At 40.3% G+C, this 72,089-nt stretch overlaps 3 protein-coding genes across 6 annotated transcripts in view; 1 reads left to right on the forward strand and 2 right to left on the reverse strand.

Moving 5' to 3' along the window:
* The first annotated feature begins 2,912 nt into the window (after positions 1–2,912).
* On the forward strand, positions 2,913–21,638 carry LOC108410434 (NLR family CARD domain-containing protein 3-like). 4 transcript variants are annotated; one of them, XR_001856485.2, is made up of 7 exons: positions 2,913–2,981; positions 6,407–6,483; positions 10,989–11,083; positions 11,300–11,827; positions 13,029–14,861; positions 15,836–16,483; positions 20,924–21,638. XR_001856485.2 is itself a non-coding variant. In XM_037546467.1 (7 exons), exons 2-6 carry the CDS (start codon positions 6,460–6,462, stop codon positions 15,999–16,001), a joined length of 2,646 nt encoding a protein of 881 aa, XP_037402364.1. In that variant the 5' UTR covers positions 2,913–2,981; positions 6,407–6,459; the 3' UTR covers positions 16,002–16,047; positions 16,340–21,638. The 4 variants fall into 4 exon arrangements, 3 of the variants coding, with proteins under 3 accessions (XP_037402364.1, XP_017536998.2, XP_017537000.2); XM_037546467.1 differs by having other exon boundaries at positions 15,836–16,047; positions 16,340–21,638; XM_017681509.2 differs by having other exon boundaries at positions 15,836–21,638.
* Positions 21,639–36,015: 14,377 nt separating this feature from the next.
* LOC108410437 lies at positions 36,016–49,106 on the reverse strand. Its single transcript, XM_017681515.2, has 4 exons — positions 48,998–49,106; positions 41,404–41,530; positions 39,046–39,182; positions 36,016–37,637 (listed from the first exon to the last, which is right to left on the reverse strand). The coding sequence occupies exons 2-4, from the start codon at positions 41,404–41,406 to the stop codon at positions 36,956–36,958; spliced, it is 822 nt and encodes a 273-aa protein (XP_017537004.1). The 5' UTR covers positions 41,407–41,530; positions 48,998–49,106; the 3' UTR covers positions 36,016–36,955.
* A 20,576-nt stretch (positions 49,107–69,682) lies between these two features.
* Positions 69,683–72,089, reverse strand: part of LOC119265803 (ribonuclease inhibitor-like) — a 5,422-nt gene continuing 3,015 nt past the window's right edge. The window contains exons 2-3 of the mRNA XM_037546876.1: positions 71,116–71,289; positions 69,683–69,849 (exon numbers count right to left, since the gene is read on the reverse strand). Coding sequence (XP_037402773.1) covers positions 69,696–69,849; positions 71,116–71,289 — 328 coding nt within the window. The 3' untranslated portion in view covers positions 69,683–69,695. The remainder of the gene's footprint in view (positions 69,850–71,115; positions 71,290–72,089) is intronic.

Here is a 72,089-nt window from a genome sequence, read left to right on the forward strand (position 1 = left end):
ATCTGAAGAACCATGCAAACAACACCTTAAGCATGGAAATGGTTCTTTGAGTGTTCCTGGTTCTATATACAACCATTGTCTTACTAAAGAACCCCTGAAGAACCATCTTTTTTGATGAGTGTACTTATCTGTACATGTTCAAGCTATTCACTCGTGTAGTGGTTGCCTCTGCAGTGGACTGTCCCCAGTCTTTGAGCTCTGATGCCCCCACCCTGAAGCCTCTGGCAGTCAGAAACCCCTGGATACTGGCTCCACTGGTTTGGTCAGTAAACGATCCCAGTGCACTGCATGATACAATTAAGAACTTAGAACATCCAGCCAGGTAGAATAAAAACTGAGTTGACCAATATGATCAAGACGAAAAGATCTGAGTGACTGTGAGAGAGAATTCGTTATCTTTTATAAGAGTTTTTTGTCTAACATCACACACAGACTCAAAAAAAAGGTCCGGCTTGATGTTTCGGCCTCAAAATCAACATCATACTTATGAAGATGTGACGACAGTAGCAGATAATTCACTCCCATCCTCAGAAGATGCTCCTTCGCAGAGTTTGGACTGAGTTCTCTTTGTGTTCTCCTTCACTCATCAGATTCATCCACTTGGGGAAAAGGCCTGAAGCACCACCCAAACAAGAGAATGTTGCTCAACCCGTTGGGAGTGCAGTTACACAGTTTCACCAGAGAGGTCTCCAAATCTCCAAAACATGCATAGTGCAGCTTTTACTGTTAATATATTTGTAATATTTATGTATATATGTAAATAGTTCCTGTGTACAAAGACAGTTCCGGTTTATAGGTGCTTACAAATGTATGAATGTCATGTTTGTAAGCATCTGTAAACACATTTATAACATGTTATAATGCATTCATTAAAGGCATTATAAACTTGGTTATAAATCTTTATAAAAAGGAATTACACTGATTTACACTATAGCCATGTTGATTATACATTATGAATTGTTACTACAATGCATTATAAGTAGTGTTCTACTGTCAGTGTCAAAGAACTCAGTCCCAGCTTGGAGAGCATGAAGTAAAGACAAATACAAAGTTTATTTACACCCTGAGATTTCCAGTATTTTATTTCTCAGGGCTGGTTCCTTTTAGTGCTGCATCTTTAGGGCTTCAGTCATGAATATTCAGATGCTCCAAACAGACCATCCAGCCTAGAATAACTGCTACAGTGAGCTTTTCTTACCCAGCGCCCCACTTTAAATGTTATACTACATTACATCACAGCAAACCAGGTACAAAAACACTACTGATGGCATCACTAGTTTAAACTCTGACATCTGAAGCCAATAATGTGCTTTATTGTGTGTGTTTTAGTGTTTCAGTAAATTCTTCAGTAAATATTTCAACTTGAAGCCTCACTCTTAACCCCGGAGGAGGCTTTAGTCCAGTACGCTTCACTTTACTTAGAGCGGACAAACACAACTTATGAGCTCTTATAACTTGTTATGAACAGTACTTATAATACATTATCTTCATAATGCATAATAAGCATGGCTATAACATGTAATGCATATTTATAAATATTTATAGCCATGGTTTTGATGCCTTATGAATGTATTATAACATGTCATGAATGTGTTTATAGATGCTTACAAATGTGACATTCTTAGAAAGTGTTACCGCAGTTCTTGCTTATTTTTTAAAATATTCAACAGGGTAAATTGTCCATCTTTGCCTAATAACATAGTTAAAATGGATGGGGCGGGGGGGGGGGGGGGTTGTTAGCAAAGAGCTATTTTAAACAATTAAAAAGCGTTTTTTGGAAATGTTTGAGTTTAAACTTGTTTCTGATTAATGCCGTTTTAAATAAACAGTAAAGTTTGCCTGTGTTTCCATGTCGGAAGTCACAAGCCTTAAAAGAAAACAGTGTTTGTTATTTTAATGCTTCATTATTTTTAAAATCTTGTTTGTACTTCAACTCAAATAGCCTTGTAAAAACTTTTACTTTTATATGAGTAATACTTTACTCAAAGTATCTCTACTTTCACTGAAGTATGAAATTTGAGTACTTTGTCAGCCACAAGGCTGAAGATTAAATGCTGCAATTCATCCACAAGGGGGCGTTGCACAAATTGTCTTAAGACTGCTTTTAAGACTTACAAATGAACCACTAGAGGGCCACTCAGATCATTTTGTGCTACACTGATGTGGCATGGACAGTCACACAAGTTCAGTTCACTGATCATTTCTATTCACGTGTTTATCAAAATAATAAAGCGGCTTTTTAAATCACATAATAATGAGTAATGATTAGTCATGAGCAGCCAGGTAGATGTTCAGATTTGCCAGATTTTGATGGATATTATACAAGTAAAAGTGCTCTGTAAAGCTTTCACGTCACTGTTTAATAAAGCTGTAATAAGCAGCCAGTTAAACAGCAGCTCCTGGAGTAATACAGATATTATAAGTATATTATAATGACCCCTATACTGAAGTATAACCCAGATTTCTCACTATAAGACATAAAAGTGTACCTGTTTGCTTCAGTTCCTCCAGGACTAAAGCAAGTGGAGTTTTGTGACTCAGCATAAAAATACATAGACTTAAGATCTCAAACCCAAGTAGTATTGTTTGTGTAATTATAACAAATTCTTGAAGCCAATTTGCGAGATTTCATTGCTTTTTAAGCCTCATTACGTTCATTTGAACATTTGAAGGCTTCTTGCCATGTTGTAGTACCACCATGTCTCCAAAAGTGGGAACGTATAGAACCTATCATGTTAAACTGCGGGCTGATGATGGATTTGTTTTCATTCTAAAGCATTGGCTCTCAAACTGGACTGTCCACATACCTGAACCAAGATGTTCAGAGCCAAAAATGTGGGAGAACCTGAGTTCCCCTGTGATTTCAGTGACACTGAGAACATAGAAGGAACCTCACATGAGACTCAGACTTCAGATATAAATCTGTAAACATCCACACTGCTGTTGCAGCGTTGACTGCTTTTCTTCTTTTCTCAGACCAGGTAAAGCATCGTTCCTCACATCAAGAATGGGGTACTGTTTTTATTTGAACTAATTCCATTTTTAATTCAATAATTCAATAATTTTAAATGAAAACAAAATGAAAATGGCTTGAAACAGCAAAATGTACTGAAAATGTTTTCATCAAAACAAATTTTAAGCTTTCTTTTATGCCCTATATGCTTTGTGTTTTTACTCTTAAGCTGTTAATATCAGCCTAATAGGGAGGAGGATCTCTGTTCAACCCTGTTTTTCAGTCATTTTCAATAAAAAAGTTTTAAAAAACTTTGAATTTAGTTGGTCAGGTTACCAGAAGAGTCAGCTTGATAATGAGAGTCATTAGATAAAAACTACTAATAGAAGAAAAATTGCACTACAGAGAAAAACTGTAAAGCAATATAGACAGTGGGGAAAAAAGTATTTAGTCAGTCACCAATTGTGCAAGTTCTCCCACTTAAAAAGATGAGAGAGGCTTGTAATTGACATCATAGGTAGACCTCAACTATGAGAGACAAAATGAGGAAAAAAAAATCAGAAATTCCACTCCAGGACCTTGAAATGCTTCTTACGAAGCCCCTCCTTTGTTGCCCTGGCAGTGTGCTTGGTATCATTGTCATGCTGAAAGACTTGTTGTGTTTGTATCAAACAGTTCTACTTTGGTTTCTTCTGACCATACGACATTCTCCCAATACTCTTCCGGAACATCCAAATGCTCTCTAGCAAACTTCAGACGCGCCCAGATATGTACTGGCTTAAGCAGGGGGACACGTCTGGCACTGCAAGATCTGAGTGCCTGGCGGCGTAGTGTGTTACTGACAGTAGCCTTTGTAACGTTGATCCCAGCTTTCTGCAGGTCATTCACTAGGTCCCCCCGTGTGGTTCTGGGATTTCTGCTCACCGTTCTTGTGATCATTTTGACCCCACGGGCTGAGATCTTGCGTGGAGCCCCTGATCGTGGGAGATTAGCAGGGGTCTTGTAGGTCTTCCATTTTCTGATTATTGCTCCCACAGTAGATTTCTTCACACCAAGCTGCTTGCCTATTGCAGATTCAGTCTTCCCAGCCTGGTGCAGGTCTACAATCTTGTTTCCTTCAACAGCTATTTGGTCTTCACCATAGTGGAGTTTGGAGTGTGATTGTTTGAGGTTGTGGGCAGGTGTCTTTTATACAGATAACGAGGTCAAACAGGTGCTATTAATACAGGTAATGAGTGGAGGACAGAGGAGCCTCTTAAAGAAGAAGTTACAGGTCTGTGACAGCCAGAAATCTTGCTTGTTTGTAGGTGACCAAATACTTATTTTCTACAATTACTTGCAAATAAATTCTTTAAAAATCAGACAATGTGATTTTCTGAATTTGTTTTCCTCATTTTGTCTCTGATAGTTGAGGTCTACCTATGATGTCATTTACAGGCCTCTCTCATCTTTTTAAGTGGGAGAACTTGCACAATTGGTGACTGACTAAATACTTTTTTCCCCACTGTATATAAGAAATGTACACAAGAAAAACCATTGGATTTTAATTATTTATTAAAAAACATGAAAAACCTATATATTTCTTGCTAAAAAATGCTCAAAATAACTTTGTTATCTCGAGATCACAAGATAATTACCTCATTATCGAAACCTAGCAGTTCAGAACACTATAACTAACTCATGGCCTCTCTGCACTTCTGTAAAAATAAACTGTATTCGCTGAAAATGCCTCTGGAGATTGTGGCATAGGTTGCGTAGCTATCATGGTAAAGAAAACGGATCAATGCTGTAAAAAAACAGAAAATCCCAGTCAAACCATCCGTCCTGGACATCTACGCAGGTAAAGGCAGGGCTTTGGCCTTGTTACTCAGCCAATATCACGGTGTTCTGTTAGCTGTTATTGTGACTACACTGTTAAATGCAAGAGCAGCTCAAGGTAAGAAGGAGGGGTGAGGATGCTGAGGATCCTGAGATCTCAGTCATGCTAGTGTTAATGCTCTTCTGATTTGCTGACGTACAAACTCTTAAAACAGGTGGTTCTTCAGTGAATAGACACTCATGCTGTTCTGCGTTAGTGCTGTAGCATGCTGGATGTGTTGGACTGAGGGCTGTCAATCACACTCACTCATTAGAATATTAGGCCACACCCAGACGGCTCTCAGATCGATCTGAACGGCGTCAATCAGATTTGCTAAATGTTCCATGTAAAATGGTTATTTTTTAGAATCATGCAAACAATTTTAATATCTCACATGGAGCCCCCAGGTGTTTTCACCTATAGAGTGTTATGTTAGCCAAGTCAGGTGCAGCAGAAGTTGCTAATACACTCTTTATCTCTAATTTTTTAAGCAAAACATTGGGTGAATTAAACATGTTTCTCCAGAGCATTTTTATTTGTGAGTTATACATCATAATCAATATCTACGAGTGCTTTACTAAGACAGTCTGAGAAACAGGGCCAGTTTTGGTCAGTTTGCATGTCTATATGAGGCCGAAACCAGATGTTAACACTTCCAGTACAGGTTAACTAGTAATCCTCGCTTTAGGACAGAAGCTCAGTTTGTCTTTATTCAGGGTGCTTTGTTGACTCTTCTTGGGTTACTGTAATGTAGAGGCTGAGGCAGGTTGCGAGAGCGAAGGGGCTTTGTTAAGGGAATCCGATACTTGTTGTCATAGCAGGCCGGGGTCAACACACACAGGCAGGCAGGAAAAGGTGCTGATCCATAACTGAAACGACAAAGAGAGTAACAGGGGTCAAAACCAGGAGCAACCAAACACAATGAACAGGCTCAGAACTCAGGCGTGTCGCAAAGGTAGCAAGGCGGCATATAGAACTGCTTTAACGAGTTCCAAAGGTGCTGCAGGCATGTGGAAGAGGAGTGGGCGGAGCCAGGGAGAGTCTAAGTCAGTCTCCCTAGATGGGATAAGACACGACAGTGTTATCAATCTGATGAATCTGATGAATCCAAAGAAAACAAACACGTTATAGATGCAGTGCAAAGGTAAGAGCTCTGGAAAACCCTTCATTCAATTTATTACAATGTAATACAGTAGTAATAATGGGTTAGTTATTGAGTTGTGAATGCCTTGATAATGCTAAACCAGAGCAAATCAATACTAATGAGTTACTCAAGCTTTTCATGAGAACTGGAGCTGAATAATGTGGACAAATAAAATAAATAATAACATTATAGATAAATAAATAAGAACATTAGAGTCAAATATGGACAGGCATGAAAACAGAAACCAACACGGTGCTTCAGATCTGCTGGAAATGAGGTCCAACCGGTTTCTCTGTTTCTAAAGTGAACAAAGATCAGTCGTATCCTGGTCGAGGCTCGGCGGCAACAGGGCAGCGTTCAGGTGTGTTATGTACTAAGGTGGTCCAGTGAGAGCAGATACAGCACTGAAATGGAGGTAAAGAGCGAGAACTGCTGTTTTATTCTCTCGTAGCTTCTTCTGGAAGTGAAGACGGGTGAAGACGGACTTGGGATTTCTCACTGAAGATGTCTGAACTAACCTCAGAAAAGGTACCAGAGCTTTCAGTTTCTCACAGATTTCACTGTAGAGCCCTGCTTTCCTGTGTACTAGAGATTCTGACCTTCGCTATGAAGCAGATTTTGAGACTGAAAGATGACACAGAGCTGAGATACCATAAAGCAGGTCGTTTCCTTTCAATGCTGCATTGGAGGATGAGCATGGTTGTTATGGGAACAGGATCAGTGTGGAAAACTACCGGCAGAGCGAACCGAAGTGAAAGTATGAGGACTGTGTTTGTCTTACTCAGCTAAAAGGGTCAAAAAGCATCAACTAAACATAAAAATATGAAACGTTTTAACAAGAATCATATCAGTACTGATCTTCAGATAAATGCAAATGAGGTTGGGGGGCATTTGTGGGCAGTTTCATTTAACACTGATATGAATTTGATTGAAAAACAACCACATTCAACCACAACTGGCTGGAACTTGACAGATTGGCAAAATAAACTTTGTATGTCGAAATGAAACTGTAAGAACTTTAAAATATGCTTTTATTCTTGGACATGTAGTTAAGAGTTTTCAATTATTTAACAATGCTACCAAATTAATAGTATATCATACTGTATTGGTGCTAATTGGCTGGAAATACCTGCACGTAGTTACAGTATAACGCTGCAGTTTATCCTTAGATCTTGAAAAAGGCGCACCTCTGTTTCCCTGAACTGCTTTTTATTAAGGGCCACATTGTAAAACGGGACTGGGTTATTCTACATAAACGTCCATTTTTCTGTCCCTAGTGGTTACAGACACATACACAAACACATCTTCTCTAAGCCGCTTCTCCCTCAGGGTCGCAGGGGGTGCTGGAGTCTATCCCAGTCATTGGGCGGAAGGTAGGATACACCCTGGACAGGTCGCCAGTCCATCGCAGGGCAGACAGACAGACACATTCACTCACACCCAGGAGCAATTCACCATGTCCAGTTGGACATGTCTTTGGACTGTTGGAGGAGAACCCGGAGGAAACCCACCCAGACACGGGGAGAACATGCAAACTCCACACAGAGAGGTGTCACCAAGAAAATGTTTTATTTGTTTGAGTCGATAATAGAAACCCTTCTATTTTCTTTTTTCGTTTTAAAATAGAAATAGATTGTAACACTAACATGTTTTTGGACGTTTCTGTAGAACGACCCAAATGTCTTGGTAATGGTTTATGTATAACGCTACTATGTTCAGTCCAGTCCTATAATCAGTCCAGTCTGTGGCCACAGCTAAGCTCTTTCATGAGGAACCATGCAGTGCAGCAATAATAATAATCTTTAACTGTATAGAAGCAGGGCAGCATGGTAGTGCAGTGGGCAGCGCTGTCGCCTCACAGCAAGGAGGGCCTGGGTTCGATTCCCTGGCCGGGTGATCAGGGTCCTCTCTGTGTGGAGTTTGCATGATCTCCCTGTGTCTGTTGTGGGTTTCCTCTGGTTTCCTCCCACAGTCTAAAGACAAGCAGTCAGTCTAATTGGACATGCTAAATTGCCCCTGGGTGTAATTGTGTATGTTTATCGGTCTGCCCTGTGATGGACTGGCGACCTGTCCAGGGTGTACCCTGCCTGTGTCCCTGCAATCCTGAGGGAGAAGTGGCTTAGAAAATGTCTGTGTGCATAGAAGCATTCATGCAAAGAAGCTTAATGCCTTTAATGTTCTGCTCAACCATTTAGTGGAGCACAATTTGACTATATCACTAATCACTATATATGCCACACAGTGCCATTGTCGACTGTTTGGTAGAGGGGAAGATTGTGGGGTCAAAAAAAGCAAACAAACAATAAACACCCATAGTATCTATTATTGACCCAAACAAATAAAAAAATACAAAAAAAATGCTGTTTTTCTTGGTGAGGAAATTAAAGGGTTATAAAATAGAATAGAAAACGAAGAACTTTTTTTTTTTTTTACAAAATTAGTTTGCGATAATTTCCTAATCATTTCTCATAGTTTATGTTATTATCAATATAAATCAAAACTAGACATGTTAAAAATGTTTTGATGTTTTTTGGTGGTGGAGTCGTGGGCTGGAGATTAGAGAACCAGCCTCGCGACCAGAGTCGACAGTATGTGACTGAAGTGCCGCTAACCCCCAATTGCCCCCTGGGTGCTGCGGATAGGGCTGCCAACTGCTCTGAGGAAACTGTATTCACTGCCCCCTAGTGTGTGCCATCAATAGTGTGTATGGTGTTTGACTACCTGGATGGGTTAAATACAGCGGTGAAATGTCCCAGTTGTGGGACTAATAAGGGTCACTTAATTTTACTTTTAATGATCATCAACATGTCCTGAATTTTTTTTTTGTAAGTAGCAGCACCTGTTTGGAGTGTTCACCCCAAAATAGTCATCAAAATTAGCAGTCATTATGTCATTATGACACCGATCATTATATAACAAGGATGAATGTGGAAACTTTATTTTCTAACCTAAGTAGTACTTTATATGGACAGCATGTTGTGGCTGCATTGTAGAGGCTCATCTTGCTTAACTGAATATCTATTAATCTCACCTTAATTTTCTGCTAATCCTAAATTTAACTTCACCCCAAAACCTAAACCCAAAACTCACTCTGGTCCTAAACTGAACTCTGGTATTAATCCTAACTCTGACCCTAACACTGTTGAGAATCAGTTCTGTGACAGGTCAGTCTCTGTCACCCATCCTGTGGTCATACCCAAGCCCACCACTAGCTGGGAGCACAGAGCCACCTCTAGGTAATTAGAGACAACCGGTCACACCAGTTTTCAGCCCTACTTAGGAGTGGCTCTTTGTTTATTCACTACTCAGTCATGAAGTTGCATACTGTGTACACACCTCTTGATCAGGCTGGAATTTGGGTAATTGAGTTTGCTCCTGATGGCTCACTTGCTCTGAAGTCACTTGTGACAACAATGCAAATGTTGAAAAGAAGAGAAATGAAAACATAAAAGAAGACGAAAATAACAAAGATATAAAAAATTAAGTTATTCCTCCTTTCTTCCATTCCTTTCTTGAGGCTTTGGCTAGCCCAGGGGTCAGCAACATGCAGCTGTTTTACTGCTGGTCAGTCAATACATTTTAACAATAAATGGTCTGAAATGCTGGAGTTAAGGTAGAACTACTGATTCACCCTTTAACCCTGAAGATCATAGCAGACACCATAGCAACACAGACAACAGTCCCACCTAGTTAGTAACTAATAAAAAGGCAAAAAGAGAGAGATTTAAGGCAAACATTGATAATTTGCAGACTAATGGACTTAAGGACTAATAAGAAACTGTTAAAGACTAATAAGTCACGTGGCTGAAATCAGCTTCTCATTCTCCAGCTTTTTGTTTGTATTTTGTACATTCCACCTTAAATGCTGCAACAGTTGGCTACATAGTTAGCTACATTCTGGTGCCTCAGGCACCCTTTAAGGTGAAACTGGACAATTCGAACAAGAAGCTGGCGAATGAGAAGTGATTTCAACCTCATAAAAGTCAAATGTTAAACATTTTACAAGAAACTCTTCCACTTTTTAGGAAAGGTTTCCTGCCGGAGATGCGAGAAAAGCAGCTATAGCTGAGCTGAAGCTTAAAGCAGCACAAACTAAGTCTGTACTTATATGTTTTAGTCTACACTGGTACACCTCAGCACATACTGAGACACATTTACAGCCAAGATGGTAAAATGTTACTGCAATAAAATGGACAAGAAATGTTGTGGCTCCTAAGGTGGTTTGATTTTTGTTGAAACTTGGCAAAATGACTCTTCTTAACATTTGGGTTGCCGACTCCTGGGCTGGCAGCATTTTCCGTTTAGTTTTTTGAGTGGCTGTGGAGCCGAGTTGGCTGCACACGGGTCAGTTACCCTGTAGGCTGCGGTTTAATCCCAATGTGTGGTCTTGCTTGGTTTCTCCTCTTTAGAATAGTTGTAGTTTAGGCTTCTCTCTGGGACCTGGGCCAGCATTTCTTGACTTTTAGTCACACTATTCATTTTGTTGTTTACTGTCATCTGCCACTGAGGTCTCTTTCTGACCACAGCTGGTGGTCCAACCAGTAATGCTTTGGCCTCCTGTACCTGCAGTTTCATTTCTGGGCAAACCCCCTTACAATCATACTTTCAACAGACAGTTTGTCAATATTCCGAGCATACAGAGATAATCTCCTGAGGGCTATCCAAATAAAATTGAACCATAGACACAGTTTTCCAGAAATGATGGTGCTAATTTCTGATGGCTTGTATAAGAATTTCTTCCACACTTGGTGAAACGCTACGCAGCTTGGATTTCTCTAACAGACACCTTGTAAGTTTGTGACAGAAAGGTATTAATAATCAGAACATGGTGAAAAAAAATCATCTTTCTCAGTAATGTGTGATTTTATGATGGGACAATGTTGTCCAGATCAGTCCTGACATGGAAGCACAGACTGTAGTCATGGCTAAGAACCAGTGAGCTATCAGTGCTTCACTCTGATTATTTATGAAGGTTCTATTTCATTCTGCACTGAGGTTTCCAGCTTGTGTTTATTCTCTGCTGATGTTCACAGGGAGCAGACCATCTGTGTGTATGTGTGTGTTCGGGTAAAAACACTGCAATGGAGTGTCGTTGCTTCAGCAGTACAGGAGAGCAGTCTGACCCAAAGTGAGTAACCATCAGAATATAAAGGACAAAATATTGTAACTTATACTTAAACCTAAAATAATATAATTACTCAACGCTTTTTATTTTGAAAACAAAAATTATTGAATTGTTACTGAAAAAAACTGCTCTCAGCATAAAACACGTGGGACCTCCAGAGTCCAGCTGTGTGTATATGAAAAGTGACCGGTCCAAAATTAACCTTTTTGTATTCAAAAGGGGAGATAAAGAGCCTAGCTGTGTGTCTATGAGGAGTGACCGGTCCATAATGCACCCACCTCAATTCAGCAGTGGAAAAGGAGAGCCCAGCTGTGTGTCTATGAGGAGTGACCGGTCCATAATGCACCCTCCTCAATTCAGCAGTGGAAAAGGAGAGCCCAGCTGTGTGTCTATGAAGAGTGACCGGTCAATAATGCACCCTCCTCAATTCAGCAGTGGCGGAGGAGAGCCCTGCTGTGTGTCTATGAAGAGTGACCGGTCCATAATGCACCCTCCTCAATTCAGCAGTGGAAAAGGAGAGCCCAGCTGTGTGTCTATGAAGAGTGACCGGTCCATAATGCACCCTCCTCAATTCAGCAGTGGAAAAGGAGAGCCCTGCTGTGTGTCTATGAAGAGTGACCGGTCCATTACGCACCCTCCTCAATTCAGCACTGGAAGAGGAGAGCCCTGCTGTGTGTCTATGAAGAGAGACCGGTCCATCGGGAACCCTCCTGCATTCCGCAGTGGACCTGAACCCTCTTATCTAGAGTGAGTCTTTTCTGTAACACTGATTAGTAATGAAGCAACAGAAATTTAGCACATAGAGCACAAACACTGCAGTTCTGTCGGGTGACTGGGCAAACTGGACTGTCCATCTCCATGGCTGAGATTTAAAGCCTGAGTCATAGAACAGCTGTGTTTTGAGAAGGGTGGTACCCTCATGTCTATTAATAATCTGTGGAAATATATACACAATAACGAGACAAATATGCCAAACCTTCAACCTGCGTTTACCATTTCCACATGTGTAAAATGTAAACCTAGTTTACAAACATTTACACATTAATAACGTATTACAGTGTAAATGTATTTCTAATTATACATTTTCAGAAATAACCTCTTTAAGTGTTAAAAATCATTCAGGTCATTTAACACATGCACAACAAATCAATCGAGTCACACTTTTTATTGGCTGAATGTCAAAATAGAGTGTGTATTTACACACAGCAAACACAAAACATGCCCCTGACACACTTCTGTAACCTAAGAATAGTTCATTAGTTTTAGTCCCTGTATTCGCTGAATAAGAAGCCTTATCATGAAATAAATCTGGCATGTTAACAGGTTCATTGTGGGAACCAAAGTTCATGGGAACCATCTGCTGTTGCTCAGTGTTGGCCTCCCTCTAGTCTGTTCATCAATGAAACGGGATTACTATAGGACCACCATAGTGAGCACCTGTCTACGTAGGATGCTGACAGCTGCTACCGCTCAGCCCCAGTTACTTAGTCCTGGCTCTTGGCCCCTCCTAGTGGCCATAGGTGGCCTAGAATGTTGGCTGGATGTTAGTTTCTTTTTCCATTCAAAACATCAAAAACCTATTCATCATAGCACTCACTGCGATTGGCTAAAATTTAAGAGAGTATAATCAATGTAATTGCTTAAGGCCTTAGGAGACGGTTTGTGGACACTCCAAGCCTTGCACTAATATGTGCAAAAATCTATATGCAGCAATGTGTGGCCTATACTGTATAACTGAAAACCTACAAAGTGCATCTATGTAGAAAGTATGTCTGATAAATTGACCAATGAGTGTAATCACAAAGTAGGTGGACATAATAAAATGGACATTCTTTTAAGATGAAATATTACACAAATAATCACATAAATAACATGTGACACAGTTTAATGTTTCATGTTAATTACAATGTCTAATGTCATTGACTTTGTCACTTTGTCTGATGTCCAGCAGGCAGCACCCCAAAGAAGCAGTCTTAGAGAGACACAGAGTCAGCATGAAGAAGAAGTACGAGAGCTTATTTGAGGGAATCAAAACAGAAGAGAATAAAACCCTCCTGAACAGGATTTACACACAGCTCTACATCATAGAGGGAGAGAGTGAAGGAGTGAATGAAGAACATGAGGTTCTGCAGATGGAGGAAACAACAAGGAAACGCTTACAGGATACTCCAATCACCTGCATAGATATTTTTAAACCAGATCAAGGAAAACAAGGACAAAAGAGAAAAAGAAAAGAAGGAATAAAAGAGAATAAAGGATCAAAAGTTCCAGAGCTCAGAGCTGTCCTGACTAAAGGCATTGCCGGAATTGGAAAAACTGTCTCGGTGCAGAAGTTCATTCTGGACTGGGCTGAAGGAAAAGCCAATCAGGATGTAGAGCTCATGCTTGTGCTTCCATTCCGGGAGCTGAACCTGATTAAAGATGATCAATACAGTCTTCATGGACTTCTGTGTGACTTCCATCCTGAACTCAAAGATCTGGACCCAAAGATTTATGATCAGCTCAAAGCTGTGTTCATATTTGATGGTCTGGATGAAAGCAGAATTCCACTGAACTTTAAACGGTGTGAGATAGTATCTGACATCACCACGACAACATCAGTGGGTGTGTTGATGACCAACCTCATCAAAGGAGAGCTTCTTCCCTCTGCTCTGATCTGGATAACCTCCCGACCAGCAGCAGCCAATCAGATCCCTCCTCAGTACATCAATTGTGTGACAGAAATTCAGGGATTCAGTGACCCACAGAAGGAGGAGTACTTCAAGAAGAGGATCAGTGATGAAGACCAAGCCAAGAAAATCATGTTACACATTAAGACAGCAAGGAGCCTCTACATCATGTGCCACATTCCAGTCTTCTGCTGGATCTCAGCCACTGTTCTTCAGCAAATCATGAAACAAAGTAACACAGAAATCCCAACAACTCTGACTGAGATGTACACACACTTCCTGATCACTCAGATAAACATGAAGAATGAAAAGTTTGAAGGAGATAAGAAGGAGGAAAGCAAAACAGACACAAAGAACCTGCTGGAGTCCAACCGAGTCATGCTTCTAAAATTGGCTGAACTGGCTTTCAAGCAACTGATGAAGGGCAACGTGATTTTCTATGAAGAGGACCTGAGAAAGAGCGGCATTGATGTCAAAGAAACCTCAGTGTATTCTGGGATTTTCACTGAGATATTTAGGGAGGAATCTGTGATTTACCAGAAGAAGGTCTACTGCTTTGTTCATCTGAGCTTTCAGGAGTTCCTGGCTGCTGTTTATGTGTTTCACTGCTACGAGAGCAACAACAAGAAGACACTGGATTATTTTAGACCCCAGCATGAAAACTGGTCTAAGAATGTTCCACTGGACTGTGTGTTGCAGGGTGCGGTGGATAAAGCTGTGGAGAGTCAGAATGGACACCTGGATCTTTTCCTCCGTTTCCTGCTTGGCATCTCAGTGAAGTCCAATCAGAGACTTCTACAGGGTCTACTGACTCAGGCACAGAACCACTCAGAGGAAACCATCCAGTACATCAAGAGATTAATCAAAGAAGATGATGCAAAACCACATCACATCTCAACTGATGAATCCATCAACCTGTTGCTCTGCCTGTCTGAAATGAAAGACCAGTCTCTCGCAGAAGTGCTTCAGAAGTATCTAACGTCAGAGAAATCCTCAGAAAAGCAGCTCACTCCTGGACAGTGTACAGCACTGACCTACATGCGTGTGAATTCAGGGGTGGAGGTGGATGACGGGAGTGTAAACCAACATGTGTGCATCTGCACCAAAGCTCTGTGAGTGTTATATCTTCATTAATATAACATGTGTTTATGTAGGGATAAAGAAAAGCTTTTAAATCTCTCCAAGTCTGGATAACAAATGCAACTGTTGACTAGTTGTTCAGTTTGACATTTGCTCTTAACTTAAAACCAAACTGAGGGTAGAAAATGGTCACTTCACGGTTCTATGACTAAAGTGCTACTGTGTTCTTCATTAGTGAGATCATAATCATCTTGAGCAGTATTTATGAAGTGAAATATATGGTAACTCATTACTCATGACCAAGGTGTTACAGTGTTCTTCAATAATGAGATAATAATGATCTAGAATCTAGAACACATGGTTACTCATTTCTAATGACTGAGGTGCCACAGAGCTCTTCATTAGGAATCAGTAATGATCTAGAACAGTATTATATAGTAAAACATATGGTTACTCATTACTAACAACTGAGGTATTACTGCATTCTTTATTAGTCTGATAATAATGATCACAAACAGTATTATAAAGTGAAACATGGTTACTCATTACTGATGACTGAGGTATTACTATGTTCTTCATTAGTCTGATAATAATGCTTACCTAAGAATGAATCTCAAATAAGAAAACACAGGTGAAGGTCACAATCTTTGTGAAAACCATGTAAGTGGGTTTTAAGGAAGAAATTTCTTCTTGCAAACAGTTGGAGAATGAGGCGTAATGTTTTTTGATCATGTTTACCAGGGATGCCATTATTTGTGGAGGGCACTGTGTATCATGAAATAGTTTTCATGTGGAATTTAGTGGGCCATTAAAAATCCAGCACTGTATGATGAGGAACACTGGACACACTCTGCCCAACAAAGAGCAACTTATTTTATTTTTACACCAAGTTGCAGATGTGCTATTTAATTGTATAATATCCATCCATCCATTTTCTAAGCCGCTTCTCCATCAGGGTCACGGGGTTAATTGTATAATATATATTTTGTTAATTATTGTTTTTTAGACTAGCAGGCTGTGATCTCACCAAGGATTCGTGTGAAGCTCTCTGCTCTCCCACTGGCCCTGCTCCTGCTGAGGAATTGTTCCTCCAGAATCCTCTGGGAGATCATTTGACTGGCTCACCTCGCTCATCTGAGGAATCTCCCAGGGCTCCTTGGGAGACAACCTGACAGTCACACCACCAGCAACAACCAATGGCTGTTCTTCCTTGCCTGAGTATTGATGTTTATCACCCTTGTCTGATCATTGTTCCTTGTTAGTATATGAGCCCAGGCTTTTAGCTTAGTTCTTTGAGAAGTATTGTGTTTTTCTGTAATAGTTACAGATTGTTATTTTGTGTTCTGTTCTACTTGTACTGATTGTCTTTCTTGTATTTTTGAACTCGTCCTTTTTTATGTTTTTGCCCTTTGGATTATTTGTTTAGATTTTCTCTTTTGTGTTCAGTTGGATGTTTCTGGTTTTCACCTTGGCTTGCTTTCTGGCTTTGTCTCTCTCGAACCCCGTTAAGGCCTACGCGTCTGACCCATCTGGTTGTGTTACATCAGTTCACCCTGATGTAGCTGGACCTCAGTAACAATGACCTGCAGGATTCTGGCATGCCACTGCTCTCTGCTAGGCTGAGGAATTCACACTGTAAACTGGAGACATTTAGGTGAGCTTTCTCTAAATTAGATGATTTTAAATGCTAGTTGTGTAAGACCCCATTCATACCATGTGTGACTGTAGTGTAGAGGTCAACTTTTTAGCTTTGAAAACCCAGGAGAGTTTGTGTCATGCCTTGACAAGAGCTGAGAGGTGGATTGAGGCCTTTGGGGCTCATCTGCTGGCCTCATGCCTCTTATTGCCTGTTACCATTCTAGTTTTCAGCTTGAACAAAATCTAAGGCAAAGGTTTTGATATCAGCCAAACAAAGATCAATACCAGTGTACCAGTGGGTTGTGAATGCTTGGATGTAATGAATAAGCTCTGTGGGTCACGATGGCTACTCTCCAAACATCAACCAAGTTGATATTTTTCATGGATACATTAAAAAAAACATTAAAGGGGAGGAGCCTGACCAGGTCGGAGATGGCCGCTTAGACCTTTCGTTCCGTCCCTATACCTCTCTTTATTTGCTTTCCATCTCTGTTTAATTTCTTTACTACAGTCCTAATATCGATGTAACTATGGCTGATACATCTGGGGACAAAGATTTTCCAATTTTTTCAACAACGTGGTCCCAGAGACTCAAAGACAAGAAAAAGCAAGTTCTGGAATCTGCTGAGGGGGACGAAGCTAATGTCCATGCTAATACTCAATGAAATATGGCCGCTCTCCTCACTGAACTCAGATCTATTGGTTGTCGTCTGGATAATAATACACCCACCCTATTTCTAAGTTGTTACTTTTTTCGAAGCAAAAATACTATGAATTCGGAAATAAACCCAGCCGTTTATTAGCTCATCAGCTTAAAGTACAACAGGCTGATCGAGCTATAAAAACCATTAAAACTTCCTCTGGCAATATTACTTACGACCCTCGCATAATTAATGACACCTTCTGTGACTTTTTCAAATTGCTTTATTCCTCAGATTGTAATAGCTCGCACTTGGATATTTCAAACTATTTAGATAGCATATCCCTTCCTGGAGTTTCAGAGGAATATCGGACCTTTCTGAATACCCCTTTTACACCAGAGGAGATCTGGGATGCTATTAGTGCCATGCCCTCGGGTAAAGGACCTTTTACGGCTTTGCAATCGAATTCTACAAGAAGTTTTGGCCAGATTTATGCCCCATCTTTATGCCCATGGTTAATAATATTCTTCAAGAAAATTCTATTCCTGGCTCATGGAAGATGGCCCATATTAGTTTATTGTTAAAAAAGGGCAAAAATCCAACAGAATGCGCTTCCTATCGACCGATTAGTCTTCCGATATGTAGACTTTAAAATCCTAACCAAAGTGCTGTCCCGCTGACTGGAAAAACTTCTTCCATACATCATTAAACCAGATCAGACGGGATTCGTCAAATCTAGATATGGATCCGATAACGTTCGCCATTTTTTTAAATATTATAAATCTTCTTAGCAAAAGAAAAGACCCTGTTTTAATTGTTTCCCTAGATGCTGAGAAAGCATTTGACAGGGTTGAGTGGAAGTTTCTCTTTGCACTAATGGAGAAAATTGGGTTAGGGAATCATTTTATAAATATAGTTAAACTGTTGTATTCAGACCCCAAGGCCTCTATAAACACAAACAATCTTTTATCTGATAGTTTTTCAATTAGAAGAGGATGTCGTCAGGGCTGCCCTCTCTCACCTCTGTTGTATGCCCTAGTGATAGAACCCCTCACTGAATACATCAGATCTAGTCCCGTTATTTCAGGAGTCTCAGTGGGAGAATCGGACCACCGCATCTCATTATTCGCTGACGATATACTTCTTTAGTTAAAGAATCCAGCGACCTCTGTTCCTGACATTATAAACTTAATCTCTAACTATAGAGATTATATAGGTTATAAAATCAATTTTGGCAAATCTACAGCTATTCAGATAAATGTCCCAGATTATATTAATCTAAATACCCCATTCCAGTTTACAAATACGGGATTTCGGTACCTTGGCATAACAATTACTCCTGACCTGAATAATTTGTTGAATAAATTATAATAATTTATTCAATATTTATGAATAATTATTCCCCTATTTTAGAAACCATAAAGAAAAATTGAAGGGAATGGTCATGTTTACCTATTACATTTTTTGGCCGAATTAATGTAATCAAGACGAACATCTTACCTAGACTGCTTTATCTATTTCAAAACTTGCCCTGCCATTTGACTCCCATATTTTTCAAAAAGGTAAACAAATTAATAAGCAGATTTATTTGGGATAATAAAAAACCCAGATTGAAATTCTCCATCCTTCTAAAACCTAAAGGTCTAGGGGACATATCCCTACCAAATTTAAATCTATATTTCTGGGCAGCTCAAGCGAAACAGATGTGTAGTTGGTTTTCGAACAGACCAGACTCACTATGGGTTAATATCTAAATGTTTATTTGTCATCGAGATCCCTAATTTCTTTACCCTTTATATATAATTTTGATAAAATACCATCTCTCTTAGATAGTTGTGTAGTGTACAACACGTTGCTTTCTTGGAGAGATGCTAGAAAATATATGAAAATCCCTAAATGTATCTCTTTATGGTCAGCACTCACCCTGAATCCAGATCTACCATCCCAGCTTAGGGACATTGGGCTTAACAATTGGAAATTAAGGGGCATAGAAGATTTTTCCAGTTTATTTACAGCTGGAGTTTTAAACTCATTTGAACAACTCAAAGCATTATTTGGACTCCCTAACACTGAGCTTTACAATTTTTTTCAAATCAGACACTTTATCCAGTCATCCAGAAAGGGGGCCAGTTTAGATTTCAACTCAATGAATTGGAGAGTCAGATCACTTTGAACAGTTTAGAAAGTAGAATCTCAAGCCTTTACACTACTCTACCCAATATGGACCCTTCACATTATGATAGTCTCAAGCTAACATGGGAGAAAGATCTAGGACTGACGTTTGATGATGATGTCTGGTCAAATATTTGTAATTGGATCTTTCCTAAATGTACTTCTACTAATGTCCATGAACAAAACTTTAAACTTTTTCATAGGCTGTATCTTACCCCAGTCCGTCTGCACAGGATATTCCCTAACACCTCAAACATGTGCTTTAAATGCTCTGCCGATGTGGGCACGGTTCTACATGTTTTCTGGTCATGCGTCAAACTACAGAATTACTGGAGGGAGATTCATTTGGCCATACAAGAAATAACTGGCATACAGTTTGCTAAGTCTCCAGAAGTGTATCTCTTAAATGCTGTGGATCCCTCACTGGACAAGGATACCATTAGTATTTGACATTCCATCCACATAGATGTGGCTGAAGCAGATTGACAAATGGTTACCTATGGAAAAACTCACTTACGAGTTGCACCAGAACTCAGAAAGATTTATCAGAATTTGGTCCCCTTTACAACCGTATCTGGAAAAGGCCAACTGAAGTTCTTTCTAGGTGCTCATTTGTACAACTGAACATCCTATTATGTTTTGTCCCTTCTCTGTTCAGACACAGCACTGGAAGAAAAATTGTTTTTATACTTTCTATATTAAGAGACACAAATTTTATTTGAATTTTATTTTACTGTTTGTACTATACTGTTACCCGGAATCTGTATTTTTGTATATTCTTGTATTTTTTCTATTATGGCAAATAATGTAAAACCCAATAAACAGTTGATAAAAAAAAAAAAACAATAAAAACATGAAGATTGAAGATTGATCCAAACATATATATATATATCTACCAGCTAATATTCACATAGAATTCTCAGGTAGTATCCTGAATGTATCATTCGTTTTATTTGCAACATCTTCTGAATGACCTAAGGTGTAACATGTAACTTAGTTAATTACATAACAAATCCATCCATGTAACTGTGGAGGTTAATCTAGTGAACAGCTGGCTTAAAGCCCCAGGGAACCTGCTTCTGTGTTTTTAGGTTAATTAGGTTAATCTTGTTCTTTTGTCCTATTATATATACATACTTAACATGACTATGAACACCTTCCGAAAGCCTAATAATGGCTAATACTTTTCACCATATTTCTCTCCACTCAATATTAACTGGGTGGATCTGGGTGGAAAATGTTCGGTTCCATTTAGTTGTTATTTAATAAAGTCGTAATAAGCAAGAAGTTCAACTGCAACTGCTGGTTTAATAAGAGCATTGCAAGAGTATTATAATGACCCTTATTCTGAAGTTTTATCCAGATTCCTCAACAGCAGACACGAGGCCCCCAACATTTAAGCTCTCTGGCAATAATAATGACTAAAGAGTTTACCCATTTGTTTCTGTTCATCCAGGAGTAAAGAAATTGGAGTTTTGTAACTTTGCAGAAATAAAAAAATTAACATAACTCTGTTAGTTATATGTGTGATTACAGCAAACCTTCTTTAAATGCTCTAATTTTAAGATTTTATTACTTTTTAAACTTTTTCAAGTCCTCAGTGCATTCACTTGTACATTTGAAGACTTCTTGTCATGTTGTAGGACCACCATGCGTCCAGAAGAGGACACATGGAGAACATATCATGTTGAATTGTGGGTGCTGGTGGATTCAGTATCACTTTGTTGAGAGCCAAATACCAAATACCTGGACCATCTGGGAGAACCTGAGTAGAACCCTATGATTTCAGTGATGTTGAGAACATAGAAGGAACCTTGCAATTGTAACATCAAAAATGAACGTCCACATTGCTGGTAGTGAAGGCTGTTCTGTTTGTCTTTTTTAGGCTAGTTAAAGCATCTTTCCTCTGACCGAGAACATGTTCCCCGTACATACATTGTTTTTTATTTTTAAGTGGGAGTTTTAAAGTGATGTGATTTTGCTCTTTTCTCCGAGACTCTGCTGAAGGCCTAACAGTACATTGGTCACAATACTGTCTATTGTCTTTTTTCCACCTTAAATAACAAAAGTGAACCCTAATCCTGCCTTTTGATCATCACCAGTGCAACGTTTACATGACTGCATGGTGCCATTGGTCAGCACCAACCCTACAGAAGGACACATGCTAAACTCTTTCTGGCACTTTCCATTTATAGAGATCAATTTATGTCAAAAGCAAAAAAGTGATGGTTGTTTTTTTTCAATCTCTGTAAAAATTGAAGGCATTTGTACTTTAACTTAAAATAAAATGATTAAAAGTAGCATTTAAATGATCAAAGAACACACTAAATGTCTGTGTCCCTTTAATATGGTCATTTTGGGCTGTCCCACCTCATTGACACTGAACTTCTCTATGACATATGTATTAAAAACTTCCAGCAACACCATAATTACAATGCTATTTGGTTAATTCCCAAGCAAATTAACATTAAAAGATATTTTCTTTCTTATTAATTTAATTAATCTAAGTCATTTACCCTGTATCTCGCATTTTATGCACAGCCTTGTTACCCAAACCTTTTCCTCCATAAAAACACTGAACATTCCATTTATAATAATAAATACAGGACATTGCATTATCTTCTAGTTTTCTACAGACTGACCATCAGACTGGTCAGTGTTCTCATTCTAGTTTCTTAATGTACATACAGAAGCTTCTTTTGGGTGCATAGATAAAGCTTGACCCTTTAACCCTGTTACCATAGGTGAGAAAAAAGAATATAGGTTCATATTTTTTAATGTGTGTAAACTTCTTGGTTATTAGAAGTTAGAGTCCAGCCTGTCAAGCTAATGGTCAAGCTAATTTTATGCAACGGAAATGAAATGAAACTGGCTTGAAACAAGGATTGTAATGATATAATGTTGATTAATAAAACTTTTCAGCTTTATCTTCTGCTCTATATTGCGTACTTCACATATTTTACTGCTTTAATATCAGCTTATTGAGAAACAGGATCTCTGTGTTCAACCCTGTTTTTATATATATATATATATATATATATATATATATATATATATATATATATATATATATATATATATATATATAAACCCTTTTTGGTGCTATATAGAACCATTCATCATCATTCACCATTCTCCATCAATCTGAAGAAACATTTTCGCGTGCAGAGAACCATTTCAGCATGAAATGGAATTACAGAATGAAATAGAACGCATGGTTCTAAATAGAATCATTCCTTCAGAACCCTTGAAAAACCATCATTTTTAAGAGTATAGATGCACATGCATTTACAACTGCTGGTACAAAGATCAGGGAAACATTTCCAAAAACATCCAAGATTTGTAATGGCCTGGCCTGTGCTGCCAGCCGCCAGCAGAGGGTGATGGTAACGAGGCACCACAAATTCAGGGAACTCCAATTCCCAGAAGTCCTCGGGCTCTTTAGGCCCAACCTGGCACACCTGTGGACTCCTGTATTTAAAGCTGTGGCAAACAGCAGCCCTTTGTCACACCTTTGTAGAGGGGTGACTGGTACAGTACTTAGCCCAGGTGGGTATTTAGACAAAAGGAAAGAAAAGAAAAGACGGCTGGAAAAACAAAAGAGAGAAACTACTTAAACAAGAAACGACTCCAAGCCCTACAAAATGTTTGTTCCACAAAGAGTGAACGGGTGAAACATAAAGCCGATCTTCCTCTCAGAATCGCAGAGGAAGTGCTTTTTATTTTCTGATTATCTTTTATTTTACTTTCTCTATCTAAGCCTTTGTTTGAACATGCTGCTTTTCATCCCATTTGTTTGCCTTTTTCCTGCCTTTTTTATTTCCTATTCGCTGAGGTGCTTTTCCCGTTTTGACCTGCCCTTCACGGTGGCGCAGTGGTAACTTCTCGGACCACCAATCAGCCACCTCAACTCCAGCGTGCAGTAAATTCGCCCTCGATCACCCCAATAATTTAATGTAAGACTCTTTCTCATGGGTTTTCCTCTCTGCACTTGGGTCCACCTCCCAGCCATCCCAAAACAAGATTAAGTATATTTAAATGCACCAGTATTTACTGATAAATGTAGCAGGATACATATATATATATATATATATATATATATATATATATATATATATATATATATATATATATATATATATATTCAGAAGAGCCAAGAGGTAAAAAAAAAGCCTGAACTTTATCACTAATGCTTAAGAAACCCGTGAATTTCGTGTCTTTTTACTTAAAAGATTAAAGAAACAAGAAACTGCATTATGCCATGCAGGCGATATCAACTTCATTGTTGTGGTGGACACAGTATTGACACCTTGCTCTGTCACAGCGGTAGAGTGGCAATATAGCATTTAATACCATTATATTTGCTTCCTGCTGAGGAAAATATTCCCGATATATCACTGTAACATAACGTCCTATTCCTGAAGGGAAACACTGTGAAAATGGCAGATCTTCGCTCTTTTCTGTCTTCTGAATGGCTCCCACATCAGGTATCTGAACTTTCCTAAACACAAAAGCCTTTGGGCCCTCATGGTTCCTGAGCATGTCCAGGGCAGGGAGGATGCTGTACGCTCCCTCTGGTGCTGAGCAGGTGTTCACACATGGAGAGTTGTAGGTGTAGAAAACCACACAGCCGTGTTTGTCTTTATCCAGGAGCTCCTTCAACAGTGGATCATAGGAAGCAATTCCCGCTGGGCTCGACTGAATCAGCAGAAGGTACTCATTTTTCATTTGGCACCGATTATCCTCCGTCCTCTGTAAACCCCTGCAGGGCTGTTCATGGCATGTTTCATTTTCTGTGCGGAATCATCTTGGAGGAAATTCTGATTAGGTTTCACATATACGGAACACCTTGAGGCTGGGACATTGAAGGCCACAGCGAACTGAAAATGACAAAATAAATGAGTGACATAGCTAGAATACAAAAAAACAAAACCATGTAAATCTCACTGAAATGACCAATTAGCAACATCATTTATACAACATGTTCATGTAATTACTGCTGCTATACTCAGGGTTGAGACTGAATAAACTGTCCTACAGCCAAATTTCAAAAAAACGTCAGAAGCTGTGCACAATGGGAATAAAAACAGAATGCAATGATGTGTAGTTTCAATTAAAGCGTATATTTAATTAAAATACTACAAAGACAACACATAAACAGATGAAACTAAGAGATTTTATTAAAAAAAAACATTTTGAAAAATTTTTATATGCCCATTTCTATGTGTGGATATGCCAACTCAATTATTCATATCAATGCAAAAATGAAATGCTTCATCAGAGCTCAGTAACACTTAGATTAATAACCGATCACATTGATTTATCAGTCTACTCAGGCTTTAGCAGAGCTCAGTAACGCTGAGATTAATAACTGATCATCACATTAATTTATCAGTCTACTCAGGCTTTAGCAGAGCTCAGTAACACTGAGATTAATAACTGATCACATTGATTTATCAGTCTACTCAGGCTTTAGCAGAGCTCAGTAACGCTGAGATTAATAACTGATCACATTGATTTATCAGTCTACTCAGGCTTTAGCAGAGCTCAGTAACACTGAGATTAATAACTGATCACATTGATTTATCAGTCTACTCAGGCTTTAGCAGAGCTCAGTAACACTGAGATTAATAACTGATCATCACATTAATTTATCAGTCTACTCAGGCTTTAGCAGAGCTCAGTAACACTGAGATTAATAACTGATCACATTGATTTATCAGTCTACTCAGGCTTTAGCAGAGCTCAGTAACGCTGAGATTAATAACTGATCACATTGATTTATCAGTCTACTCAGGCTTTAGCAGAGCTCAGTAACACTGAGATTAATAACTGATCACATTGATTTATCAGTCTACTCAGGCTTTAGCAGAGCTCAGTAACACTGAGATTAATAACTGATCACATTGATTTATCAGTCTACTCAGACTTTAGCAGAGCTCAGTAACACTGAGATTAATAACTGATCACATTGATTTATCAGTCTACTCAGGCTTTAGCAGAGCTCAGTAACACTGAGATTAATAACTGATCACATTGATTTATCAGTCTACTCAGACTTTAGCAGAGCTCAGTAACACTGAGATTAATAACTGATCACATTGATTTATCAGTCTACTCAGGCTTTAGCAGAGCTCAGTAACACTGAGATTAATAACTGATCACATTGATTTATCAGTCTACTCAGGCTTTAGCAGAGCTCAGGAACACTGAGATTAATAACCGATTACATTGATTTATCAGTCTACTCAGGCTTTAGCAGAGCTCAGTAACGCTGAGATTAATAACTGATCACATTGATTTATCAGTCTACTCAGGCTTTAGCAGAGCTCAGCAACACTTAGATTAATAACTGATCACATTGATTTATCCGTCTACTTAGGCTTCAGCAGAGCTCAGTAACGCTGAGATTAATAACTGATCATCACATTGATTTATCAGTCTACTCAGGCTTTAGCAGAGCTCAGTAACGCTGAGATTAATAACTGATCATCACATTAGTTTATCAGTCTACCTTCACTTTAGCAGAGTTCAGTAACACTGAGATTAATAACTGATCATCACATTGATTTATCAGTCTACTCAGGCTTTAGCAGAGCTCAGTAACACTGAGATTAATAACTGATCACATTGATTTATCAGTCTACTCAGGCTTTAGCAGAGCTCAGTAACACTGAGTTTAATAACCAATCACATTGATTTATATGTCTACTCAGGCTTTAGCAGAACTGAATAATGCTGAGATTAATAACTGGCCATAACATTGATTTGCCAGTCTACTCAGGCTTTAGCATTAGCATTAGAGATTAATAAGTGATCAACACATTAATTCCTTTTTTTTTTAAAGATGGTATGTATATTCCACAAGTGTTCTTGTCCTGAAGTCCTTGTCAGTCCTCTCTTACCTCGGCCATCCATCAAAATCATCCAAAATAGTGATGCTGTCTTTGTTCAGCATGTGGGTCAGACAACATAAGCCAAACTGAGGTTAGATAGCTAGGTAGCTACCTTGCTAACTTTAGCTTGTGGCCTGTTGTCCTTATCTAACGAGTTCTTTTGTTGGAGTTATCCATTGTCATGATGATTTAAAGATACTTACTTCAGTTATGTGGCTCAAATCAGATTTTCAGCTTTCTAGCCTCATTCTCTATTCATTCCTGCTGACACATTCTAAAGGCATGTTCTGTTGTAGATGTTGTAGTTGATAAAACAGTAAAATGCTGTTATGAAAACTGCATGATCAGTGTGGCATAATACACATCATAGATCATTAGACACATAATACACATCTGATTCATAATTTAACATTTAATTTGGATATCAAATTCTGTACCCTACTTTTCATTGAGAAATCTGATGATCTGTGGGAGATTCTGGAGAGCATCCTCTTCAGACCTCTCACAAGTCTTGAATGTAGGCCTCCTGCACCTCTTGCAACCCTTGACTGCATAAGAGAGCACAGAGAGCAGGAAGAGTCCCACCAGCACTCTAGAACACACCTGACCAAAATACACTTGATCACCCACTACTAAGTACATAATCATTGAGTGCATACATGTACACATATATACATATTAAGGCTGTATGCTGTACAATATCCACATAAAATGCAATGTATTGAACAAGCTGTCAGATTTCATGATAACACTTTAAGCACAACCCCCGTGTGAGGACAATCGTCATGTTTGAAGCAGATTTATGTGCTTGTATTTCAAACTGGAGGAGTGTTTGAACTGCGAATGCATGATTTGTAATTGGCTGTTTGGCCTAATGGTTAAGTACCTCATCTCCCACATGGGAGAACAGGATGCAATCCCACAGCAGAGAAGCACTTATTAGGTGTATGAAGATATTTGCTCTTGAACGATGTTGTGGGTTTAAATCCCGGGACTAGACAGTATTCACGATACCAGGAAGAAGTATCCCACACAATGTGCAAAATGAATGTTAGTCATGAATTCCAAATCAAGATTAAGTCAGTTGGATTGGCGGTGTTGATTGGTACAAAATCAATGTTGTCTTCTAATCAAGTTTATGCAGTATTGCCCACAATGACATACCCAGATACCATTAAAACTACCTTAAATACTGCATCAATGTGCACATTGCAGGAGTATAATCTTATATTCTGTCTATGGAAGAGTCAGCAATATTCTGTATTACCATCCATCCATCCATTTTCTAAGCCGCTTCTCCGTCAGGGTCGCGGGGGGGAGCTGGAGCCTATCCCAGCAGTCTTCGGGCGGAAGGCAGGATACACCCTGGACAGGTCGCCAGTCCATCGCAGGGCAGACACACAGACACAGACGGTCACTCACGCACTCACACCTAGGGGCAGTTTAGCATGTCCAATTGGCCTGACTGCATGTCTTTGGACTGTGGGAGGAAACCGGAGAACCCGGAGGAAACCCACGCAGACACGGGGAGAACATGCAAACTCCACACAGAGAGGACCCTGGTCACCCGGCCGGGGAATCGAACCCAGGCCCTCCTTGCTGTGAGGCGACAGCGCTACCCCCCACGCCACCGTGCCACCCTCTGTATTACCAATCAACTAATATTAACATCTGGATTGGCAACCCAAATATTAAGAAGAGCCATTTTGTCCTTTCAACAAAAATCAACCAAAATCAAAACACATGCCTCAGTATGTGCTAATGTACTAGTATAGGCTAAAAAATGTAATATAAATTAAATTTAATATATAACGAAACATTACTTTGCTCTGCTATAAGCTTTAGCTCAGCTATAGCTCCTTTTCTCGCATCTCCAGCAGGAAGCTTTTCCAAAAGTGCAACAGTTTCTCTTTCAAAACACTTCCTTCAGAATAACTTTCCCTTCTGCATCCTTCCCTATACTACCATACAGTACATTGTTTTGATGTTCACAATTAATTCTGCAGTATTTACTGAGCTTATGGAAGAAGGAGAAAATAACATTTGGGTTGTTTATGGTCTGTCCTGTTTAGGACACAATAACCCGGAAACAGATCATGAATATATAGAGAAAAATCAGAGGCTGTAACTTACCGTGGCTGAAGGAGTCTGAGGAGTTTCTGAGTGGAAATGATGAATTCTTCTCAGCAGAAAGAGCTGCAGAAGACAAAATGGTGCAGCTTTGTATCCACTATAGCCCTGCCCACTCAGCCCCTAACAGCAAACAGATGTTAGATGGCCTGGTGAGAGAAATTAAGCTTCTATCTTCTGACCTGAGGATGGTCAGCTCCCTCCATTGTTTGTCCTATCTGCTGATCTGAGGTGGTCAACTCCCTGCATTGTTGGTATGGCACTTTGATTGCTGACCATAAGGTCACACAATAACCCTCCAGGGTGGCAACCATCAAGGAGTGTTGATGTTCGCCATCCTTGCAGGGAGTCGGCACCTCTGTCCTTTTGATAGGGTAATCATCATCCCCCTGCTTAACCCCCTCTTCATCACCCTCATCCCCCTCCCATACCCCTGCTTAACCCCCTCTTCTTTATTACCCTCACCCCCCTCGCTTACCCCCCCCTAAAACTCCTCTTCCTCACCTTTATCCTCCTCCCACAACTTCCAGTGTATATAAGGTCCTCCTAAAATATCTCTAATGAGACTGGCTGTGATAGACTGGCTGCGATTGACTAAGCTGTGCCCATATTTCCTGTGTGTCAATAAAATCAAGTCTACGCTGAAGGTCTCCTGACTTCTGAATCCTGAAAGCTGAATTTCTAACAACTTGGTGCCGTGACCCGGATGGCATACTGAAACCTACTTGGTGAGTAAACGCCATTTCGAACCAAAGAGAAATTCTGGTTTTATAACACTGAGAAGTCAGTAAAGTTTAGCCTCTCTGAAGCAAGGGAAGTTTATTTGTTGTCAATGGTAAAGAAACCTAGTGTTTTTTTGTGGCTCTTATCCCCTTTGTTCCAAGGGAAGTTTATTTGTTGTCACTGATAAAGAAGCCTAGTGTTTTTTGTGGCTGTTATCCCCTTTGTTCCAAGGGAAGTTTATTTGTTGTCATTGATAAAGAAACCTAGTGTTTTTTGTGGCTGTTATCCCCTTTGTTTCAAGGGAAGTTTATTTGTTGTCACTGATAAAGAAACCTAGCGGTTTGTGGCTGTTACCCTTCGTAAAAAGAGGGAAGTTCATTGTTTGTTACTGAATCTGTAACTGTTATTGTTTTGTCACTGGTAGAAACATGTTAATAAGCAAAAAAGGTCAGAGTACTTTTCTTCCAAAGGTTTTCCTACTGATAGAGTGTGGTCTCTTACAGAATGCAAAACAGCTTTGGGCTATGGTATTAAGCATGATTCTGTGAAGGAATGTCTTTTTGTGCTAGAACAATATTGGGGGTATAAACTTAGCCATATGGAGGATAAGCTAGCAGAGGCTGAGGGGAAAATCCTAGAGTTAACTACTGAAAGTAAAAAGCACAAAACAGCTTCACTGAATGCCCAACAAGTTACATGCTAACTGCAAACCTAAGTGCCACTGTCAACCTCCAGCTCCAGGTCTGCCATGCTACACAGAGGATGAAAATCCTCCAATGTTGCATAGGCTGTACCCAGACATGGACGCATTCTGCTCAGATGGATCAGAATCTTCACTCTCTGATGAAGTTTCTGAATCTACTCAGAGTAAAGTATTTCAAATGAGACCTGTAACAATCAGATCTGCTGAGGTCCTCAATAAGGGTGGTGAAGTCAAGGAAACAAGGGTACAGATTGGCCAAATTCCTTTGGATGCTGCCACATTGGATAGACTGTCCAAGGAATTTAAACATCCAAGGGTAATGGGCCTTGACTTCATTGACCTTATTGAGAAAAAGAAAAACCTTTATTCATTGCATCCTAATGACGCTGTAGCAATAGCAAGCCAAGTTCTTAACATTACTGATAGCAGGAAGCTTGCCAATAAAGTGTTAGATGCTTTGGGTGATAATGGCCAAGACATTAATAAAGGGTGGAAAGTTTTCAAAGAGTGGATTAGCCACAAATGTCGTAAGACCACTAATTGGGGGCAGATAAGTAATTGTAAACAGAGAAAAGGAGAATCAGCTGCAGAATATTGTGACCGGTTTGAAAGAGTTTTTCTTCGTCATTGTGGCATTGATACTTACAACGATAGTATTGATTGCCCCACTGAGGCTCCACACTTTGGACAACTGGTCGACTCACTGCGACCAGATCTTAGACAAGCTCTAGTGACAACTGTTCCAAACTGGCGTATGGTTAAATGGGGTGAGCTTAAAAGTGAACCGGACAGATTGTATCTTGATCTGGAGCCAAGCCATGTTTCAGCGTCTGTACATGTCCTAACAGACAAAGGCTTCAACTCAAGTCCCAATCACAGGGTCCCTAACCAGAAAAATGAGTGCCATTATTGTCACTGGTCATTTTGCAAGGGATTGTCATAAGAAACAGGCAGACAATTCTAGAAGGTATCCAAAGATGAGGGAAAACACTGCTGGAAGATCCTCTGAGGGATTTCCACAGGATGATACAATAGGGAAGTCTTTCACATGACCAATTGTCTATGTTAATCAAGGCAGTGCAGGGATATAGAGAGGTGTCAATGTCTCCGTCTGCCCCAGCTTTAAACTAATTTGCCCAGCTGCTTCTGCCCATCTGTGTGCCATCAGTAGAGTTTGAGAGAATCGCCTTTTTGTTGATGTACAAATTAGGGGACAGGATTTTTCATTTCTTGTAGACACAGGGGCTCAGGTTACTACACTTTCTGACATTGTTTGTGCATCTTTAGGAATATCGTTAACAGACAGACACATCACTGGTGAGGGGCTGGGTAATGCCGGAATACCCTTAACTTTATCTACACCCATAGATGTTAAACTAGGACTTAAAACCATTTCATGGCAATTTTGGGTGGGAAAGGTTGAGAATATTCTTGGGATGGATTTTCTGAGAAAATTGAACTGTTCTTTGTCTATTATGATTCTATTATGAATCTATGCTGATTCGTGTGTTTGGAACATTGAAACAATCTGATTTGGCTAAAGAGGCAATCACCCTATTTGGTCAGATGATAAGGATGACTGTGGCCTTCTAGAAATGGAACCAGTTGTTCTCACTGGTCGTCAACCTCCTTGTACTAAACAGTATCCTATCAACAAAGAGGCCTTGCAGGGTATTAGACCAATCATAGATCAGCTTGAGAAAAGAGGTATCTTGGTCAAAACACACAGTGTATCCAACAGTCCTGTATGGCCAGTTCACAAAGCTAATGGAACTTGGTGGCTAACAGTAGATTATAGGATAGCTAATCAGCATATTGACAAGCTAACTCCATTGGTGGCTGACCCATCCACAATCTTTGACGGTATCCCTACAACACACAGTGTTTTTCTGTGGTTGATATGGCCAATGGTTTTTGGTCCGTTCCATTAGCATCACAAAGCCAGCCTTGGCTTGCTTTCACTGTGGGGGATGTGCAATACCAATGGACACAACTGCCTCAGGGTTTTCATAACAGTCCAACTATTTACCATCAAGCACTCAGAAAACACCTCTCCCAGGCTGAGCACATTTTGCAGTCCTCTGTTGTTATTCAGTATGTTGATGATGTCTTGTTGAGTAGTGAGACTGAGGAAACGCATGACAAGGACTTGAAGGCGCTTCTTGAATTTTTGGTTAGCAAGGGACACAAGGCCAGTCGTGACAAAGCTCAGTTTTGTTGTCCTGGTGTACAATATTTGGGGCAATGGGTTACCCAGGGTTCTAGAGGAATTTTGCCTGCTTGAAGCTCAGCAATTAATGCACTGTCGTTGCCAACCACAGTGCGCAAGTTGCAAGCTTTCTTAGGCCTCTGCAACTATTGCAGACCTTGGATAGATTCTTATGCTGCGATTTCACAACCACTATACGATCTGCTTAAAGGTAAACCTGGACAACATGACCCTCTTGTACACACAGATAACACAACCACTGCTTTTGCAAATTTGAAATCAGCCTTGATTTCTGCACCAACTCTTGGCCTTTGTGATCCAAACAAGCCTTTCACTGTCTTCGTGCATGAACATTGTGGTTTTATGACGTCCTGTCTGACTCAGGAACATGATGGTTTGCAGCGTCCAGTAGCTTGTCATTCAGCTAAATTAGACACGGTTGCTCATGCTATGGGTCCATGTTTAAGGCTACATATCTGGCACTGTTAGCATTTGCGCCACAGACGCTACAGCAAATAATCACAGTCAAATGTCCTCATTCTGTGTCAGCCTTACTCAACAATGGCCACATGTTGTCAGTGACAGCCTCTAGATGGGACAAGCTACACAGATATATTCTTTGGGTCACAATCGAGTGGAAAAGATGGTAAATCAGTTTTCACATTCCTGGTGGAATCCTAAGTTCAGGGAACAGGCTAAAGTCAATGTTGTTCCTCAGATGCGCAGTCCGGCTATTAAGACAGTAACGCCTCCAGGTCCATTTCGCCATTTACAGGTGGATTACATCACACTGCCTAAATGCGAGGGAAAACAAGATGTTTTGGTTATAGTGGATACATTTTCTCGCTGGATTGAATGTTATCCAACTTCCAAGGGCACTGCTGCACACACTGCTAAAATCGAGTCAGATCAAGGCACTCACTTCACTGGACAGGTAGTGCAAGCTGTCTGTAAACTTCTGAAGGTGAACTGGAAACTTCACTGTCCATACAGACCACAAGCTTCAGGACAGGTAGAGCGTGTAAACCGTGTCATCAAGGAACGACTGACTAAACTCCATAGTCAGGGTGTCAAATGGACTGCAGCCTTGCCAGAGGTACTTTGCAGTATAAGGGCAACTAGCAGCAAAATGGTTGGGCTTAGTCCTTATGAAGTTGTGACAGGTAGACCAATGCTGGTTCCAGGGATGATTGATCTCCGCAAAGCAGATGTGCATTTACTGTCAGATGCACTTCTTAATTATTGCCAAACACTAACACAAGCAGTACAGGCAGCTCAGAGTCAGGTCAATAGCGCTTGGAGCAAACCAGCTGAAGGTGGCCATACAATAATTCCAGGTCAATGGGTCATGGTGAGGAAACATGACAAACAATCTCTAGAACCCAGATGGGATGGCCCATATCAGGTTCTTTTGATTACTAACTCAGCAGTGAAATGTGAAGGAAAGAAAACATGGATTCACGTTTCTCATTGTAAGGTTGTGCCTGCTGCTCAAAAATGAGTTTAAGGGCCAGTAAAAGAGGAGGTGGGTGATGTACAGAGCCTCAAGGAAGAACTATGATTTCTATTATCATGGGGGTTACCCTTGAGGTGAAGACTCCACAACACTGTGTATCACCATAACAGCCTTTTCTGAGGGACAGATTGTGGGGAGCTGCATGACAATCACTGAATGAAAATCTTCAAATTTTGCTGATGAACAGTTCACTGCGTATGTTCCTTTTGTGTATTCTATAGAACCACACAGCGGAGACGGTGTCCCCATCCACTCAGAACACTGCATGGACTTCTAGATGCCTTGTCGACTTTTCAAGAAATGTGCATCTCAAGAAAATCTGCGCAGCTGATTGGAGACGAGGACGAGACCTTTAGGATGACCTACCAAGCAACAGACGCTGTTCACCAGGACAACATGAATACGTCACAAATCCAAACATTGTGCATGATCATAACCATGATCTGTGGTTCAAATGAATGGGATTGCACATGCATGCCCACAGAAGACCTGACATTCCATCGTGCAGAAGCAAATCATCCACGCTCCCTGACCTGCATCCATCATAGACAAGCTCTACCTGAAGACACCATATGTTTCTGGCACTTCTACACTAATAAAGACTCAGAAGCAGAAGGACCCACTTCACTAATGGCGAGCATTAGAATAAATCAGACTCCGTACTGGTGCAACAACGAACAAGCAAACCATTTGTTCTACAACGAAATGGAACATTGCAGAGATAGGCCTTGCTCTATTTTGCACAGTTATAGCCATTTTTCTTGTTTGTTTTTGTTTTATTATTATTATTGTACATATATTTCGTACTTGTAATCATTTTGTGATTCTCCATTAATAAGAATCAAAGGGGGAATTGAGCGAAATTAAGCTTCTATCTTCTGACCTGAGGATGGTCAGCTCCCTCCATTGTTTGTCCTATCTGCTGATCTGAGGTGGTCAACTCCCTGCATTGTTGGTATGGCACTTTGATTGCCGACCATAAGGTCACACAATAACCCTCCAGGGTGGCAACCATCAAGGAGTGTTGATGTTTGCCATCCTTGCAGGGAGTCGGCACCTCTGTCCTTTTGATAGGGTAATCATCATCCCCCTGCTTAACCCCCTCTTCTTTATCACCCTCATCCCCCTCGCATACCCCTGCTTAACCCCCTCTTCTTTATCACCCTCATCCCCCTCGCTTACCCCCCCCTAAAACTCCTCTTCCTCACCTTTATTACGTTTTCTGTTTCCATCTCCCTGCTCAATGTGTTCTGTTTCCACTCTGCTCCAGGTTTTCATTTTTCCTCTCTGTGCTAAAAGTGTCTAAAAGTTTGTGTTTGTAATTTTTAAATTAGGTAACAGTGAGTAAAAAGTAGTAACAACTAATGACTAGTAATAAGCAGCCAGCTAGATGTTTCCGAATGATCAGATTTTGATGTGTATTACAAATAAAATGGAAAATGTTCGATTTTATTTAATAAATTTGCAATGAGCAGCCAGTTAAACTGCAGGTAATCGCATTACAACAACCCCTAAACTGAAATGTTACCCAGATTCCTCAGGATATGGCATGAAGCGGTCACATTTGATCTGTCTGGCACTAAGTGCTTAAACGTTTACTTGTTTGCTTCAATTCCTCCAGGAGTAAAGCAAGTGGAGTTTTGTAAAAACACATTGACGTAAGAGCTAAAACACTGCTAGTATTCTGTGTATAATTATGACAAAGCGTCTTTAAATATTCTAAACAAATTTGTGAGATTTCATTGATTTTTTTAGGCTTGAGGCCTCCTTATGTTCACTTGTGCATTTGAAGACTTCTTGCTACGTTTTAGTACCACCATATCTCCAAAAGAACACATGGAAAACGTCATGTTCAATTGTGGGCGGCGATGGACTTGTTTTCCGTAAACACCAATCACTGTGTTAAGAGCCAGAAATGTGGACCACCTGGGGAGCCTAAGTAGATCCCTATGATTTCAGATTAACATATTAAAAACATGCAAGGAACCACATGCGTGACATTATATCAGATTTCAGACATACACCTGTAAATATCTACATTGCTGATAGTGAATGCTTTTTCTTTTAGCTTTTTCTCTGGCTAGTTAAAGCGTTGTTCATCAGATTGAGAATATGCTCCATGTACAGCCATTATTTTTCATTTTAAGGGGTACTTTTGAAACATTGCAATTTTACAATAGAGCCAGAAATACTTTCTTGGAGACTGTGCTGAAGGCCTAACAATACATTTGTCAGAAAACTGTCTGGCATCCAGGTGCCTTTTTCCACCCTAAATAATTAAAAGTTAACTCTTAAACTCCCCTTTGATCATCACCAGTGTAATGTTTTCCTGGCTACATGTTGCTGTTGGTCAGCACCAACCCTATAGAAGGACGCATGCTAGACTGTTTCTGGCAATTTTCATGAAAAGAGTTCAATATAGGTCCCAGTGCCTTTTTTAAAAGCAATGAACTAACTATTGTTGTTTTATTTGTGTAAACAGTGATGGGATCTGTACTTTAATTTTGAAATGAAATTATTACAATAAGCACTGAAATGATCACAAAATACACAAAAAGGTCTGTATACAACTTTAATATGGTATAGTTATTAAAATATACCAGTAACAGCATAACAGCACTTTTATGTGGTTAATTTTCAAACAAAGTAAAAATAAACAAATTAACCCTGACACCCAAACCTGTAAGCTGTTCCCTGTAAAACACAGAAAATTCCATTTATTTCGATAAATATAAGAATTTATATGATTAGCTTATTGGAGAGTAGAATCTTTGTGTTCAGCCCTGTTATTTAGTCATTTTTGGTCTTAAAACACAATGTAGTAGTTGATGTTACCAGAAGTGCCAGCGTTTCAGAGTTTTCTGAAATAAAAAAATCGTGATTTGTCACTCCACAGAATATGTTTGTACTGCTACAGAGTCCAGTGACATTGTGCATTACGCCACCACTCCCACTTTGCATTGTGTATTTTCTTCCTAGGCTTGTTTGTAGCTGCTCTGCCATGGAAAACCATCCTGCAAAGCTCCTTACATGCAGCTGTTTTGCTGATGTTGCTTCCAGAGGCTGTTTTAACTCTTTAGTGAGTGATTCAGGATAGGCCCTGCTCGCTTTGTGACTCGGCAGCCCCACTCTGTGAGTTTTGTGTGGTCTACCACTTCCTTGCTTAGTTGTTTTTGCTCTAAGACCGTTAGCACTTACGGTTGTCTAGGGCAGGTCTAGCAGGACAGAAGTTTCACAAACTGACTTGTGGCAGAGGTGGCAACCTTAGACAGTGCCAACTCACTGAGCTTATCTGTACTACTGTCAGTTTGTCTATCGAGACTGGAAGGCTAAGTGTTAATCCATTTGTCAATAATGGGTGTAATTAGGAGGTGGGCCCCAATACTTTTGTCTATATAGTATATATAATTATATTGTATTTTCAAAAGAGACAAGAGGTAAAAATACATGAATCAATAATGCTTTTATGAATGCTTATATTTTGTATCTGACTACTGACTACCATACATTGACCATGCACTTAGCATCAACTTCACCATTCTTGTGTACACAGTACTGACACTGGGCTCTGTCACAGCGGTAGAGCGGCACTTTAGCATTCAATGCTTTTATGTTTGATATCCACCGAGGAAAATATTCCTGATATCCCATTGTAATATAAAGTCGTTCTCCCGAAGGGAAACACTGAGCAAACGGCAAATCTTCGCTGTTTTCATTCTTCTCAGTGGAGGCCACGTCATGTATCTGAACTTCCCTAAACACGAAAGCTTTTGGGCCCTTGTGCTCCCTGAGCATGTCCAGGGCAGGGAGGATGCTGTACGCTCCTTCTGGTGTTGAGCAGCTGTCCACACATGGAGAGTTGTGGACGTAGAAAACCACACAGCCGTGTTTGTCTTTATCCAGGAGCTTCTTCAGCAGTGGATCATAGGAAGCAATTCCAGCTGGGCTCGACTGAATCAGCAGACGGTACTCAGGGTGGTAGCTGCTCGTTTCCTTGATTGGTTTTTGTTTGGCACCGATTAACCTCCACCCTCCGTAAACCCCTGCAGGGCTGTTCATGGCACGTTTCACTTTCCATGCAGAATCGCCAGGGAGGAAGTTCTGGTCAAGTTTCACATGAGACGAACACTTCTCAGCTGGGATGTTGATGGCTATAGCGAACTGATCGTGGTCCAAATAACTGAAAAATAAATTAAATAAACAAATTAAATAAGAGAAATAAAGTGAGAACAAAAAATCGAAACCATGTACATCTCAATGAAATGACCATAACGACCATTACGTCACCAATTAGTAACAATTTATATAACATTCATCATGCTAATTTCTTCAAGTACCAATATGTGAAATTAGGTTGTCACCAAGCTAACAGTAGTGCACATGAATATTTTACAGCAGCTCTGCTTAAACACAGACCTTTAAAGCTTGGAACAGACCCAGAGTTCTATAGGGACAGCTCCAGGAAAGATTTGAATCTAACAGGACACTTTAGCCTAAATCTAGAGTTAGTGATTGCATATCCAATTGAATATTCTTCTTCTTCTTATTATTATTTAGCCAAATTTCTGTCCGCTAACTCATTCTACAGTTTTTTGTTATATTGACACAATTATGTGCTTGTGTACAGATTTTTTGATGAACATGAAGTATTCATGCAATAATTGTCAAATTCTGATTTATTCCCCTCAGTAGGAATGAAGAGCAAAGGTTTGTGCAACTCAACTTATATCATGATGTTACAAGTTCATTAGAAAAACCTTAGTAAACGTAGGAAGGACAATAACAGCGACTTCCCAACACCCTGTCAGCCATCAGAGGTCTCAAAGCGACTGTCTAGCAACAACTTGTGATACCAAAACAACCACTAACAACCAACTAGCCATGATCAATTGTTATCAACATCTTAAGAACTTCCTAGAATACAAAGCAAGCAACAACCTAGGAACTGGTTAAGCTCTGCATTACATCCTTCAGCCTCATCAGCTTTCATGTTTTTATATAGTATTCACATTCACATTCATCAGGTACACTACCTAGCATGCCTAGCATGCATACAGAAACCAAGCATGATTGCTAGCCTAGCCACTTGGCTATAGACAAGGTAGACTTAGCGTAACCTTGGCCATCAAACAAAATCATAAAGAACATAATGATGCTAAAAAATGGACAAAGAAAGTCAAAGAAAATGAGCCAAACTGAGCTTAGGCATCTAGGCATCCAGGCAACTAGGTAGTTACCTTGTTAACTTCAGCTTTCAGCTTGTCATACTTCTCATCAGATGACTGATTTCTGCATTTTGAGTGATTTATTGTATAAATGATGTGAAGGCAGTTCTGCAGTTGTAAAGCTCAAATTAGATGTTCAGCTTTCTAGCAGTAACGTTAGAAATCTGCTTTCATTTCAAATTCCTGCTGACCAGGTCAGCCTACTCTAAAGGCACATTGTGCTCATGTTATAATTTATAAATGATATATTTATGTTGTGAAAATCTGCATGATCGTCTGTTACCCTGCTGTAGCTAGACATAGACATCATTGTTTGATTCATCATTTAACGTTTTCATTTGCGTATTACATTTTGCATCTTACTTTTCGTTGAGAAACCTGATGATCTGTGCGAGATTCTGGAAAGCCTTATCACCGGCCCTCTTTTTCCTCTTGTAAGCTTCGACTGCAGGAGAGAGCAGGGAGAGCAAGAACAGTCCCACCAGCACTCTAGAACGCACCTGACCAAAACACACATGATCACCCACACCAATATAGTCTGCATACATACAGATATACATATTGACATAAATTGAGATGTTTCGATAAATCTGTCTGATATCGAGATGACAACCGTTAAAGCACAACACTATGTGTGAGAACAATCCTTATGTTTGAAGCAGTTTTCCAACTTGTAGTTCAGATTGGAGGAGTGTTTGAACTGCACGTGTGAGATTTGTAATTGGCTGTTTAGCCTAATGGTTAAGTTACTCTTCTCCAACATTGGAGAACAGGATTCAATCCCGCAGCAGAGAAGCACTTATTAGGCTTCTATGGGTTTGTACCAGTAATGCTATGATGTTTTTATCTGTTCTGTCATTGCTGCTTTAATGTGTTTATCTTGGAAATTCATATCATGATAATAAAAGTATTGATGGTTGGTTGCCTAGTAGTAGTAGAGGTGAGCCAGTGACCTAAAAGTTGGGGGCTCAAATCACATGATTGACTAGGTAAAGACAGTATTCCTGAAACCTGCAACAAGCACCCCACAGCCGTATTGTGCCAGCTATGAATTCCAAATCAAAATGGATCAAGTCTGTTTGATCAGAGATGTTGATCTATGCAAAATTGATGTTATCTTTGCATCCCAATTGTGCATAATTGTCCACAGCAACATATCCAGACATCTATAATTACCTTAAATACTACATCAGCATGCACATTGAAGGAGTTAACAGCATACAAATCAGTAGAATAATAGATTCTGTCCGTTGGAGGGCCAACAGACCGTTACAATCAACTACACCATCAAATGCCGTCATGGTTGCCTATCTGTGTTCAACGGGATTAAGTTAAGATGACCCCGGGAATCTTTCTGGCATTAACTGCTTTCATTATCAAGCTAAATCAGAAGAGACCTAGACATAAATAGTTACACTGCAATTCAATCATCAACAAATCACAGTGGAAAATGACCAAAACTCCAGACGTCCTCCTTCTTTGTCTATTTCATTTGTCCCTTTAAGGTTGTAAAAACCGAAGTGTGCCAGACCCTCAACTTGAAAGAAGAGAGTGCCTGTGTGACTTGGTTCCCCCCGTTGTCCACCACTTCTCCACTGTTGGCTTCTTTTTACCCTATTCATTTGGTTAGTGCCTTAGCGCCACCATGTGGACTCATGAAGTAGTGAATCTGGTAAATCAAATTGGAGGTGGAGTCTGTTTCAAGCATTTACAGCACATGCAGGTTCCAGGAAATAAATCAGTATTTGGCACCAGTGTATCGATAACGTATCACAAAAGAAAGCAATATGAAATATCGCCATATCGATATTTTATCCCACCCCTGCTTGAGTGTCTGGCTGTGACAGAATGATGAGAGCAGACTTGGGTAGCATTATGGTTCAGATGCTGGAGGTTTTTTATATTTATTTCTAGTATTATATTATTATTCTTATTATTTCTTCTTGGCTGTCTAACTCTTCAGTCTCTTTCCCCTCTCAGAGTATTTAGGGTTTGGTTGATGGTGTTATTTCAGCCATCAAAACAGCTCACCATGGCTATATTTTATCTGTCAGGGTGCTTTATTAACTAACGCTGTACAGTGGCTCTGTGGAATGCTCAGTGGTGAGCATTCAGGTCTGTAATCTTCTCTTTCTTTCACTCTTCTACTCACTTGTGAAGAATGATGGTAAAAGTTGACTCACCTGACCAGATCACTTTGTCCACATCTCTGTAGACCAGGGCTGATGGTTTGTACACCACTGACCTCTCAGATGGTCACTAGTCTTTGTACTAAGGGGTGTGTTATAATAGAGCACTGCAGCTCTATTATAATATCCTGAACACAGTGTTCCTATTGAAACTATGCCATAATAACGACACCCCTATTACCTAAATTACCTAGCTTTTTTTTACATCAACTTCCAATTCTTGTAATGATTTATTCCAAGAAATTTTGAATAATTTTTGTTGGTACTTTCATCTTGAAATTTGAAAGTTTTTTTCTTGAAACAGTTTAAAGGGCAGTTGGAATTTTGACACCATGTCAAAAAATATTCGCTTCTACCTACAATACGTAATTTTACGTTCTGCATTTATTCTGTAATTCTGTAGTATTTACTAAGCTTAATGACAAAGGAGAGCAGCAGTAATGCTTGGGGTATTTAGGGTAGTCACGCCACTGGGACAGAATAACAGCAGAACATGAATATATAGAGAGAAAAATCAGAGGCTGTGTCTTACCATGCCTGAAGGAGTCTGAGGAGTGTCTGAGTGCAGATGATGAAGAGCTGGACTTCCTCAGAAGAAAGAGCTGCAGAGGAGAAACGGGTGCAAATTTGTATCCACTGTGGACCCGCCCACTCAGCCCCTGACAGCAAACAGATGTTGGCCTGGATAAGATGCTTGTTTCAGTTTTGGTCAGAGTAAGTTATGACAAAAGTAGGAAAATATTTCCTGAGAACCTTTACAGAAAACTTCTTTTTCTTCTTTTTCAGAGAACTTATTAGAAGTAGAGTCCACACAGCTGAATAAGTGGTATCACTGGCAGTGTTTATATGCAAAGATTTTTGCCAATCCAACTGAGTACAATCGGATTACAGATTCAGACTGAGGTGTTTATATGCTCAGTCTATTCAACAGTCTGATGGAGAATCTTCGTTTACATGCTCACTACAAGTAATCTGATGCAAAATGACGTGCATGTGTGGAGTGGCGCTTAGAGTAAATGTAAACCATAATAAGTAAACCAGCATCGCGTGAGATCCAGTCAGAGTGAGATGAGCAGCAGTGAGCAGTGCTTGTGTTTTTAATTGCTTTAAAATGACGTCAGACTCAGGAAAACGTCCTTCATAACATCCTTATTAAAGAAAGCCGAGAGGAAGACGTGTTCTGAGACACAAAAGATGGACGTCTGTCCCACTGCCGTCTTTTAAGGATCAGAGCATGAACTTCATCTCCTCTGCAGACCAGTTTCTGTTGAATGCTATAAACCTTTCGCTATGACGCGGCGCACATGCAGAATGTACTTACATGTTCCGATTGGAATGGAATTCAGGCGTTTACATGCCTATTATTCTTCTATTTAACGGATTATTTAGAGGTTTACCCACCTCGTTCAATTGGATAGAAATTGTATTCTGAATGGCCTCAATTGGATGTCTTCTTTTCTGATTGAGCTGTTAGTCAGATTATTAACAGATTATCAGGCTGCATGTAAACGTGGCTACTGCAAGTCTGGGCTGAATCACTGTTTTAAATCTCTATGGATAAGGGTTTTTGGTAAAAACTGAAATGTGATGTTTTTAGACTTGTATGTGTATTTAACAGGCCAGACAAGCGATTCAGATTTAAAGAAGAAATAACTTCATGTGAACGAGAGAGAGAGAGAGCGTGACTATGAATAAGGGGTGGTGACCTTATTTATCTAACCTTAGGTAGCTGAACTGTGTAGATCAGCTGGTCTGAACAGCGTCAGGGTTGATCAGTTTGATTAGTTTTAACAGCTCTTGCGCAGTAAACATTAATGCTGGTAACATTTCTGCTCAAACAATGAAGTAAGATTGTCAGGTAGCTTACTCAGGAACACAGTCAAACATTTATCATGGCTTTTCTTGCATCTTTTTTTACTGTGCCTGTCCTGTATTGTGCCTAAATCAACAATCTTAGAACTTCATATGAATGAGTGGGCTGCTATACACTCTCAGGAAAAAAGATCGACACTGTCACTGGGGCAGTACCCTTTTCGTCACTGGGGTGGTACCCTCAGGGGTACATGTCAGTGCCTTTAGTCAGGGAACATCACTGAACCATAATCCACTGAAATGATCTGTTCTAAGCTGTACTGACTCCACACACCCTGCCTCGCCTCCAGGCTTTTATGTTATTGTTCTGTTTCAAAATATTTGTTTATAAAAAGATACAAATATCTACTTTTCCACTGGGAAAAACTTATTTAATGTACACAATTGAACTTTAAAACAGCTGTTGCACCTTTGAGGGCACACTTCCATTGTTTGTACCATGTGGAATGAGCTGGTTCTCATGTCATACCAGAAACAGAGAACTCAAGCCAGGTACTGAATGGTGAGTCTTCATACGTTTTTTATTTGAACAAAAGCACTTACATTTGATGTTCCTCAATATGGGCCATTTAAAACTACCAAACATACAAACTCCTTGGGGCAAAGCAAACCCCAACAGAGAGAAGGCTTTAACTTCACAGAGAAGTCTGTGAGATCCCAAGAATTGGCGTGCTGGAGGCCTGGATCACCAGAAAGAGGCGCAGGCAGAGTGAAGAGTAAACGCACGGTTTCCTCAACAAATGGGCTGGATGAGGTCAGGATAGACGGATGGGAGAAAAGCTAAGTGAAAATGAAACTGCCTTTCTATTGCGCAATATTGCACAACAGATGTTGGGTGGGGTGGTGACTCACTCGTACATGTTTAAAATGCCCAGTGTTGATGAAAGACCTCAGAAAAGGAAATGAGCAGAGTTATTATCCGTAATTTATTACTGAAATGGCTTTTAACCTTTCAATCCACAGCAGTTCCTCTAAGACTGGCTTTACATGATGAAACTTTCAAGCATTTAGTTGCATGTTGTGAGTTGCCTGTGTAACGAGTTGGCCAAACTGCACATCTGTTAACCTGTGAATAAGTGCCGTGTGGATGAAGAACTCAGCTGCTGCTGGCTGCTCTCTTTAATATGAGAGATGCTGTACAGGCATAAATAACATTATTAAAGCTCTGCAGCTCACATGAAGCTCTGGAGTGAACACGATACGCTGCTCTCACATGCCTCTGAAACATGCAGAGGCCTGCGCTGTTACACACTAGTGAGACAGGATCCTCTGCTTCTCCCCTACTTAAGCAGCGGTCTTTGCAGAACCTGTGAACATTTCTGTACCCATTTGAAATGCAGGCGTGCGGCAGATCTTCATTAATATTCATTTTAATATTGTGGCTATGGTTACACCATCTCTCCACTGTTTTACTTTTATTTTAGATTTCCAGCGTCTTTCCCTGTTCAAAACTCCACATCACCCCCTGCTGGTGACCTTTGCATGTGTTGATGAAACAAGTTTAAAAGGAGTAGCTTTCTAGATTTTTCCCTTTATAGTGTTGACAATGGAGAGTAAGCTGAGAATTCCATGAAACAATCCAGGTTTGTTTTGAGAGAAGCCAAATGAAAAAGAGAGATTTGTTCTTTTCCCTCAGGAATTCCGGGCGGATCTCATCCACCCCCGGTGCTCTGCCACCAAGGTGTTTGCCAACCACCTTGGTTATGATGTAAATGAAAGATTCTCAAAATTAAAATGCCATGTATTATGCAGGATAAACCATAAATAAAGGTCTAGCACATTGGAGCAAGTGCCCTAAAACAAGCTTCCTTAGTAGGGCATAAGAGAGAAGACAGATACTTTATAGGGAGTGAGTGAACTTGTGAACCTTTCAAGGCCAAAAACTGAGATGGAGAAATGCCAGCGATTATGCTAGAATGTGTTAGAATGTGCTTGGCACAATGTTCTTTAAAAAGGATTCAAACTACACTTGGAGACAATGGTTCACACAAGACCCTATTTGATAGACATGTGAAGGTCAATTTGGATATAATAATAATCAGGAGATGACAAAAAAGAGGTGGGGCGATGTCACCCCACCTTCACCGAGGGTTCAAAACATGTGTACAAACTCGGTATATTCGGGAGTGTCATCCAACGGCCTTTGGAAAACATTCTCCATGCTCAAAAGGAATAAAGAACCCGCACTTCTGAATTCTGAAGAGTCTTCTCGTATTTCTTAGTTTGTTTGATTCTTTTTATTTTCTTTCAACAAACAACTGAATTCGTTTTATTTTACAAACCATAGATAGTACTTAGGCTTGGTGGTCAAACAAGTGTCGAGCCACGACAAAGTCTAGCCAGCTTAAGCCACTGAAAAGTGGCCAGTGTAGTGTGTTTGTTGTTTTTGTATAAATTAACGTAATGGCTGCCACATCCTGCCTCCAGAGTCCTCCTTGAGCCTGGCTAGCACATGCCGTGCTACGTTCATTAACTCCAGATAAGAAAACAGTATCACATAAACATCCTAACTGGACTAAACCTCCTAAATACTGTCCTAACTTTAGGATGAACCCCAGAGCTGTTCCAGCTTCCGTTTTAACCCTCTGTTTCTTATGTTTTGTGCAGTGACAGGCAGCACAGTTCACTATAACTAGCATAATGACGTTATATTTATCTGCATCAAAAATGGTGCTCCAATGTTTTTTTTCTAATGTTAAAAAAATCCCAGATGCTGCAGACTCGATCTCCATCATGTTCTTTACTACCTTCATGTATAAACGTTGATAAAAACTCATCAGATGAATTATTACAGTGGCTGTGGTGAATAATGAGTAGACAGAGTTAGACGCGTTGGAGGAATAACTCGGCTAAAGCGTCTGTGAAACTGAAACTGGAGACTGGCAATGCTTTGATAAACAGCACAACCCACTGTCACAATACTGTTAACCGTTTTTACATCAGTAAGAGTAGCTAGCTGTATAACTTCATTATTTTGATTTAATGTTTAAATTTCAGCAGTGCAGGTATGGCTGGTTGCTAGGTAACAGACATAACAGTTGATTATTGTCTTCGAGTAGGTTAAAATTTCCTCACTTGAGATAAGATGCAGTAAAATAAGATAAGATTTCTAAATTGAGATAAGATTTGCTTCTGTAATATGAACGAAAAATCTTAGCTTGATGTGTAAGGTTTTAAGTAAAGACAAAAAAATATGCAAAAAGTTAAAATAAGAAGTTTCTGTAATACAGCCTCAGGGGTCAGCATGACTACAAATAAATGATTTACTCTCCAAAAACACCAGTGAATGTTACATTACATTACATTACATTACATTTAGCTGACGCTTTTATCCAAAGCGACTTACAAATAATGAGGTACATAGAACAAGCATAGTCAGGCCTTAAAGGAGGCCAAAGGGTAATAGCGGGGTAGAGAAGGGAAGGAGGGCAAGAAGGAGATGAGGTTGGTAGTGGTTAGATTGCAAGAGGCGATTAGAGCAAGTGCTCCCTGAAGAGCTCCGTCTTCAGGAGTTTCTTAAAAATAGCGAGGGACGCCCCTGCTCTGACAGTGGAAGGTAGCTTGTTCCACCATTGGGGAATCAAGTATGAGAACAGTCTCGATTGCTTTGTGTGAATATTTGGCAAAGCTAAGCGACGTTCATTGGAGGATCGCAGCGGCCGGGCGGTGCTGTAAGCCTTTAGGAGCGAGTGCAGGTAGGAAGGAGCCTGCTCTGTTAACACCTTGTAGGCAATCGTAAGAGTTTTAAATTTGATACGAGCAGCAACTGGTAGAGTTGGAGCTCAATGAGCAGTGGGATGACATGCGCCCGTTTTGGTTGGTTAAAGACCAGATGCGCTGCAGCGTTCTGAACCATCTTCAGTGGTTTTACAACACAGGCCGGGAGGCCCGTTAGTATGGCATTGCAGTAGACGAGGCATGAGATGACCACTGCTTGTACCAAGAGTTGGGTGGCTTGTTGTGTTAGAAACGACCGTATCTGTCTGATGTTGTACAGCGCAAAGCAGCAGGACCGAGCCACCGAGGCAACATGGTGCGTAAAGGAGAGGATATGTCTGAAGAAGCTGAAAATTATAATTATTTCATGTGCTATCTTTCTGTGAGGAGCTTTTAGAGGTGGATGTCTGTTTCCTATCACCACCTCTGTGAACAGTTCTGACTCAGGAAGTTTCTCTAGAACAGAGCGTTTCACACCACACCGCTCTGAACTGCAACCCAATTCCAAACGCTGTGTAAAATGTAAATACATGTAAGTTACAAGGTTCCAGGTGTGAATGGGGAGCAGGGCTGTTAAATGTGTTTTGGGTACAATTCACTTGTATGAATTGCAACATGTACTGTGACATTCTGAAGCAGAGCATGATTCCCTCACTTCGGAAACTGCGCCACATGGCAGTTTTCCAACTTGATAACGACCCCAAACACACCTCCAAGATGTAAACTGCCTTGCTGAAGGTAAAGGTGATGGACTGGCCAAGTACTTCTCCAGACCTAAGCCCAGTTGAGCACCTGTCGGACATCGTCAAGTGGAAGGAGTAGGAGCGCAAGGTGTCTAACATCCACCAGCTCCATGATGTCATCAAGCTGCACACTGACTACTGTAAGTTATATCCAAGTTTCATTTCTATAGTGTCGTCCCATGAAAAGATAGAATAAAATATTTGCAGAAATGTGAGGGGTGCACTCACTATTGTGAGATACTGTATGTAAAACAATCATATAAAATAAACAATACATATAATGATTCAAATGTTTATTTGCAATCCAATATGGTGGTGGATCATTTGATGCCTTGGGGCTGGATTGCTGCTAGGGATCCAAGAGGACTGCATCTGCCATAAGGCTGAAATTTCACTGTGAGTGGACCTTTTAGCAAGATAATGACCCCAAACATGCATTTAAATCTGCACTGAAATGGTAGCACAGACACAAAACTCCAATCTCTTTCTAAAATCCTTACAGTTATAAGTAATTCAACATTGGATGTTTCTGTATTGTTTATAATAATACACCCAATGTTTACAGTATTTGGAAGCATATAACTTGATAACTGGTAATTTGGTATTTCCAGGTTATACATGCTTTGTCAACAATATGATGTTTTTACTGGTAGGGATGGTATTATTATTATTATTATTATTGTTGTTGTTGTTGTTGTTGTTGTTGTTATTAGTGTTGTTGTTACTTGAGTTTAGAGTTTAAAGAAGAGTGCATTGGCTATTAGGATATTGAATAATACTGAGAAAACACTGTTCAATTCACGAGATATTTTCGTGTGCCGGATATTTCAACAAGCATCACTGGGTCTTGTGTGACAGTAAGTATTAAGAAAAGAAAAAAAGGCATATGATGAGATTCTAAACCACAGAGAACAGAGGAAGTAGAAAAACGTACAAGAATGCTTAGCCACAGCTTAGCCACAAAAACATGTGAAGAGGAAGTGTGAAATGTACAAACTTCCACATAACTTACAAATAGTTTTAAATGTTTGACAAGCATACTAAACTAATATGTGGACTTTTGGACAATTGGGTCACTTTATGTCCCGGTTCAGGTTATGGCATATAAAATATTACTCAGCCTTGATTTGTTAAAATATATTCCCTCTGTTAGGCATAAATAACTAGTGCAGAGTCTGACAGCATTTATTCAGCAACTATGGCACGAAGGTATTTAACCCCTTAAAATCTGAAGGCTTGTTACAACGCCAATTCCAATGAAGTTGGGACGTTGTGTAAAACATAAATAAAAACAGCTTTTGAGATGGATCAGCAAAGCATGTAAAGCCATTGTACTTTCCAGTGTCTTGACAAATTTTTGTCCATTCTTTTTTTCACTAGTCTGTCATCTCATTTACGTTAACTAATCATTTGAATATTCAAAATGAGCTCATTTTTTTTATATTACTTCATATACTTATTAATATCCTTTACCACATGGCTATTGCAAAGCATATTGCTCAATTCTCCAAAAAGGAATTCAATTAACTATTAAATGCAGGGCAGGGTTTTCATATTCTGACTAATTAAACACATGACCCCTCATTATGTTTCATTGCCCCCTAGTTAAAGCAGTCCATAACTAATGTTTGGTTCTCTAAAAAAATCTTTCAGTGCATAGTAATTGTAGTGGCCAAGTTCGTATTCTTTTGACTTCTTTTAACTGGCCACTGGCAGAAGTGCACAGTAAACTTGTTTCTGACGCATAGCCACTTTGTTCCTCTTAACAAGCAAGCTGATGTGAATTTCACTCACGGACTGCAGGATTGTCATGTTCAACCTTTTATTGAAGTCTTCTACTCCATCCAAAGCAATCCTTAGAAGCACGGGAACACTTGACATTCCCAGAGTAAACAGACAGCTTATATTATTAACAAAAGGCTGATGTGGCTGATGGTCAAAACTTATTGTTTTTGCTTTGTGCACAACAGCCTTCTTCGATCTTGCTTTTTTCTTCTTTTTTTTCTTTTTCGTGCACATGCGCAACAGTTCTTTTAAACTAAGAGCAAGTCAAATGCTGACATGTATGCATAACATTAATGCACGCAACACAACTGACATAATGGAAAATGACTAGAACAATTGAGTAAACAAAAAATAACAATATAGATTAAACTGAGCTTACATTTGGCTCTTACAGTAATACTCACACAACATTTAAAGAACCTCAATATAATGTGACTATTGGGAGCAGTTAATTGGTATTCTGTAAATGTTCAAATTCTTTACATACACATAAATCTTATTTCTAAAAATTTTTCTGAACTGCAAAGGCAACCTGTCCAGGGTGTATCCTGCCTTCTGCCCGATGACTGCTGGGATAGGCTCCAGCATCCCCCCTGCGACCCTGAGGGAGAAGCGGCTTAGAAAATGGATGGATGAAAGATGGGGAGCTGACGTTTTAGATTGAGGAACACATGTTAGTGATTCTGCCCTGCGATGGACTGGCGACCTGTCCAGGGTGTATCCTGCCTTCTGCCCGAAGACTGCTGGGATAGGCTCCAGCATCCCCCCTGCGACCCTGAGGGAGAAGCGGCTTAGAAAATGGATGGATGGATGGATGGATGTTAGTGATTTGATGGCTGGTGATGCTTATCAACTAGCTGATGGAGGAGGGTGCAACTGGAGGCCTGACAGGGGCTGTCTATGTTCTTCTAAACAGGAAGTAATTTGGAAAAAGTTAAAGAGCTGTTGGATAAACATGCTCAATTGAGTCATGTGATAAGGGATAGCTTGCTAGACATTTTACATTTTGATGGCAAGGAGTGGTTTTTAGTGAAAGATTAAAAGTAGAGGAGAGGGTATTACATCAGTACATTTTGCAAGTGTGTACTTTGGATGAACAGTTGAATCTTTTTGCCAAGTTTAATGGCTGTACCAGGACAACTGAATTGCTTACATAACAAATGGGTTTTAATATGCGAATAGGCAGTTGAAAAAAAAAAACAATTATAGAAGCAGATGTATGTGATCCTTAGTAGTTAGAACATTAGTTTTTAATGATGGTGGAGTGGAAAGAACAATTAAGGGATAGTAGCTGTTGATATGAGTGTTATTTGAACTGCAGCAGTGCACATTATTGTAGCTGTTGAGATTCTACCAGGTTTGATGGCTGTTTTCACCAAATGGTTCAGTAGCAGTGGCCTAGTTTTCAGCTTCAGTGTCTCCAGACCTTAACCGTCAGAACCCTACTGATTGTTGTTGGGATAAGGTGAAAAGAGCAGTTCACTGCAGCCTTCCAAATCTGCAGCAACTGAACATTGTAGTTGTTACCACATGGTACAGTTTTCCTGCACAATACACATAGGATCTTGTAGAATCCATGCCCAGGGTGAATTTATGCTATTAAAAGTTCCAATGGAGCTGCATGACACTACTAAACAATGTGTACCTAATTCAAATATTCAGATACTCTGCATTTGGAAATAATGATTTTGAAAGGTTATTTTGTAAACAAAATTGAAACATTAATTATGGGACCCTTGTGCCTAGTCCTTAAGTGCCTTCTGTTACGGGAGGATGGCGACGAGGCGGACCCAAGTGCAGAACTGAAACCCAGCAAAAACAAAAAGACAACAGGATATACGGTTGCTGTCGCTATTAAAAACGTGCCCGGACCGAGATTCGAACCGTCGCTGTTATGGTCGACAGTCCACGGTGCTACCACTGCGCCACTCGAGTGAAAAAACGTGGGAACCAACGACATACAAAGGAAATGCAACAATATTACTCAGCCTTGATTTGTTAAAATATATTCCCTCTGTTAGGCATAAATAACTAGTGCAGAGTCTGACAGCATTTATTCAGCAACTATGGCACGAAGGTATTTAACCCCTTAAAATCTGAAGGCTTGTTACAACGCCAATTCCAATGAAGTTGGGACGTTGTGTAAAACATAAATAAAAACAGCTTTTGAGATGGATCAGCAACGCATGTAAAGCCATTGTACTTTCCAGTGTCTTGACTAATTTTTGTCCATTCTTTTTTTCACTAGTCTGTCATCTCATTTACGTTAACTAATCATTTGAATATTCAAAATGAGGTCATTTTTTTATATTACTTCATATACTTATTAATATCCTTTACCACATGGCTATTGCAAAGCATATTGCTCAATTCTCCAAAAAGGAATTCAATTAACTATTAAATGCAGGGCAGGGTTTTCATATTCTGACCAATTAAACACATGCCCCCTCATTATGTTTCATTGCCCCCTAGTTAAAGCAGTCCATAACTAATGTTTGGTTCTCTAAAAAAATCTTTCAGTGGATAGTAATACTCACACAACATTTAAAGAACATCAATATAATGTGACTATTGGGAGCAGTTAATTGGTATTCTGTAAATGTTCAAATTCTTTACATACACATAAATCTTATTTCTAAAAGTTTTTCTGAACTGCAAAAGGTCCTTCTATGGAGTTGCTCAAACATCTCTTTGTGCCCCTTTTTTAAGACTGTGGACAAAGGAAATTAAAAAAATAAAAATGGGGAGCTGCCCTGCGATGGACTGGCAACCTGTCCAGGGTGTATCCTGCCTTCCGCCCGATGACTGCTGGGATAGGCTCCAGCATCCCCCCTGCGACCCTGAAGGAGAAGCGGCTTAGAAAATGGATGGATGGAAGATGGGGAGCCGACGTTTTAGACTGAGGAACACATGTTAGTGACTTGATGGCTGGTGATGCTTATCAACTAGCTGATGGAGGAGGGTGCAACTGGAGGCCTGACAGGCGCTGTCTATGTTCTTCTAAACAGGAAGTAATTTGGAAAAAGTTAAAGAGCTGTTGGATAAACATGCTCAATTGAGTCATGTGATAAGGGATAGCTTGCTAGACATTTTACATTTTGATGGCAAGGAGTGGTTTTTAGTGAAAGATTAAAAGTAGAGGAGAGGGTATTACATCAGTACATTTTGCAAGTGTGTACTTTGGATGAACAGTTGAATCTTTTTGCCAAGTTTAATGGCTGTACCAGGACAACTGAATTGCTTACATAACAAATGGGTTTTAATATGCGAATAGGCAGTTGAAAAAAAAAAACAATTATAGAAGCAGATGTATGTGATCCTTAGTAGTTAGAACATTAGTTTTTAATGATGGTGGAGTGGAAAGACCAATTAAGGGATAGTAGCTGTTGATATGAGTGTTATTTGAACTGCAGCAGTGCACATTATTGTAGCTGTTGAGATTCTACCAGGTTTGATGGCTGTTTTCACCAAATGGTTCAGTAGCAGTGGCCTAGTTTTCAGCTTCAGTGTCTCCAGACCTTAACCGTCAGAACCCTACTGATTGTTGTTGGGATAAGGTGAAAAGAGCAGTTCACTGCAGCCTTCCAAATCTGCAGCAACTGAACATTGTAGTTGTTACCACATGGTACAGTTTTCCTGCACAATACACATAGGATCTTGTAGAATCCATGCCCAGGGTGAATTTATGCTATTAAAAGTTCCAATGGAGCTGCATGACACTACTAAACAATGTGTACCTAATTCAAATATTCAGATACTCTGCATTTGGAAATAATGATTTTGAAAGGTTATTTTGTAAACAAAATTGAAACATTAATTATGGGACCCTTGTGCCTAGTCCTTAAGTGCCTTCTGTTACGGGAGGATGGCGACGAGGTGGACCCAAGTGCAGAACTGAAACCCAGCAAAAACAAAAAGACAACAGGATATGTGGTTGCCGTCGCTATTAAAAACGTGCCCGGACCGAGATTCGAACCGTCGCTGTTATGGTCGACAGTCCACGGTGCTACCACTGCGCCACTCGAGTGAAAAAACGTGGGAACCAACGACATACAAAGGAAATGCAACAATATTACTCAGCCTTGATTTGTTAAAATATATTCCCTCTGTTAGGCATAAATAACTAGTGCAGAGTCTGACAGCATTTATTCAGCAACTATGGCACGAAGGTATTTAACCCCTTAAAATCTGAAGGCTTGTTACAACGCCAATTCCAATGAAGTTGGGACGTTGTGTAAAACATAAATAAAAACAGCTTTTGAGATGGATCAGCAAAGCATGTAAAGCCATTGTACTTTCCAGTGTCTTGACAAATTTTTGTCCATTCTTTTTTTCACTAGTCTGTCATCTCATTTACGTTAACTAATCATTTGAATATTCAAAATGAGGTCATTTTTTTATATTACTTCATATACTTATTAATATCCTTTACCACATGGCTATTGCAAAGCATATTGCTCAATTCTCCAAAAAGGAATTCAATTAACTATTAAATGTAGGGCAGGGTTTTCATATTCTGACCAATTAAACACATGCCCCCTCATTATGTTTCATTGCCCCCTAGTTAAAGCAGTCCATAACTAATGTTTGGTTCTCTAAAAAAATCTTTCAGTGGATAGTAATACTCACACAACATTTAAAGAACATCAATATAATGTGACTATTGGGAGCAGTTAATTGGTATTCTGTAAATGTTCAAATTCTTTACATACACATAAATCTTATTTCTAAAAGTTTTTCTGAACTGCAAAAGGTCCTTCTATGGAGTTGCTCAAACATCTCTTTGTGCCCCTTTTTTAAGACTGTGGACAAAGGAAATTAAAAAAATAAAAATGGGGAGCTGCCCTGCGATGGACTGGCAACCTGTCCAGGGTGTATCCTGCCTTCCGCCCGATGACTGCTGGGATAGGCTCCAGCATCCCCCCTGCGACCCTGAAGGAGAAGCGGCTTAGAAAATGGATGGATGGAAGATGGGGAGCCGACGTTTTAGACTGAGGAACACATGTTAGTGACTTGATGGCTGGTGATGCTTATCAACTAGCTGATGGAGGAGGGTGCAACTGGAGGCCTGACAGGCCTGTCTATGTTCTTCTAAACAGGAAGTAATTTGGAAAAAGTTAAAGAGCTGTTGGATAAACATGCTCAATTGAGTCATGTGATAAGGGATAGCTTGCTAGACATTTTACATTTTGATGGCAAGGAGTGGTTTTTAGTGAAAGATTAAAAGTAGAGGAGAGGGTATTACATCAGTACATTTTGCAAGTGTGTACTTTGGATGAACAGTTGAATCTTTTTGCCAAGTTTAATGGCTGTACCAGGACAACTGAATTGCTTACATAACAAATGGGTTTTAATATGCGAATAGGCAGTTGAAAAAAAAAAACAATTATAGAAGCAGATGTATGTGATCCTTAGTAGTTAGAACATTAGTTTTTAATGATGGTGGAGTGGAAAGACCAATTAAGGGATAGTAGCTGTTGATATGAGTGTTATTTGAACTGCAGCAGTGCACATTATTGTAGCTGTTGAGATTCTACCAGGTTTGATGGCTGTTTTCACCAAATGGTTCAGTAGCAGTGGCCTAGTTTTCAGCTTCAGTGTCTCCAGACCTTAACCGTCAGAACCCTACTGATTGTTGTTGGGATAAGGTGAAAAGAGCAGTTCAAAGCAGCCTTCCAAATCTGCAGCAACTGAACATTGTAGTTGTTACCACATGGTAGTTTTCCTGCACAATACACATAGGATCTTGTAGAATCCATGCCCATGGTGAATTTATGCTATTAAAACTTCCAATGGAGCTGCATGACACTACTAAACATGTGTACCTAATTCAAATATTCACATACTCTGCATTTGGAAATAATGATTTTGAAAGGGGCTTTCTCATAGCCCCTCGACTTGGTACCTGTATGTTGGGGTTTTCTCCGGTGGACGAGAGGGTAGCTTCCCTACGCCTTCGGGTTGGGGAACGGGTCCTGACTGTTGTCTGTGCTTATGCACCGGCCTTGGAAACTGACTTTAAGTCGGCTCCGAAAAGATTCTGGCAAACCGTCAGGCGACTCAGAAGGGGAAAGCAGTGTGCCACTAGCACTGTATATAGTGGAGATGGTGTGCTGCTGACTTCGACTGAAGACGTCATTGGGCGGTGGAAGGAATACTTTGAGGACCTTCTCAATCCCACCGACACGTTCTCCAGTGAGGAGGCTGAGTCTGGGGACATGGGAATAGGCTTGTCCATTACTGAGGCCGAAGTCGCTAAGGTAGTTAAGAAGCTCCTTGGTGGCAAGGCTCCAGGGGTGGATGAGATCCGCCCTGAGTTCCTCAAGGCTCTGGATGTTGTGGGGCTGTCTTGGCTGACACGCCTTTTCAACATTGCGTGGACATCGGGGGCGGTGCCACTGGATTGGCAGACTGGGGTGGTGGTGCCTCTTTTTAAAAAAGGGGACCGGAGGGTGTGTTCCAACTACAGGGGAATCACACTCCTCAGCCTCCCTGGCAAGGTCTATGCAGGGGTACTGGAGAAGAGAGTCCGGCTTATAGTCGAACCTCGGATCCAGGAGGAACAGTGCGGGTTCCGCCCTGGTCGTGGAACACTGGACCAACTCTTCACCCTCTCCAGGATTCTGGAGGGTTCATGGGAGTTTGCCCAACCAGTCCACATGTGCTTTGTGGATCTGGAGAAGGCATTCGACTGTGTTCCCCGGGGTATTCTGTGGGAGGTGCTTCGGGAGTACGGGGTACATGGCTCTTTGCTACGAGCCATTCAGGCCCTGTACAAACAAAGCAGGAGTTTGGTTCGCATAGCCGGCAGTAAGTCAGACTCGTTCCCAGTGAGAGTTGGACTCCGTCAGGGCTGCCCTTTGTCACCGATTCTATTCATAATTTTTATGGATAGAATTTCTAGGCGCAGTCAAGGGATGGAGGGTGTCCGGTTTGGTGACCTCAGGGTCACATCACTGCTGTTTGCAGATGATGTGGTCCTATTGGGGACATCAGGCCGCGAACTTCAGCTTTCGCTGGATCGGTTTGCAGCCGAGTGTGAAGCGGCTGGGATGAGAATCAGTACCTCTAAATCCGAGACCATGGTTCTCAGGCGGAAAAGGGTGGAGAGCCCTCTCTGGGTCGGGGATAGGCTCTTGCCTCAAGTGGAGGAGTTCAAGTATCTCGGGGTCTTGTTCACGAGTAATGGTACAAGGGAGCGGGAGATTGGTGCTGGGTCAGCAGTGATCAAATCAAATCAAATCAAATTTATTTGTATAGCGCTTTTTACAACGGATGTTGTCACAAAGCAGCTTTACAGGATTTCAGAAAAGACAAAGTTTCCACAGGACTGAAAGAATGTACAGACTGTACAGAAACCCCTCAGTGGGCAAGCCAGGGGCAACAGTGGCAAGGAAAAACTCCCTCAGAACTGAGGAAGAAACCTTGGGAGGAACCAGGCTCACCAGGGGGGACCCATCCTCCTCTGGTCAAACTACCTACAAGTGATTATACTACTAATATTGTCAGCAGTAATATTGATATTAGGAATATCTAGGAGTCTATGAGAACATCAGGGTAGGGTGGGCAGCTCATCCAAGGTGGTTGGTGGTAGCTGAGGCATGGGCAGCTGGTCTGAAGTGGGTAGCAGGGGGGCTCGGCAGTCAGTCGTCCTTCAGTGTCCAGCCGGACATGTGGGCGGTTGTATACTCGGAAAAAAAGCAGGTACATGGGATTAGTTTTGTTCTATCCGTTTGTACATGAACAGGGAATGTAAACATTTACAGAGTGTGGCTAATGACCCCAGCAGATCTGACTATGACAGCTTAACTAAAAGGAGAGAACCGGAAGGACACACAGACACGGCAGCACTCTGAAACAGTTCGGCATCCCTCCACTCCACCGTCCACAAACTTGAGTGACTGCGTGCGAGCAGCGGGACGACAGCACCAGTGTCTCATTTTACTATAATTCCCTGTGTCCATGGACCCCTGGATCTGCTGCCTTTATCTAGGGGGGAACATTACCTACCAAAATCTAAACTGAACAAGTGTGTTTTCAGCCTAGTCTTAAAGATTGAGACTGTGTCTGAGTCCCGAACAGTTTCTGGAAGATCATTCCAGAGTTTGGGGGCTTTATAAGAAAAAGCTCTTCCCCCAGATGAAACCTTCTGAATTCTAGGAACTATTAATAAGCCAGCGCTCTGGGATCTAAGTGGTCGTGATGGCTCATAATGAGAAATAAGGTCTTGCAGGTATTCAGGGGCAAGACCATGTAGGGCTTTATAAGTCAGTAAAATGATTTTATAATCAATACGGAATTTAATAGGTAGCCAATGAAGTGATGATAGCACTGGACTGATATGCTCAAATTTTCTAGTTTTAGTGAGGACCCTAGCTGCGGCGTTTTGGACTAGTTGGAGTTTGTTTAAATTCCTGCTCGTACATCCTGACAGTAGCGCATTACAGTAGTCTAGCCTAGAAGTAATAAAGGCATGTACTAGTGTTTCTGCATCACGCAGGGATAGGGCATTTCTGATCTTGGCAATGTTGCGAAGATGTAGAAAAGCTGTCCTAGTGATGCTGCCTATGTGTTGATCGAATGATAAATCTGAATCTATTATAACGCCGAGATTTTTTGCTGCTAGTCCAGGTGCGGCTGGAAAGTCGGCGAGATTTAAGATTAAATCTGGTGATTTACTTCTTGCTAATTTTGGACCCAGAAAGAGAACCTCTGTTTTGTTACTGTTTAATAGGAGGAAGCTGCGTAACATCCAGCCTTTCACGTCTTTTACACAGTCCTCCATTTTCTTTAACCTGTGTTGGTCATCAGGCTTGGCTGATATGTACAGTTGAGTATCGTCTGCATAACAATGAAAGTTTACGCCATGATTACTTATAACTGTGCCTAACGGTAACATGTATAGTGTAAATAGTAATGGTCCTAATATAGACCCCTGCGGAATTCCAAATCTCACTTTTGAATAAGTGGAAGATAAATTGTTTACCCTAACGAACCGATAACGTTCTGATAGGTAAGATCTGAACCATGATAGGGCCGTCCCTGTGACTCCAACCATGTTTTCTAACCTTTCTAGGAGAATATTGTGGTCTATTGTATCAAAAGCCGCGCTAAGGTCAAGTAGCACTAAGAGAGATATGTAACCTTGATCAGAGGCAAGAAGAAGATCATTAGTTATCTTAACTAGAGCCGTCTCAGTGCTATGGTGTGGCCTGAATCCAGACTGAAATTTTTCATATACAGTGGGTTGCAAAAGTATTCAGCCCCCTTGAACTTTTCAACCTTTTGCCACATTTCAGGCTTCAAACATAAAGATATGAAATTGTAATTTTTTGTGAAGAATCAACAACAAGTGGGACACAATTGTGAAGTGGAACGAAATTTATTGGATATTTTAAACTTTTTTTTAGAAATAAAAAACTGAAAAGTGGGGCGTGCAATATTATTCGGCCCCTTTACTTTCAGTGCAGCAAACTCACTCCAGAAGTTCAGTGAGGATCTCTGAATGATCCAATGTTGACCTAAATGACTGATGATGATAAATAGAATCCACCTGTGTGTAATCAAGTCTCCGTATAAATGCACCTGCTCTGTGATAGTCTCAGAGTTCTGTTTAAAGCGCAGAGAGCATCATGAAGACCAAGGAACACACCAGGCAGGTCCGAGATACTGTTGTGGAGAGGTTTAAAGCCGGATTTGGATAGAAAAAGATTTCCCAAGCTTTAAACATCTCAAGGAGCACTGTGCAAGCGATCATATTGAAATGGAAGGAGCATCAGACCACTGCAAATCTACCAAGACCCGGCCGTCCCTCTAAACTTTCAGCTCAAACAAGGAGAAGACTGATCATAGATGCAGCCAAGAGGCCCATGATCACTCTGGATGAACTGCAGAGATCTACAGCTGAGGTGGGAGACTTTGTCCATAGGACAACGATCAGTGGTACACTGCACAAATCTGGGCTTTATGGAAGAGTGGCAAGAAAAAGCCATTTCTCAAAGATATCCATAAAAAGTCTCATTTAATGTTTGCCACAAGCCACCTGGGAGACACACCAAACATGTGGAAGAAGGTGCTCTGGTCAGATGAAACCAAAATCGAACTTATGTTTGGCGTAAAAGCAATACAGCTCATCACCCTGAACACACCATCCCCACTGTCAAACATGGTGGTGGCAGCATCATGGTTTGGGCCTGCTTTTCTTCAGCAGGGACAGGGAAGATGGTTAATATTGATGGGAAGATGGATGGAGCCAAATACAGGACCATTCTGGAAGAAAACCTGTTGGAGTCTGCAAAAGACCTGAGACTGGGACGGAGATTTATCTTCCAACAAGACAATGATCCAAAACATAAAGCAACATCTACAATGGAATGGTTCACAAATAAACGTATCCAGGTGTTAGAATGGCCAAGTCAAAGTCCAGACCTGAATCCAATCGAGAATCTGTGGAAAGAGCTGAAAACTGCTGTTCACAAACGCTCTCCATCCAACTTCACTGAGCTCGAGCTGTTTTGCAAGGAAGAATGGGCAAAAATTTCAGTCTCTCGATGTGCAAGACTGACAGAGACGTACCCCAAGCCACTTGCAGCTGTAATCACAGCAAAAGGTGGCGCTACAAAGTATTAAAGCAAGGGGGCTGAATAATATTGCACGCCCCACTTTTCAGTTTTTTATTTCTAAAAAAAGTTTAAAATATCCAACAAATTTCGTTCCACTTCACGATTGTGTCCCACTTGTTGTTGACTCTTCACAAAAAATGTCAATTTCATATCTTTATGTTTGAAGCCTGAAATGTGGCAAAAGGTTGAAAAGTTCAAGGGGGCTGAATACTTTTGCAACCCACTGTATATGGTTCTTGTGTAGATATGAACTAAGTTGTTGGGCCACAGCTTTTTCTAAGATCTTAGATATAAACGGTAAGTTAGAAACAGGCCTGTAATTGGACAAAACGGTGACATCAAGATTTGGTTTCTTGATCAGAGGTTTGATAACAGCAAGTTTAAAAGCTTTGGGTACATGGCCCAGACTAAGGGATGAGTTTACAATAGTTGAGATAGGGTTTATAATAACTGGCAGTACTTCTTTGAGTAATTTTGATGGAATTGCATCGAGTGTGCAGGTTGTGCAATTTGCAGAGGAGATAATCTTCTCTAGCTCCAGCTGTGGGAGGGGGTAAAAGGTTTCCAGACTCTTTTCTACAGCTGTGTTTTGTTCTATATCAGCCAAGTCAGATGGCAGCAAAGCTGGATTTGAATTTGATACTGTGGGTTGAATTTGTTGTCTAATATTATCAATTTTATTATTAAAGAAGTCCATAAAAACTTCACTGGTGAGGGTTGCTGGGATTTCTGGTTCATTACCTGCCTGATTTTGTGTGATTTGGGAAATCACATTAAACAGAACTCTAGGATTATACTTATTATTCTCGATCAGCGAGGCCAGATATGCTGAGCGAGCTTCAGTGAGAGCATTTCTATACTCTATAAGGCTGTCCTTCCAGGCAGTGTGGAACACTTCTAGTTTGGTATGACGCCATTTCCGCTCTAATTTCCGAGCTGTTTGTTTTAAGGTCCGGGTTTTATCGTTGTACCACGGGGCGAACTTTTTCTGCCTTATTCTTTTTATTTTAAGTGGGGCCACATTTTCTAAGGTGGATCGTAAGGTATTTTCTAAATAATCGGTTAGTAGATCTAGTTCAGTTGGATCTGATGGAGTGGAGACTGGGGTTGATAACTCTGGGAGATTTTCTATAAATTGTAGGGTGGTAGATGGTTTTATTGTGCGCTTTGTTGAATAACGAGGGGATGTATATATGTTATGGCTAAATCGTAGCTCATATGAAATTAAGTAATGGTCAGAGATTGCTGAGGTTTGCGGTAAGATATTAAGCTTGTCTATGTTAAGGCCTAGTGTCAAAACTAAATCTAACGTATGACTACAGTAGTGTGTCGGCCCTGTTACATTTTGGGTAAAACCAACAGAGTCTAGGATTGAGGTAAATGCCCTTTTTAATGGGTCGTCTACCTTCTCAAAGTGAATATTAAAATCTCCTACAATTATTACTTTATCATTACACACAGCCAGGTTTGCAGCGAAGTCACTAAATTCTTTTATAAATTCAGAGTATGGCCCTGGTGGTCTGTAAATGTTAAATAATGAGAACGCCTTCTTTTTTGTGACCGGATTTGTGACGTGAATAGAGAGGACCTCAAAGGAAGTGAAAGAGTCGCATTGTTTCTGACTAATATCGAGAGTATTTTGGTATATTACACAGACTCCACCTCCCTTGCCTGTTATTCTTGGCCTATGTGCATAATTATAGCCTACAGGCGTGGCTTCATTTAAAGCTAAATATGGCTCTTTATGCGGTCTGTTGTGGTAAAGAAAGAGCTGAGCCATAAGGCAAGGCTCTCGATTTACCGGTCGATCTACGTTCCCACCCTCACCTGTGGTCATGAGCTTTGGGTAATGACCGAAAGAATAAGATCGCGAATACAAGCGGCCGAAATGAGTTTCCTCCGCAGGGTGTCTGGACTCTCCCTTAGAGATAGGGTGAGAAGTTCAGTCATCCGGGAGGGACTCGGAGTAGAGCCGCTGCTTCTTCACGTCGAGAGGAGCCAGCTGAGGTGGTTCGGGCATCTGGTTAGGATGCCTCCTGGACGCCTCCCTCGGGAGGTGTCACAGGCGAGTCCACCTGGGAGGAGACCCCGGGGAAGACCCAGGACACGCTGGCGCGACTATATCGCCCAGCTGGCCTGGGAGCGCCTCGGAATCCCCCTTGGAGAGCTGGTGGAAGTGGCTGGGGAAAGGGAGGTCTGGGCCTCATTGCTTAGGATGCTGCCCCCGTGACCCGAACCCTGGACAAGCGGAAGATAATGGATGGATGGATGGATGGATTTTGAAAGGTTATTTTGTAAACAAAATTGAAACATTAATTATGGGACCCTTGTACCTAGTCCTTAAGTGCCTTCTGTTACGGGAGGACGGCGAGGAGGCAGACCCAAGTGCAGAACTGAAACCCAGCAAAAACAAAAAGACAACAGGATATGCGGTTGCCGTCGCTATTAAAGACATGAGATTCGACACGAGATTCGAACTGTCGCTGTTATGGTCGACAGTCCGCGGTGCTACCACTGCGCCACTCGAGAGAAAAAATGTGGGAACCAACGACATACAAAGGAAATGCAATAACCGACGTGCTCAAACAAAGGCTTAGTCGAAAGGTGAAACAATGAAAATGAAATGAAAACACAAAGACACTCCCACCGTAATTATGGTTTTGCTTCACTTGTATGCTCTTTCAGCAAACACCTTTGGTATGGCTTGTTTTTTTTGTTTTTTGTGAGTAATTTGGGGCAACTGCTCTCTTTTGTTCCTTTTTATTTTTTGGGGGCAATTTCTTCTCTCAGCCCTCCTGGTTTTGGGGCAGTTAAGTTTTGTTTCATTTCATTTTGTTTCTTTCTGAAGAAGGTGTGACAAACATTGGCGTTTGCCAGCACCTTATATAAGGAAGCTTCCAGGTGCGTTGAGTTAGTCTAATTGACCCACGGCACTTGCTGGCAGCAGGTGGCGCGGGCTGGGCGCATTGCTGCTGACGCCCTCTGTTGGCAGCAGGCGGTGCAGCCTGAACCCGTACACCTTCAGAATAAGCTAATGCAGCATTACTACAAACCGGATTCCAAAAAAGTTGGGACACTAAACAAATTGTGAATAAAAACTGAATGCAATGATGTGGAGATGGCAAATGTCAATATTTTATTCGTAGTAGAACATAGATGAAAGATCAAAAGTTAAATCTGAGTAAATGTAACATTTTAAAGGAAAAATATGTTGAATCAAAATTTCACAGTGTCAACAAATCCCAAAAAAGTTGGGACAAGTAGCAATAAGTGGCTGGAAAAAGGAAATTGAGCATATAACGAACAGCTGGAAGACCAATTAACACTAATTAGCTCAATTGACAAAATGATTGGGTATAAAAAGAGCTTCTCAGAGTGTCAGCGTCTCTCAGAAGCCAAGATGGTAAGAGGATCACCAATTCCACCATTGTTGCGCAGCAATACCAGAATGGTGTTACCCAGCATAAAATAGCAAAGACTTTTAAGTTATCATCATCAACCGTGCATAACATCATCAAAAGATTCAGAGAATCTGGAACAATCGCTGTGCGTAAGGGTCAAGGCCGTAAAACTCTACTGGATGCTCGTGATCTATGGGCCCTTAAACGTCACTGCACCTCAAACAGGAATGCCACTGTCAAGGAAATAACAGAATGGGCTCAGGAATACTTCCAGAAAGCATTGTCAGTGAACACAATCCACCGTGCCATCCGCCATTGCCAGCTGAAACTCTACAGTGCAAAGAGGAAGCCATTTCTAAGCAAGCTCCACAAGCTCAGACGTGTGCACAGGGCCAGGGGTCATTTAAAATGGAGTGTGGCAAAATGGAAGACTGTTCTGTGGTCAGATGAGTCACGATTGGAAGTTCTTTATGGAACACTGTGAACACTGTGGGATCCCCCTCGCATACCCTTGCTTAACCCCCTCTTCTTATCACCCTCATCCCCCTCGCTTACCCCCCCCTAAAACTTCTTTTTCCGCACCTTTATCCTCCTCCCACAACTTCCAGTGTTTATAAGGTTTTCCTAAAATATCCCTAATCAGACTGGCTGTGATAGACTGGCTGCGATCCACTAAGCTGTGCCCACATTTCCTGTGTGTCAATAAAATCAAGTCTACGCTGAAGGTCTCCTGACTTCTGATTCCTGAAAGCTGAATTTCTAACAACTGGGATGCCATGTCATCCGGACCAGAGAGGACAAGGATAACCCAAGTTGTTATCAACGCTCCGTTCAGAATCCTGCATCACTGATGGTATGGGGTTGCATGAGTGCTTGTGGCATGGGCAGCTTGCATGTCTGGAAAGGCACCATTAATGCAGTGAACTATGTTCTGGTTCTAGAACAACATATGCTCCCTCTAGACATCATCTCTTTCAGGGAAGACCCTGCATTTTCAACACAGACCACATTCTGCAGCAATCACAACATCATGGCTACGTAGGAGAAGGATCCGGGTACTGAAATGGCTAGCCTGCAGTCCAGATCTTTCACCTATAGAGAACATTTGGCGCATCATAAAGAGGAAGGTGCGACAAAGAATGCCCGAGACGATTGAACAGTTAGAGGCCTGTATTAGACTTGAATGGGAGAGCATTCCTATTTCTAAACTTGAGAAACTGGTCTCCTCTGTCCCCAGACGTCTGTTGAGTGTTGTAAGAAGGGGGGATGCCACACAGTGGTGAAAATGGCCTTGTTCCAACTTTTTTGGGATTTGTTGACGCCATGAAATTTTGAAACAACATATTTTTCACTTAAATTGATACATTCTCTCAGTTTAAACTTTTGATCTGTGATTTGTGTTTTATTCTGAATAAAATATTGACATTTGCCATCTCCACATCATTGCATTCAGTTTTTATTCACAATTTGTTTAGTGTCCCAACTTTTTTGGAATCCAGTTTGTATGTGTATATGTATGTATACACACTGTCCTGCTGATTCACACAAATAAATCCACTTGTATAAGGAAAGGAAAAGTGAAAAGACAATAAGTAAAAAAAACACAACCAACCAAACCAAAAAAAAACAAACAGGATTTTCAAAAATGATTAAAAACTACTTAGAAAATGGGACCCCTAACAACCACCCGAAAAACCTCTGATTTTCCAAAATTCCCCCCATAATTGAGTAAACAGTCATTCAGAGTGGTCTGGATTGAAACTCTTGAGTTCTTGAGAAACTTAGTCAGAATTGTTCACAGTGGTGGTGATAGGAACCAGACGTCTAGAAAATGATTACATGAAATGGTTATGAATTCACTGTCTCATGTCTGAGACACTGTGTACGATAGTTTTAGCACTATTTTACCATAATCAACATTACATATAAAAACATAGAAAACATAGTGGTTTTGGATGGTAAATAAAATGTCTATATTTGTGTTGTAGTCATGGCGATGCCTGGTTCCTATCGCCACCATTGTAAAGACATCTCTACAGTCTCTACAATCAACCATTTCAAAAACCAGTGAAATTCCCTTTTAATGCAGTAGGAGAACAAACTGGGATAACCAGGGTCTATACATCTGGCGTGAAACTCAAAACCTGCTAACATACTATAAATTAAAGAGGTTTTAAAATTGAAAGTCTGATAATCATGAGCAATAAACATACAAACAGTGGTTATGAGCATGGGAAAAACTGGAATTTGTAAAGAAAGACAGAACAGTATAAGCCAAGAATAATTATACACTTTAAGAGCTAAACCTTTTGTCATATATTTTAATGAATCTAGAAAGATGTTTAAATAGTTCTTTAATACAAAATTAGTAGAGGGGAAAAAAGAGGGTGTTGGATCCTTATTGGCTGATGGGCACAGCCGTCTGAACTCCTGTAAAAGAAATCAAGAGAATGCATCAGCAACAGCATTATAGTGGCCAGAAGTATGTCCAGCTGCATTAATAAAGTTATAAACTGGTTGCCATGTCAAAGTAAAGACATGAGAGTGCTAGATGATGACCTTGCTTAATTAATCGAAGCTTTGTTGTCACAAAATATATTAATACATTTGCGTGATCAAACCTCGCCCCAGAAAATGCTAGTGATGACAAAGGGATACTTTTACTGGAGTGCATAGGAAGCAGATGGTTTCTTTGCAAACCACTGGAATTACCCTCCAAACCCAACAGAAAGAGAGGCGTCAGTAAACAAAGCAAGAGTCTCAACCATATCAGAGTAAAAGAAAGAGATGCCATTCCAGTACTCAAGGAGCCAAGACCAGAACCACAGATCAGACCGGTAGCCATTGCAAAAGTCCATGAGCAAAAAAATCATCCAAGAGGTGCGGAATGAAAGGCAATTTACAGATGCTCAACAGGATCCAACGCAAAGCCTTGGAAAGGCAATCAAAAATATGAGGGACACTCCTGCAACTGATAATAAGTATAATGGCAAAAAATATCTATATTCCAACTTAACGTCAAAGAGAGGCTAGTCTGATGGGTGAATAGTATCCATTATATCAGCCTTAGTCAACAAAGCGCCATGACCCGCTGCATTAAAAGTCTGAATATCATCATCAACAGAAGCATAATGCAGGGAAAAGGGCTTGAGAGGAATATATTTGTTAACACTAGCAATAAGATCTGAATGGGGAGAAGACATAGTAGCAACACGAATAGAATTAGCACAAAAGGAGGGGATTTAAAAGGCCAAACTACCTGGCCAGGAGATCAGAAACTACACTAGGTTCAGCCAGCGTAGTTTCTAGAAACATAAAAAGAGGGCAAAGGGGAACGAACACCAACCTGAAACCCCTTCAAGAGCCCAGTGAGCAGAGGCATGAAGAAGCAGTGTAGCAGGAGCTGCAGAGGGATCAAGCTGGGATGGAGACAGCAGAGAAGGCAGAGGGGCCAGGGAGAACCAAAGATGAAGGCAGACCACTCCCAGGGGCAGGGCTCAAATGCTGCTCAATGGCAACCAGCCAATACTTGAGGCCGCGGATAGAGTCCCTGAGGTCCTAAACGACTTGAATCAATTGCCTGAGAGACCGGATGCGAGGAGCTGCAGGGGGCGAAGGTGGAGGACCAGGAGACTCTCCACACCTGGTGAGCAAAGGAGGTCTTTGCTGAATGCTTCCTTCCAGCTTTTCTGGGCTGTACAGGCACCATGGAAATAGCAAGTACAATGCTGTCAATTGGAATGGGAAGGCAGTCCTACGAATTAGCAGCCAGGAGGAGGAGATCATCCCTTAACAAACTACTGCTAACCAGAATGCTGTGATCGCCGAGAAGCTCTACAATCCATTTGGACAAACGAGACCAGGGAGATTCCCAGGTGTGAATACGAGCACTCCTGCACATAGAAGTCAGCGGAGATGGGGCAACAAGCCCACTGTTGGAGTTAGAAACATGCAAATTTGAAATCTTGGTTCTGTTGTCAGGTCAATTTCTCACCAATGAAAAAGCAGATGTGGTATTTAGTGCAACCTTCTGATTTTAGTGCCCCCTTGGGCACAAATAGAAACTGTCAAAGATATACTAAATATATTACTGTGATATAGCTGTGCTTTAAAATAATGAATGTGATTAATGTTTATAGGTCTTGTCTTTCCATCTTTCTCATTCACTCTTCCTCACCTGCAGATAGCATCAATGTTCCACCATGTCCAGTACAGGTACAGTTTCTTTCTGTCTGGCTAAACTTCTCACTATCAGGTAGAAGTCCTTACTGACCACACCGACTGTTCTCCTGTACCCTCTTTTATTTGTGGTGCAGCACAGGGTCACTCAGGGTCAAGTAAAGTGTACATTGTTTGATTTATTTCAAGTATAATCAGTCCAATATAATTAATCAATCCAGCCTAGGTTTAGCTTCTGAATTTTAATTTAATTCAGCACAGTACTGTGTTTATTTAAAGTCTGTGCAGTGACCTGGAGGCTGTTTGAGCCGGCTGAGAGAAGTATGGGAGATGTAACTGGAGAAATAATTTAGGTGACTATTGAGTTTTAGTTTTTGTTAGGTAAATTAGATTGAACACATGATTCAGCTGATCCAGTTCATCTAGTGTTATTGGAGAAAATTTGTAAATCTGATTTCCTTTAACCTTCAGAGAGCTTTAACACATCAAATAATGTTTTTAAAAGTTTATCATACTTACTGACCATGCTGGGAGCTCTGCAATACATAACCAATCATCAGCAACATGTTCCAGACTTCTGAAAATTGTTGACTTCCACCTGAAGAAACTTAGACCCTGTTTACACCTGATCAAGTCATGCATCTTTAGTATCAGGGTTATATCTCAATAAGGCTAAGCCACATAAAAATGCAAGTGTAAACACACCCAAAATACATTGAAACAGAAGTGATCATTCAAACCACTTCAGGAGGTGGACTGAGAAGCATTTGAGAACCGTTATAGCAGTGTAAATCTCTCTAAGACACATTAAACAACTGAAACCCTTCCCCGTGCAACCAAAGCTCCCAGTACTACTGAAAACCCTCCAGGTATAATCAAAACTCCTCCATATGGAATGTATCACTGGGTGCATGTGTGATCCATGTCTGCACAGAAGATAATCAAGGAAGATGCACACATTTGGAGACTGGACAAATGTAAATACTTGATAGCAATTTGGACACTACTGTGCAAAACACACTGCAGACAAAGAGGCTCAAAGGACAAACAATAGGTAATTAGCTACAACGTAACATACATTTGCATATCCCATCCCAAACAACAAGCGGATTTCAGTCCGACTAACATGCACTTGAGTATTGCATATGCATGTGGCTAAACTCTTATGAGGATACAATCCAGATACTAACCTCAAGCAGTGACCAGCTCCTTAGTGTTAGCATGAATATTTGTTGGCTGAAATCATCTTACTGAAAGTAGACGGGAGTGTCCAGTTACATATAGCCCAATCAAAACATTACTCGGAGGAAGGAGAAAGCATCCAAGGACAGGGAAGAGGCCTATGACACACCTGTACAGTTATAGAGAATCAGTCACGAAGAGTAGAGAAGCACATTTGGACCGAAAGAATAACCCCAATGACAATAGAACTATGAATGAGGAGGGGGACCACACCATAGAATAGATAGATGATGATGACTCTGAAGAGCTGGATGAAAAATTAAAAGAGAAGAACAAAACAATTAAACAGCCATGAAAAGAGGAGAAGGGGGTTTGACAGAATCCCTGACAGAATTAAATCCATCACAAAACAGACCCTGAACTAACACAAAAAATATTGGAAAGAAGTCTGCTCTCTGTACTATATACGTTTGTATGAAGGTATCAGATGTTTATCTTAAGTCTAACAGAGGTGGACGAAGTACACAAACCATTTACTTAAGTTAAAGTAAATATCACTCCAGTAAAAGTAGAAGTTCCTCCTTTTAGACCTCCACTTGAGTAAAAGTACTAAAGTATTTACCTTCAAATGTACTTAAGTATGAAGTAAAAGTACTAAAAGAGTAATTCTGGCTCTGATGTCCTGTTATCATTTTTATAACCAGACTGGCTTCATGAACTCATTTCAGGTGAAAGTCCTCCAGCGTCTCTCTTGGTAAACCAGTCTATTAATAGAACGTCATTAATTAGTGACGCTGACGTCTATTAAAATGATCATAAGCACAAAACACTGAAGGTAAACAGTTTCCATCAGGGAGAACCGAGTGGCTCTGAAATCACTTTTTACACACAAGCAAAGTTTCAGTTTCAGATTTATTTACAACTTAGTTCCAAGTTTAAGTTTAATAAAAACTGGCTTTAAACTCAGGATCACAGATGAGCTCCTTTACTATGTTGATCTGTAGGTATCTGTTCATAAACATAAACCAGCCCAGACTAATTTACTATAAAATGAAATGGTGTTTGTAGAAATTCAGAAAAAAGCCGCGTCAGTCTCGACTGCATATGTGGACATATTTCTATATTGTGCTCTATTTACACAAAGTTAGGTTAGTTCATCATTTATGTTGAACAGACTCTCCCAAAGTTTTATGCTGCTACGCTGACGTTGAACCGTGTGCTGCACTGGGTCGGTATGACCAACAGGTCAAAACCAGCTCTAAACAAAGTGACCGCTGGGCCCTGATTGGTGCTCTGGCTTTGCGCTTCTTTCGTTTTGACATGTTACGTTTTTATACACACAGAAACCAAAAGCTTCACTCCAAGCTCTTCTGGGTGTTTATAGGTCAGATCCAGTTCTCTCAGATGGGAGGTGTTTAATTTAAGAGCGAAAGCCAGAGAAGAGCAGCCTTTGAGTGTAACCATACAACCAGACAGTCTGCAGAGAGGAAAACAAGGACATATGACATTTGCACATAGCTATAAAACAACTCCAGTACAGAACAAACATCAGCACTCTCATTTCAAACAGGATGGAATGAAAACAATTAACTGACTCAATAGTTACACATTTTATATGTCCCTTATCTCATTCTGATTTATGTCAGGGATAAAAGGGAAATGCATAAATGGAAGCACCCATCATGCGTAGTTCCCAGTGTACAAGCCTCTGGATTCAGTGTTTTGAATGAACTGAATGTTGTTATCCCATCCATTGTTTTTTTCTTCCCGTATGGCACAGACATATTACAGAACAACACTGCCAAGATTCATTGAGCTCAAATTGTGAAAAAGATGTTCAGGGACCATGGAATTGGCCACCATAGTGTCCTGACCTTAACCCCATTGAAAGCTTTTGTGATGTGCTGGAGAACACGTCTGGTTCGACTTTCCCGTCATCAATAGAAAAATGCAAAACGTTGTGATTTTGCATGAGGTTGTTAGAACTATGCCATAGTGAATGTGTACTGTAAACAAAGCTAATTGCAGTCCATCAAAATGTTAAAGTTTCCAACTTTTTTGGCCAAAAATCATATGCCTGTACATCACACAGCACCTTACAATTATAAACAGGTTAGAAAAGAAGTAAAAACAGTGAATAGTATTTTACAGTACTGACACTACTTTTGAAAGCAATACTACTTTTTACTTTGGGGTTATAACCTTAAGATTAGAAAACTCTATAATGATTTAAAAGAATTGGGCTAATATCTTGATTGAGCAGGTATTATGCTGGACACTTCATGAATGTAAAAAACAAAAAGGTTTACTGACTTTATAGTAATAGTTATGGATTATTTTGAATACCTGGTGCATGAACATTTTATTTATGGTTTTTAGTTTGTTACCATGATTTACATTTTATTACCAACTTGTAACCAATACAATTACTAGCATACTTTGTCTTAAAAACCGAAACTTTGCATATATGTTTAGGTTAGTACATCTTGTTACCATCATACCACTATATCATTGGCCATTTATTACTGATCTGAAAGGTAAAATATTACCAAATTTTGTCTGCTGGGAGCAGGGCCACCCCCTAAATACGAAAATCTCCAAATCTACATGATTGCATGATGCAAAGCACATTTATCGTTTAAAATAGCATATTTCACTAATGGACAACACTGAGTGCACATTCCAGAATATATAAAACAAGAACTTAATTTTTAATTAAAGATCTAATTTATAAAAACCTCACCTGAGTGTTTCCGGTTTACAATGTGAACTTGTCAGTCCAGCAGACAGCAGCTCCACTCCTGAATCCTGCAGATCATTGCTACTGAGGTCCAGCTCTGTCAGGGAGGAGTTTACTGATCGTAGAACTGATGATAGTTTTTCACAAGATACTCTTGTGAGATTACAGCCATCTAGTCTGTAAAGATATAGTAAACACAACACATGGTATGCTTTAAATCAGTGGAAATAGAGTGAATTGAGATTTCTCACAAATTTTTATTATATATAGCAATTACATCACATTTACTTGTGCATTAATAAATGCTATAGCTTTATTCACAACTATTATCTTTGTGAGCAATGGCAAACACTATAAATGTTTTCATAAATGTATTTAATGCAATATGTACCAAAACAGACACCGATTAATTTCATTAACTGAAATTAATTTAATCATTACATCATCCATTACATATGGACTATCTAAGCAAACGGTTTGTACATGACAAAAAATAATGTAAACACAACATAGTCAACTCAAGTAAAAGCTTAACATTTCAGGATATAATATAATTTACCATATTAAGTAACTGAAATTAATTACATTTACAATATTAAAATAACTAAATTATTGGTTAATTTACAACTAGAATAGAACAATTAGAATATTATTAAGGAACAAACTAGTAGATGTGAGTAGGGATGGGCAACATGATATTTTATTATCATGATAAATTGTCACAATATGCTTTTCTGACAATATCATTAGTGCTTAAAGAAATCTGACTAGTTCATGTTTACTCACAAAGAAAGTATAATTAGTCCTGTTTAATTAGATTTATTGCAGTGCAGTCCGTGAAGCATTAAATATAAGTTATTGATGTTATATATTGGTGGTGGAAAGGAGGTCTCACTGCTCACTGCTATCCTGAACAACACCACCTCCATGACCTAACAGTCAGACAGTGGAGCACCTTCAGCAACAGACTAATTCAG

This window comes from Pygocentrus nattereri, chromosome 17, assembly GCF_015220715.1.
Source record: "Pygocentrus nattereri isolate fPygNat1 chromosome 17, fPygNat1.pri, whole genome shotgun sequence".
NCBI lineage: Eukaryota > Metazoa > Chordata > Actinopteri > Characiformes > Serrasalmidae > Pygocentrus > Pygocentrus nattereri.

Excerpts from the sequence above, each read along its gene's own strand:
- LOC108410434 (XM_017681509.2), top strand. The coding sequence starts at position 6,460 with ATGTCTGAACTAACCTCAGAAAAG. Across the intron at positions 11,828-13,028 it reads CCTGAACCCTCTTATCTAGA|CAGGCAGCACCCCAAAGAAG; the intron begins GTGAGTCTTTTC and ends TCTGATGTCCAG. Across the intron at positions 14,862-15,835 it reads TGCATCTGCACCAAAGCTCT|ACTAGCAGGCTGTGATCTCA; the intron begins GTGAGTGTTATA and ends ATTGTTTTTTAG.
- LOC108410437 (XM_017681515.2), bottom strand. Across the intron at positions 37,638-39,045 it reads ATCAGGTTTCTCAACGAAAA|TTATTTGGACCACGATCAGT; the intron begins GTAAGATGCAAA and ends TTTATTTTTCAG.